A 72,089-nucleotide genomic window follows, 5' to 3' on the forward strand; every position below is an offset into this window, starting at 1 on the left:
ACTATCGAATAGCACTAGTATGTATAGCTAAAAATCCTCTTTAAAAATAGAATGCCCATATAAGAAAAGACAACACATAGAAATAGCAAGTCACAATCCACAATATCCAAATGTACAGTTAAAACATAATAATTTTCAAAATACGAACTTCATATATAATTTTTGGTTGGGAGATCATTAGCACTGTTCACAATACCAATGTTCACAATACCAATGTTCACAATACCGATGTTCACAATATCAATGTTCACAATATCAATGTTTCACAATACTAAAGGTTCATAATACCAATGTTCACAATACCGATGTTCACAATACCAAGGTTCACAATACCAATGTTCACAATACCGATGTTCACAATACCAAGGTTCACAATACCAATGTTCACAATACCGATGTTCACAATATCAATGTTCACAATACCAATGTTCAAAATACCAATGTTCACAATACCATTGTTCACAATATCAATGCCATCGTACTTTTAGCATGGAGTCCGATCACGACCCGATCGGCTAGGCTATCTCATTAGAGAATCAACCACAATCACTATCAATACCAATGCCATCGTACTTTTAGCACAAAGTTCGATCACGACCCAATCGGCTAGGCTATCTCATTAGAGAATCAACCACAATCACTATCAATACCAATGCCATCGTACTTTTAGCACGGAGTCCGATCACGACCCGATCGGCTAGGTTGTCTTATTTGAAGACATCAACCAAAATCTCAATTTCAATTGTAATTTCCAGCACAATCACCACCATGTGTGCGGCATGGTGTCCGATCACGACCCGATCGGCTGGGCTGTCTTATTCGAGACATCAACCCTTTTATATCAATCAATCTCATCCCAATTAAAAGGAATAATTTTATCACATCAATCTCATCTCAATTAAGAGGAATAATTTTATTACATCAATCTCATCCCAAATAAGGGGAATAATTCACAAAAATAACATAGGTGCAAATGTATTTACCTCATCATCTTTCACATTGTATAAATCTTCACTAGTATTTTTAACCAATAACAACAACAATATTTCCTTGGCTCTTTTGGCCATTCACAAGATTCTTTATTCAAGGCACGGCAGCCATATTTGATATTTCACACTTTCATTTCTTCCCTCTCATGTATCATCATCATAAATTTCAACATACATATAATATTCCGGAAATCACAACTTTAAGTTCATTAGAAATGAACAATTTAAACACAATAGATTTCTTTTCGAGAAATGGAGTAAAATGATTGGCAATTGATGCACAGGTTAAAATCATCAAAAAATAACACACCATTTATTCTTGACATACTTTTTCCCCAAAAGGGGAAATACACAATTTTCACTCACGAATATGTAAGAATGCAAACCACATTAAAAATACTCACAAAGCATAGTATTTGTTAGAACAACCACATATGGGCATGACTTGAGTTCATAAGCTTTTAGGCAATTCTATTTTCGTAGTCAATTTGAAATAGTTGAATCAAGGCTCATTTTATAACCTTTCTCACATCATTTCATTTCATTGGCTCCATTGGCCACAAGTATAACTTTTACTTATATCAATCATCGCATTTCATTCTTTCACATCTTTTAATTCCATTGGCACCATTGGCCACAAGTATAACTTTCACTTATATCAATCATCGCATTTCATACTTCTTTCACATCTTTATAGGTTATCAACAGTAAGACATTTCCAATCCAGGCTTTAGGTACACATATGAGCAATTAAAAGTCTTAAGCATATTGAGTTTTTCTCACACAATTTGGCATACTAGCTTTCATTTGAAATACGATTCAAAGCCACAACATTTTAATACACAACCCATACTTTGAAACTTATGGGAACATTATGGAATTAAATTACAAGAGAGAAAGTTTAGCCAACATACCTTTCTTAAGCTTTCCTTACATTACTACGATGTTCCAGAAATTCTCGCAACTTCAATCTATTTAGAAACATAACAAAAGTAAACCATAATTAGGAAGATATTCATGGGTTCACCTCACTTAAGTATTTCATCAAACACTAGGTGTGCAAATTGGTTATAAGGTTCTTCCACAAGATTTCCTTCACTTCACAACCCAATCTTTATCCATTTGAGCTCAACAATCTTCCTACAAAATTTATTGGTACATTCATGTATAAATAATACTCTTAATCAACCATCTTCCACCCAAATTTGAAATTGAAAACTAGGGTATGGAATCTTACCTCTTAGATGAAGAACTTGAGGGATTTCTTGTTGGATTTCAAGGCTTGGACAAGATCTTGATGAACAAAGCACTTGAGCTTCTTCCTCTCTCTAGAACACTCTCACTTCTCTCTAAAAATATCAGATTTTTGCTCCAAAATGAGCTTCAAGTGTTATTTATCGAAGTTGGGTCGGGTTATAACAATAGAAGAATGGATAATCCGAAATTTCGGATCGGGCTATAGACCAGGCTAGGCACGCTCTGTAGCCAGCTATAGACCTGGCGAGGAACGCTCTGTAGCCAGCTATAGACCTGGCGAGGCACACTCTGTAGCCAGCTATAGACCTGGTGAGGCAAGGGATATAGCATGGTCCAGCACGCTACAGACCTGGCTAGGCGAGGGATATAGCATGGTCTAGCATGCAACAAGTTGGGCGACGCGAGAGTGAAAACTTTCAACTCCCCAACATACCGTTCAACCCAAAAACTCCGAAAATATAATACGTTAGCCTACCTTGGCACCACGAAACTTTAAATTACTTAGCAAAATTTTTCGGGGCCTTACATCTCTCTTGTTATTTCTCTTATTATTTATATTGCTTAGTAACTGCTCAAGTTATATTAGTGAGTATCTTTTGACTTAAAAATCTTGCCACTACTTCATTGAGGTTAGTCAAGATATTTACTGAGTACATAGGGTCAGTTGTACTCATACTACACTTATGCACCTTGTGTGCAGACTTTGGAGTTATGCAGTTGTGGAGTCCGAGGATGAGCTTCAAGACTTCAGTGTTCTAGCCATTAGCTGCCACCTTGTTCATGGCATTTTAGAATTGTAATTCTGTATATATATATATATATATATATATATATATATATATATATATATATATATATATATATGCGCATAGATGACGTATTTCTTGTGTCCAACATTGTAAATTCCAAATCTTAGTTGCACATGGCTTGTATCACCAGCTCTTGGGATAGTTGTATTAATTTTTGTATTTTGCACATGGCTTACCTAGTGGGTTTGGGTCAGGAACCATCATGACTAGGTAGGATTTGGGTCGTGAAAAATTAGAAATACAGATAGCCTAGTTGCTGAAGTAATTGGAGAAGAAGAGGAAGAAGAGGAAGAAGAAGAAGAAGAAGAACAAGAAGGAAGAAGAAGAAGGAGAAGAAGAAGAAGGAGGAAGAAGAAGAAGAAGAAGAAGAAGAAGGAGAAGAAGAAGAAGAAGAAGAAGAAGAAGAAGAAGAAGAAGAAAAAGAAGAAGAAGAAGAAGAAGAAGAAGAAGAAGAAGAAGAAGAAGAAACAAGAAACTGGAGAGGAGAACCATTTTTGTCTCGAGTGTGTTAATATTGTGTATCAGTTAGATAATTTTTAAAAAGCTGGTACAAATTAAATGATGGCGACTAAATAGGGTGCCACATAAATTTTTACGATAATATCACTACATATTAAGAGTATTTTTGGTCTGATTGAGCCCAACAACTAGTATTAGAGCCCAGGTTCAACTCTGCGAGTATGGAGATGGCAAAGTAATGACATAGGGCTTGGTTTACTTTGATTGTTATAAATACTCTAACAATGTAGATAAGACACAGTGAATCTCAAAAATTGACCGTCGATCGTGGAAATGGGCCACATGGAACTTAGGTGGAGGGAAACCCGTGGATCGTGGTAGTGAGACACGTGAACTTATTTCGAAGGAGAGATTATAGGATATGTGAACAAAGTCTCATATTGGTAGCTGAAAAGATTGGTATCCTACATATAAGATGTAGGGATCTCTTAATGGTGTGAGTCTTTTGTAAAATACCATACGGGCTTGGCCCAAAGCGAACAATATCATATCATGTTAAGAGAATCTTTAGGATGTTGTAACGACTCGGTCGGTCGTTTTGTGTATTTGAGCCATGTTTTCCCATTTGACACTGCCCGTATGTGTAATTGTTGTTATGTCACTTGTAGGGATGGTTGGTTTGATTTTGAAAAGGTTTTGGATTGAATTAGGATACTTAGTTCCAAGGTTGGAAGCTTAAGTTATAGAGTTGACCGAGGTTTGACTTTTGTGTAAACGATCCCGAAATGGTATTTGATGGTTCCAATAGGTTTGTATGGGGATTTTGTACTTAGGCTTATGATCGAAATGAATTTTGGAGGTTCTTAGGATGATTTGGCTGTTTTTGCCGAAGTTGGTAAATTGAAGGTTTAGAAATTTCAAAAGTTTGATCATGGATTGACTTTGTGGCTATCGGGGTCAGACTGTTGTTTGGGACTTGGAATAGGTATGTTTTGTCATTTAGAACTTGTGTGCAAAGTTTGGTCTCATTGTGAGTTGGTTTGGTAGGAATCGGATGCTTGATTGTGAATATTGGAGTTCTTGAGTTCCAAAGCTTACATGATGCATTTTGGTGTTCGGCTTGTGGTTTTGTATGTCATTTTGATGTTCCGAGATTTCTAGCGAGTTTATACGAGTTTTATATACTTGTGTGGATATTTGGTGTGGGGGCCGAGGGGCTCAGGTGAGTTTCAGACTGATTCAGATAAGTTTTGGATAGCTTCAGATTTTTGAAGCTGCTGCAGACCTCGTATTTGTGCTTATCTACGTGCATTTGCGAAGGCCTGCATTACCGAAGGCCTTATCGCATTTGCGATGGTAGGCTGCCTAGGGGGACATCACATTTGCGATGATATTGACCGCATTTGCAACATTGGTCTAGCAACTGGGACTTCGCAATTGCGAAGTGTTTGTCACATTTGCGACATTGGAAGGCAACAGGGATATCGCATTTGCAATGTCTGTGGTCGCATTTGCAACATTTTCTTGAGAAGCCCTAGTTCGCGTTTGGGAGCCATGGGTAGCATTTGCGCAGGTCGCATTTGTGAACCTCTAGTCGCAAATGCGACATCTGCAGCTGGTTAATAGTTGAGCATTTCTGGACTTAGACTCACTTTGTCATAATTTGAATCCTAGACTTGGTGAGGGGCCATTTTTCAAGAGGATTTGCACACAAAGCTATTGGGTAAGAGATTTTCACTCGATTTGGATACTTTATCTTGATTTCTTATGGAGTTTTACACCAAAATCATGAAATTTGAAAGGAATTTTTGGGAATTTTTACTATGTTTTAAAAAACAAAATTTTAGTATTTGAGAGTCTATTTGGACTCGGTTTTAAAATCTAATCACATATTTGGACTCATGAGGTTATGGGTAGTCGAGTTCTACCTCTCGACTCGGGTTTGGAAGGTGCGAGTACGGGATTGACTTTTGTTGACTTTTAGGAAATTGGGTAAAGATTGGTACTTTATTGTTTGGAATTTATTCCTCTAGTATTGATTGATGTTATTGAGTCATTTTTGGCTAGATTTGAGCTTCTCAGAGTCCGTGGGAGCCCAACAACAAAATCCATAGTGATACGCTCCCACTTCCACTCAGGAATTTCTAACTTCTGAAGCAAACCACTAGGTCTCTGATGCTCGTACTTAACTTGCTGACAATTCAGACACCGAGCTACATATGTAACTATATACTTTTTCATTCTCCTCCACCAATAATGTTGCCGCAAATCTTGATACATTTTGGCGGTACCTGGATGAATAGAATACCTGGAACTGTGTGCTTCTTCAAGAATTAATTCACGAAGCCCATCCACATTAGGCACACAAATACGACCATGCATTCGCAGAACCCCATCTTCCCCACAACAACCTGTTTGGCATCACCGTGCCGCACTGTGTCCTTAAGGACAAGTAAATGAGGATCATCATACTGCCTCTCTCTGATGCGCTCATATAAAGAAGACCGAGCGGCTGTGCAAGCTAGAACCCGACTAGGTTCTGAAACATCTAACCTCACGAACTGATTAGCCAAAGTCTGAACATCTGCAGCTAATGGCCTCTCACCAACCGGAATATACGCAAGACTGCCCATACTCACAGCCTTTCTACTCAAAGCATCGGCCACCACATTGGCCTTTCCGGGGTGATACAAAATGGTGATATCATAGTCTTTCAACAACTCCAACCATCTTCTCTGTCTCAAATTAAGATCTTTTTATTTGAACAGATACTGAAGGCTGCGATGATCAGTAAATACCTCACACGAGACACCGTAGAGGTAATGCCTCCAAATCTTCAGCGCATGAACAATAGCTGCTAATTCTAAGTCATGAACAGGATAATTCTTCTTGTGAAGTTTCAATTGCCGCGACGCATATGCAATTACCTTTCCATCTTGCATTAATACTGTACCAAGCCCAAAGTGAGATACGTCACAATATACCGTATACGATCCTGAACCTGTGGGTAATACCAATAGTGGCGCCGTAGTCAAAGCGGTCTTGAGCTTCTGAAAGCTCATCTCACACTTGTCTGACCATCTGAATGGGACACCTTTCTGGGTCAATTTGGTCAATGGACTTGCTATAGATGAAAACCCTTCCACGAACCGACGATAATAACCTGCTAAACCCAGGAAACTCTGGATCTCTGTAACTAAAGTAGGTTTAGGCCAATTCTGAACAGCCTCAATCTTCTTAGGATCCACCTTTATGCCTTCTGCCAATACCACATGCCCCAAAAAGGCAGCTGAGTCTAACCAAAACTCATATTTTGAAAACTTAGCATATAACTGATTATTCTTCAAAGTGTGAAGCACACTTCGAAGATGCTGCTCATGCTCCTCTCGACTGCTAGAGTAAATTAAGATATCATCAATGAATACAACCACAAAAGAGTCCAAATAAGGCTTGAACACCCGATTCATCAAATCCATAAATGCCGCTGGGATATTTGTCAACCCAAATGACATCACTAGGAATTCGTAATGCCCATACCGAGTTCGAAAAGGTGTTTTAGGGACATCAGAGGCCCTAATCTTCAACTGATGGTAACCAGACCTCAAATTGATCTTCGAAAATATCTTGGCACCCTGAAGCTGATCAAATAAGTCATCAATTCTTGGCAGCGGATATTTGTTTTTGATAGTAGCCTTGTTCAACTGCCGATAGTCTATACACATCCGCATAGAGCCATCTTTCTTCTTACAAATAATACTGGTGCACCCCAGGGCGAGACACTAGGTCTAATGAATCCCTGATCAAGCAAGTCTTGTAACTGCTCTTTCAATTCTTTTAACTCTGGCGGGTCCATACGGTATGGTGGAATAGAAATGGGCTGAGTGCCCGGAGCCAAATCAATACAGAAGTCAATATCTCTGTCGGGTGGTATCCCCGGCAAATCTGCAGGAAATACTTCTGGAAATTCACGAACAACTGGTACTGAGTCCATAGAAGGGACATCCGCACTGGGATCGTGAATATAAGCCAAATAGGCTAGACACCCTTTCTCTACCATGCGCCGAGCTTTCATATAATAAATAACCCTACTGGCAGAATGGCCAGGAGTTCCTTTCCACTTTAACCGAGGTAACCCCGGCATAGCTAGGGTCACTGTCTTGGCATGACAATCCAATATAGCATGATAAGGAGACAGCCAATCCATACCCAAGATGACATCAAAATCTACCATATCAAGAAGTAGAAGATCCACACTAGTCTCAAGATTACCAATAGTAACCATACACGAACGATAGACATGATCTACTACAACAGAGTCTCCCACCGGTGTAAATACACACAGAAGCACTTAGAGAATCACAAGGCACAACCAAATATGAAGCAAAATAGGAGGACACATAGGAATAAGTAGATCCTGGATCAAATAGAACTGAAGCATCTCTATGGCAAACTGGAATAATACCTGTGATCACGGCATCAGATGACTCGGCCTCAGGCCTAGCTGGAAAAGCATAAAATCGGGGCTGGGCCCCACCACTCTGAACTGCGTCTCTAGGATGGCCTCTAACTGGCTGGCCTCTACCTCTAACGGTCTGACCTCCACCTATAATGGCCTGACCTCCACCTCTAATGGCCTAACCTCCCCCTCTAGCTGCCTGACCCCTACCTCTAGCTGGCTGAGCAGGCGATGAAGCAACCGGTGCCGGTATGATGGCATGAGAATCTTGTCGAGATCTGTTACTCGCCAATCTAGGGCAATACCTCCTGATGTGACCAATGTTTCCACACTCATAACACCCATCCTGATGTCGTGGCTGCTGAAGCTTAGGCTGACCCAAATGGGCCGGATAACCGTTATAGTAACTCTGGAATAGTGATGCACTGATAGGATCTGAATGTGTACTGAATACTGGCTGTCCAGAGTAAGGCATAATAGGACCGTGACTCCCTGAAGCACCGGGAGATACATGAAGTGCTGAATGAAACGGTTTGGGAGAATGACCCCTACCAAAATTACCCTTGCCTCCAGACGAGGCACCACTTAAACCACCGAACTGACGAGGCCTCTTATCGGACCTCTGCCCTCTCTCTTGTGCAAGAACTATCTCGATCCTCCTTGTGACATTAGCAGCCACCTGAAAAGAAATCTCACTTCCGATTTCCTTGGCCATCTGAAGTCTGATAGGGTGAGTGAGTCCCTCAATAAACCTCCTCACTCTCTCTCCCTCCGTAGGTAGTAAAAGGAGAGCATGATGGGCCAAATCCACAAAACGGGACTCATACTGAGTAACAGTCATACTACCCTGCTGTAGACGCTCAAATTGCTAGCGAAATTCCTCTCTCAGTGTGATAGGGAGGAACTTCTCCAGAAATAGCTGAGAGAATTGCTCCCAGGTAAGTGCAGGTGATCCGACTGGTCGGGTCAATGTATAATCTCTCCACCACCTCTTGGCGGAACCCGTCATCTGAAATACAGCAAAATCGACCCCATTGGTCTCAACTATACCCATGTTCCGCAGCACCTCATGGCAGCGTTCAAGATAATCTTGTGGGTCCTCAGAAGGTGTACTACTGTAGTGAACTAGAAAGAGCTTGGTAAACTTATCCAATCTCAATAAGGCCTCAAAAGACATAGCGAGCCTATCACCGATCTGTGCCGCAACAACTGGCTGAACTACCCTAACTGGCGGGGCTGCTGGAGCCTGATTCTGGGGAGCCATCTGCTCCGGAGTGGGAGTAGTGGGAGTTTGTTCTCCTCCCCCAGCTTGTGAGACGGTTGGTGCCACTGGAAATGTACTATTCTGGGCCACGCCCTCCATAAGACTTACTAAACGGACTAGAGCGTCCTGAAATACTAGAGTGGCTATGAATCCTTCCGGGACCTGAACTGGTCCAACTGGTACATTCTGAACTGGAACCTCCTCCTGAAGGTCCACCTGAGGTTCTACAACAGGTGCAGCTGCTCGAGCTCTGGACTGAGCTCTACCTCGGCCTCTAGCACGACCTAGCCCTCGACCTCTTCCCCTGGCCATAGTTGCCACCGGGGGTTCTGGTCCCTGTCCATCGGTAGAGGTATTACGTGTTCTCACCATCTGTGAGAGAATAAGAGTAGAATAGTTCAATCATCGATGATAAAATAAAATCGCACGACAGAATAAGACAGAAGTGATAATGTTCCTAAACTTCATAGCCTCTGAGAGATAAGTACAAATGTCTCCGTACCGATCCTTCAGACTCTACTAAGCTTGCTCGTGACTCGTGAGACCTATGTAACCTAGTGCTCTAATACCAACTGTCACGACCCAAAATTTCCTCATTCGGATCGTGATGGCGCCTAACATTTCACTTGCTAGGCAAGCCAACGTTAGAATAATATTAACAAATTTTTAAACCATTTTTAAATTATTAATAATCAAGGAAACAAAAGCGGAAGCAAAGTTTGAAAAATAGTGAAATAACCCATAAAAACAACGGTGTCTAAATACCATCTCAGAATTGGTATCACAAGTGCACGAGCTTCTAGAATAATTACAAATAAAGGTCTGAATAAAATAAAGCTGTCTGGAAATAAATACACAGCTAAAGTAAAATAGACAAGGACTTCAGAACTACAGACGCCATGCAGTTATACCTCAAGTCTCCTTTGGTAGCTGAAATTCGAGCAAGTCTATGGTACGCCGCTGGGACCAACTCCAAAATCTGCACAAGAAGTGCAGAGTGTAGTATCAGTACAACCGACCCCATGTATTGGTAAGTGCTGAGCCTAACCTCCATGAAATAGTGATGAGGCTAAGGCGGTTCACTTACATTAACCTGTACGCAATATTAACAACAACAACAAATAATAGAAATAAATCAGGTAACCCATTTATAATAATTGAATCCAACTCAGCAGTCATAATCTATTATTATTTCAACCAATTCTGTTGCAGCGTGCAACCCGCTCTCAAAATATATTCCTTTTAATCAAGTCTATCATATATTTATTTCAATCAAGTATATATATAGACTTTTAAATAAGTCTGTTGCGGCGTGCAATCCGATCCCCCAGTATTGACTTTTAAATAAGTCTATTGCGGCGTGCGATCCGATCCCCCAATATTGACTTTTAAATAAGTCTATTGCGGCGTGCAATCCAATCCCCTAATATTGACTTTTAAATAAGTCTATTGCGGCGTGCAATCCGATCTCCCAATATAGATATATTTACTTTCATTTCCATTGCGTCGTGCAACCCGTTCCCCCAATATATATATAACTTTAAACAGCTCATAATGTAAATAAAAATTACTCCAATAAATACCACGTCCAATGAAAAACTATTAAGCATCAAGGCACACAATAATTATAATTTATTTATGAACAAACAATGGCAATAACAATTTATTTTGGAAATCAGGGAAAAAATAGACAGTTTAATATTTAATATGCTAAATGTCAAGTAGCAATTAGTGCACATAATTCAAATAAGCATGTAGCAATTATTACAGGAATTTAAGAATCAATATTTGGCAAAAAATAGGAGAGAAATAATTATTATAATAATTAATTCATGTATTAAAATAAATTTAGGATTTTCAAATAATTATGCAAACAATTAATTTGATGACGTTTAGGCACTCGTCACCTCGCCTATTACGCCATTCACATGCAATTCACATAACAATTAATTTAAGGGTTCTATTCCCTCAAGTCAAGGTTAAGCACGATACTTACCTCGCTTTGCAAATTCCAATCAATTACTCAACCACAACTTTTTCTTTTAAATTCGTCTCCAAAAGCTTCAAATCTATTCATAAACAATTCAATATACTCAATACGAATTATATGAATTAATTCCATATGAATTTACTAATTTTTCGGATAAAAATCTGAAATTTATTAAAATATTCGACAGTGGGACCCACGTCTCAAATCCCGAAAAATTACGAAAATCGAACACCTATTCCAATACGAGTTCAACCAAACAAAAATTGTCCAATTCCGATATCAAATGGACCTTCAAATCTAAATTTCTCGTTTTTGGAAGATTTTAGAAAAATCTGATTTTTCTTTCATAAATTCACGGATTCATGATATAAACGAGTATAGAATCATGAAATATAATCAATATAGGATAAGGAACACTTACCACAATGTTTTCCGTGAAAATCGCCCAAATATTCGCCTTAACCGAGCTCAAAATGACCAAAATGAGTAAAAATAACAGACTCTTCGATATATACATTGCCCAGGCATTTCCGCACCTGCGGTGCCTGGGCTCGCACATACGAGCTCGCATCTGCGAAATGGGGCTGCCAGGCGAGGTCTCGCACCTACGGAGGAAAAATGCGCACTTGAGCTGCCTTCGCTTCTGCGATCATTTGGTCCGTTTCTGCGGACGCGCGGGTGCGTGCAGGTTTCCATACCTGCAGACTTTTGCCCAACCAAGCCCGGGCACATCTACGATCGAAGGCTCGCTTTTGCGAGCTCACACCGGCTAGAAACATCCGCAGTTGCGATTACAGCAGAAGGAAAAATACAGATTTTGCTCAAGTCCAATTCTTGATCTGATTTCAATCCGTATCACTCTCGGGGTACTCTGGACCCCGTACGAATATACCAACAAGTCCAATAACATAATACGGACTTACTCGGGGTCTCGTATCACGTCAAACAACGCTGGAATTACAATTCACACCCCGATTCGAACTTTGAGTTTTAAACTTTTCAATTTGCAAATCTCGTGCCAAAGCATATTAAATGAATCCGGAATGACTTCAAATTTGGCACACAAGTCATAAATGACATAACGGAGCTGTTCAAATTTTCAGAATCGGATTCCGGCTCCGATATCAAAAAGTAAACCCCGTGGTCAAACTTGAAAATCTTTAGCCTTTAAATTACTAGTTTCCGTTAAATGGTCATAACTTGAGCTAGGGACCTCCAAATTAAATTTCGGGCATACGTCCAAGTCCCAAATCACGATACGGAGCTACCGAAATTGTTAAAATACTGATCCAGGTCTGTTTGCTCAAAATATTGACCAAAGTTAACTCAGTTGAGTTTTAAAGCTCTATTTCATATTTTAATCCTTTTTTCACATAAAAACTTTGGGTCATCACAATATATATATATATATATATATATATATATATATATATATATATATATATATATATATATATATATATATATATATATATATACTGGGGTGAGGCGGCATAGCCGCTTTGTGTTGGTATTAATATTATTGATGCATTTCCACCCGCATACATTGTGGTGAGGCGGCATAGCCGTTTTGTTTAGGTTCTTGGTACTGTGGTTATACATACACCCGCATACATTGGGGTGAGGCGACAGGGCCACTTGAGTAGAGTTGTGGTCTTGTACTTACACCTCCACCCGCATACATCGGGTGAGGCGGTGGGGTCGCTTTATGTGAAGATGGTTACAGAGGATCTCATCCTAAATCCTATAAATGTTATTGATAGCTCTTAATAATCTTGCTCTGGTTTAAATGGTTATCTATATTATTTTGTTGCCGCCCTGATTCATCATATTCATATTGTATTTCTAAATTCTTAAATTGGTGTTTGGTTTTCATACTAGTACTATTCGACGATACTAACGTCCCTTTTGTCGGGGGCGCTGCATCTTTAAATGGATGCAGGTGGTTCCACAGCAGGAGGTATTGATCAGTAATAGCAGTACACCTTCTTCCCAGCTGACTTGGTGAGCCCCACTTCATCTCGGGGTCATGTATCTTTTGTTCTGTGTGTATTCTGTTTGAGGTATAGCCGGGGCCTTATTGCCGACATTATCATTGTACTCTTCTTTATCTATAAAGGCTCCGTAGACATAGTGTGGGTTGTGTACTGGTGCTGGAAAAGACAAACTATGTTGTGTTGTGGTTGTATTACTTGGCCCATTTGAGACTGTAAAAATGATGAAAACTATTGGTAATGAATTGGTATTATAGACATGATCACGTTTTTGTCTAATTAATGAAAATATGTATAATCTTCATTCGTGGATGAGTTTGGATAGAAGAAAATCTAACAGGCTTACTCGGTCGGGTTCACTCGGTTGAGCGCCGGTCGCGCTCCTCGGTTTTGGGGCGTGACACCTGCGTTAATAGTGAGCCGTGTTAAAAGTAGGAGCCCATGCGTTAAAAGTAAGCATGAGTTAAAATTGGAGCCCATAAGCATGTGTTAAAAATAGTTTTTGTTTTTGTATATGCAGCAGCAGGATTTTTGAAAATACTATTGAACATTCATCTCCACATGTAGTATTCCGGATATTTTTTTTTTGGGATAAAAAGTCTTCATTATCGTCAAATTGGCTGCAACTTGATCTGAATCCGCCTTGAATCTGTCTTCAACCTCGTTGAACCATTAGCTCTAATACCACTTGTTGTCGAAAATAACAAGGCGTTATACGGAAGCTAACAAAATAAATCTTAGCCACGACAAATCTAATGACAAAGAGAATTATACTAAAAAGACATAATATACTATAAAATGATTTTGGTCAATTGACCTGCATATAAGGATATAATAAAATGATTTTGGTCAATTGACCTGCATATAAGGATATAATAAAATGATTTTGGTCAATTGACCTGCATATAAGGATATAATAAAATGATTTTTATATATATATATATATATATATATATATATATATATTTCTCTTTGTCCCCCTAAACAAGACTCTTTTAATGGCTACATTGTGTTCTAGTTGTGGGAAGGATGTCTTTAATTTATAGATGTCCAAAACTTTTCAGAGAATTATATTCCTTTCAGGAAAAGTAAAAGTAATTATGGTTATATTTTAACTTTCCTTTAAGAGAAAAGTAAAACTCAAATATGATAAGAAAATCAGTATAAAATAACCACCAAGGCTATGGGCCATAATCAAAGATAAATAAGCCAGTAATACTGATTTAAGTTTTATGTACGAAAGATGTAAACATAATTCACATAAGTATATTATTAAAATAATAACTATAAAAAAATTAATAAAATCTATTGAAAAATTGCAATATATAATAAATGATTTACTATAATATATTAAATTACATTAATAGCTTATTAAATTTTATTATACTAAAACTAATGTCATAGTCAAAAAAGGAAACTATGGGCATTTTGTTGGTGGGTTTTGCAACGTGTAACTCCGGTAACTTTTGATGATTTCGCCACGACGTCGGACGCTCTACCTTTTTTACGGATTTCCTTTCCTTTTCCTCTCCAGATTCTCGTTTGAAATCAAGATACTTTGGATTCACTCTCTATTAAAGTGTGATTATTTTCTTTATTAGTGTCCGTAAGAGGGTATGAATAGAATATACCTATGATGCTTTGAAAATATGGTAAATATCTTCCTACTCAAAAGGGCAAAAAAAATCCTCTTCATACTCAAGGAAATAACTCGGCCCGACCCGCCACGCAACGGTCTGACCCTAGTCACCCTACCTATATTTAGGGTTTTAGATTCCTTTCAATCTTTGCTTTGCACTACTCTGTTTTTACTGCTTTTTTCCAGTTGAATATAGTGGGCTTCTACGGTTCTCTTTCCCCTCTGCTGATCTTAGCCTATATGAGTAGCAGCGGCTGCGAAAATTCATCTTTATCTCCCCAAAGAAACATTAGAAAGGTAATTCTTTTGCTTTTATTATTCCCTTTTTTTCATTTTAGTGGTCCATTTTTTGCAAATTGCTGAAACAAAATCCAAAATTTTCATCTAAAAAACTCAGAAAGGTAACCCCTTTAGCTTTTTTTTTGTTTTTTTTGTGTGTTTTTTCTAGGTACCCCTTTTGATTTCTCTATTTCGTTTAAGTTATACGTCATGTGTTCTTGATGAAACTAAACCCGTTTTTTGTATTATATCTCTCCAAAAAACTTAGAAAGGTAACCCCTTTTTCTTTCTCATTATCTCTTTCGTTTCAGCTGTCCATTTTATGTTTTTGCTGAAAACAGAACTGCCTCGTTTGTTATTTTTTACTAGTCTCTATTATCTCCTAGTAGGTTGGTTTCTGGTAAAATATGTCGGCAGTGGCTCAACTTCGGTACTCTCTACTTCCCGTCTACTATCAGAATCAAAGTCGTTACTTTTCTGGTGCCACACCTAGATTTTCTGACAATACGTTTGCGAAAAATCTTAACTTTAACCCTTTAAGAACCAGCCATGTGGGTTCTAAACAATGGGGCTCTGATTTGCTTCAGGTTCCTTGTGCTGGGGGTGGTGACATTGGGATGGGACGAGGTAGTGGGGGTGGGAATAGTGGTAATAGGGATTGGAGTGGTGGGGGTGAATCAGATGATTCTAAGTCGTTGTGGGATAGTTTTGGACCGATTGGTGCTTTTGTTAATGGCTGGAGATCAAGAGTTGCTGCCGATTCTAATTCCCTTTTAAGGTTCTTATGGAGGAATTGGTTAGTGTGACTGCCTGTGTCATTGGAGACATGGCATCTCGTCCTAACTTTGGACTTAATAAATTGGATTTTGTATTTTCCACGCTTGTTGTTGATTCCGTTTTGAATTTTGTGTTGATGTATCTTTTGGCGCCGACATCAGCTGTTTCTAGTCAAGCTCTGCCTTTTATTTTTGCTAGTTGTCCAACAAGCTACATGTTTGAGCCTGGTGCTTATGGTTTGATGAGTCGGGTTGGGACATTACTTTATAAAGGAACTCTGTTTGCTGCTGTTGGGTTTGTTGCTGGACTTATTGGAACTGCAATTTCTAATGGTTTAATTATGATAAGGAAGAAGATGGATCCTAATTTTGAAACACCAAATAAGCCTCCTCCAACACTTTTAAATGTTGGAACTTGGGCACTTCATATGGGTGTTAGAAGTAATTTAAGATACCAAACGCTTAATGGTGTTGAGTTCTTGCTAGCCAAAGCTCTCCCTCCTATGGTTTTTAAGACGTCGGTTGTAGTTTTGAGATGCTTGAACAATGTTGCTGGTGGAATGTCGTTTGTCATTTTGGCAAAGGTGACGGGGTCTCAGAGTGTAGAGGAAAAGGCAGTTACTGTGGAAGATGGAGTAGCGGCAGAGAAAGAGAGGTTGCTGAATCAGAGCGATTCTGCTTCAAAGTGATATGGCGCTATGTGAATATGTGTCTCCACTCTCCAGCAAAAGCTTAACCCCAAAACTACAAATCCCTCCTATTCAGCTTAGTCCGCTTTTTTCTCCCCCCTTACTATGAAGTATGATCATAAATAAAATGAATCTAGGTGTGTTTTTAGATCAAGAAATAGCTTTTCTGACTTGATGTACTCTTGCTTGGTGAGTCTATCCTGTCTAGCTTTGGTTTTCAGATTAATAGAACAGTTTATTTACTGATATTGATCTGAGGATTATTTTATGTCCGTTTGTATGGTAGAACATGATATTTATGTTCGTCTTTCAACTGGCATTATGCTCAAATCATGTAAAGGAAGTTACACTGTTTTGAAATAGTGCTTCAATTTTTTTTATACTATAATATATTCTATGAAGTACATTTTTTCTATATAAATACAACCGTGTAAGGAAGCAGCCAGTTGACTGCCCCCTCCCACCCGACCTTTCTTCACTGTGTGAATAATGTCTTGTCTGTAGGGGTATTCTGGGCAGGCCACCACTCCTGAATTGAAAAGAAGCTGGTCGGCCAAGGCTAAAACTACCAGACAGATACGAACTAGCTGGTTACGCAATTGAGTTTAGAAAGAGAAATTGTCTTATGTGGGGATAGAAGTGCATGATAGAGAACGATGCTTCTGTAAGTTTACTTTTTTTAGTCTGTTACTTGAACGAAACTAGATCTTATAGAATCATATTGAATATTTGGTTATATATTCTGTACCTTGCTAAAAAAATCAATCCTTGTTTACCAATCACACATTGTCTAATCAAATCCAATTCTCTCTCGATATATTCCTAAAAAACCCGATTCGGGCTGATTCTTCCCCAAACTAACAAAGAGATCTTGGTGGAATTTTCAGTATGAAATTGAGCACAATTTTACCCCAAAAAATAGCCCACTTCTTTCTTGAGAAGAGATGGGAAAGATTCTCAATATCATTTGACTGAATAGATGACCCAACCTCTTGTTGCTTGAAGAAACCCTCCACTTTCAATTGGTATTTTTTCGCGAAAAGCGGACGTGAAATATGAAATCTAATTTTTCAATAAGATTTCGAATAGCGATCTCAAATTTAAGTTGATGTTAATTCGACTCTTCCTCAGAGAAATTTATGTTCAACAACGGAAAGAGGTGGGGTTTTGCTTTCTTACATGAGAATATTTAAAAGGGAGAAGCCTCGAAAGGCATACAAGCGCGCCTCTCGTAGACGAATACCGACTCAGTCCGCTCCTACTGCGTGGGAGTCTCAGCCATTCGGTGTCGGGTCGGCCCCTATGGCACTATCCGCCTTGGGAGTGGTTCATCTATTAGGAGACCAGACTGATGACCACTGCGGTTGTTGTCCATAGGGAATGTGACGCCCCACAAGTTGACTAGTGCTGAGCCAGGAGATTTTCTACTTGCTGCCAACACACTTTCTTCGGAATTATCTGAACGGTCGATCCTCCCACGTTTGTTTTAGCAACTTATCTGTAGTTTTTTAACTTTTGGTTATTTGTTTGCTAAATAGGAAATGCTGAAACCAAGGAATATTGGTTCCGCCATTATATTTAAATTTTGTTAATTAAAACTCAGAATAGCAGGACAGCATATTTGCTACCGAGCAACAAATACAAAAAGCTAATTAAGATAATAGCTCCATAATGGTATACGGAATATGTCGAATGAATTTTCTACTCCAGATTTGATGGCAGCTGCATGTAAAATACATGTAATAAAATTAGCAAAAACTATTCTCACAAACATATAGAAGAACTCTAAAAATAATTGACGAAACATAAAGAGAAAATATATATCTCTACAAAATCTGCAAATAGAGCACGCTAGATACATCTATTTCGACCTAAGCGAAAAAAAGTAGGGGATGACTTTACAGCTACTTCCATTACTGAAATACTTAATTCACAATTGAAATGCATGGACTTCCAAAGAAGAGTACTGATAGATCTTTTTGTTTCAGCATCTCATCAACCTTTACAAAACTATCAGATAATACAACGGTGTATCTAAATAAATAAGAGATGCAATAATTAAATATAATACACAGCTAACTTCTACTACCAACTTGCTGAACTATATATAGCAGTGATTAGGGCCATCGGATTTCTTATTTTTCCCACCCCTTGATAATGAAGATGATAACAATTCATTCATTTCATGACCGCCATCACTGTTCATTATCTTAACCAGATAAGCAAGATCAGTTGCTATCAAAAGTAAGACAGTGTCATGGCATTGAAACAGTTCATAAACAGTGTCATCAACTGTTTCACATGGTACTTTAAAAGCACTTAATTTTCAAGAAGAACTATTAAGTTCACATCTGCGATTAGTGCCAAGAAAAAGGTGCATGCACGTTACTCGAGTCAATGGCTAATGTCTTGTACAATATATTTGTTGTACAATAAAAAGAATAATATATGATTGAAGGTTAAAAATGCATTTTAGTATTTTAAGGGGCTTCTCACTTATATATGAATGATAAAGTCATTTTTGGTATTTGGTTGTCTTGCAAAAAGGAAAAATAATTTCACTCACTTTGGACTGAAGTTATTCTTTGTTACGATTACCTCAACTTTTAACTTCAAATCATTGCTTTAATCAACACTTATCGATCTTTAATACTCCCTCCGTTTCAATTTAGCAGAGGTAGTTTGACTCGGCACGAAATTTAAGAAAAAAAAGAAGGCTTTTAAAACTTGTGATCTTAAAAGTTTAAGGGGCAAAAGCTTTGTGGGACCATGACATTTGTGTGGTTATAAAAGCTTCTCATTAAAGGTAAAATTGGTAAAATAAAGAGTTTAAAGTTGAATTGTTTCCAATTGTAGAAGTGTGTCATTCTTTTTGGAACAGACTAATAAGAAAAGTGTGTCATATAAACTGAAACGAGTACTTAAAAATTTATTATTATTAATACGGAAAAGGGCTAAAAATGCCCCTAATGTATTGAAAATGACTCATATATACCCTCCGTTAACCTTTTGGTCCACAAATACCCTCAACGTTTTAATTTGGCTCAAATCTATCTTTTTATTTAAGGGACCATCTATTACAAAATCTGAGACTTTACAACTTATAAACATGCCACATGTATTTTTCAATAATAAAATTAAACCCACCAGTTTGTTTAAAAGTACCCAACCCGCCGCGCCTGATGCCTGACCCGTTTCTTTTGATCTAAACCTTGTACCCTATTCTTTTATCCTCGTTCCAACAAATAGGGTTCTGCAAGTCCGTTTTCTCTTTTGCAATCTTTTTCCTCTTCGTTCTTTCAACTTCATTAGAGAACAAAGTGCAAAGAATGAAAATTTTCTCTTATTGTCATGATCTATTTTCGTTGAATTTGTAGCTGCTAAAGTGATGTAATGGAGATTAGTATATATGTAAAACTGCATATTTAAAGTTGTGTATTTGATGAAAAATGGACGAAACCAGTTGATTTTGAACCAATTGGTTGTACCAGCCTTTGGTTTGAAGCGTGATAGTTTGACCCTAAATCGCCTATTTCGTCACTTCAACGGAAATAACATATGTTTTTGGTAAAATGTTACAAGAGTGGGGGGTTAAATTTTTTCTCTGGGGAATGGGTCTGGGGATAATCTGCCTGGCAATTGAGGAGCGGGCTGGGTACTATTAAACAAACGGAGTTTAATTTTATTATTAAGAAATACACATGGCATGTTTATAACGCCCCAGGTGATTGTTGTAAAGTCTCAAATTTTACAATAAATGGTCCGTTAAATATAATGGCAGATTTGAGTCAAAATAAAACGTTAAGGGTATTTATAGACCAAAAGGTTAACGAAGGGTATTTATGAGCCATTTCCAATAAGTTAGAAGTATTTTTGACCATTTTTCGTTTTTAATATTCGATAGATTTTTTCCCAGATAATATTTTTCGCTTTTCAACCAAATACGAAAATAAGTCATTTTCCTTACAATTTTTTACAGTGTACTTGAAATAGCAGGACCACATCAAGCATTTCTTTGGACTGTGCAAGGCACGTCATGTATAACATGTACACTAGGTTAACACGACAGATTCCCGAGGAATATACATAAATAGCTCAAGGGGATGTTGTACACTCTGTGCATAAAAGCTAAAATTTATGTGGTCAAAGATAAGCTTGAGTTAACGAGGTGTAATAGTAAGAGTAACACCACTAATAAGATCACCACCCGATGCATTGGATGATTCAAACAGGTCTCTGCTTCTAGTATTAGAAAATGAAGATGAAGATGTAGTTTCACCAAAACTGGCTTTATTATCCAAAGGATCAGCATCAGTATATGGCATCATGCGGAGTATGGTTTCTAGCGTCCTAACCACCTCCAGCATTGAGGGTCTGTCTTCTGGTTTGTCCTGGCAACACTTTAGGGCCAATGCCACAAACTTCTCCACCCATTCGGCAGGGTAAGATCCCATTCTGTTGTCCATAATGGAGAACACTGTTCCCGATTTATGAGCCATATTTACCTGGCATTAACAGTTAAAGGTGTCAGTCCAATGCTCTTATTGACAAATAATCAAGTATTAGTCCAATAGGTATTCAACTGATAGAAGTACCTCTCGAACAATGTTTTTCCCGTGTGAGATAGGATGCATGCCGGTTAAGATCTCCAGAAATACAACCCCAAGGCTGTAGACATCACTTTTATCTGTCATTTTACGGGTCAAGAAATATTCGGGATCAAGGTAACCCTGCATATACAGCCAGAATCTTGCAAGATAATCAGCCAGATCATTGCACAAATATTTCCTTAAAAAACTACAGCTGAATGATAAGCATAGTCGGACTTACAGGTGTCCCCTTCACCATTGTTGATACATGATTCGGCAGAACACCTTCATCATCCTGGACAGGTGCAAGTCGAGACAATCCAAAATCAGCAACTTTGGCAGAAAGTTTAGAGTCTAAAAGAATATTACTGGCTTTGATATCCCTGTGGAATATGGGTGGATCAGCTTCAGTATGGAGGTAAAGGATGCCCTTAGCTGCCCCTAGTGCGATCCGCAACCTTGCTCCAAACTTCAAATTTTGCTTAGATTTAGCTGTCAGATGATGAAAAATCACCTACTCAGATAGCGATAGAGAATATTCTTGACTAAAGTCAGATTTAAATTTAACACCGCAGCAAAAAGAAACTAAGAGCATTTCTTGTCGTGACTAGGGAAGGAAGATGGATCTATGTTTCTCTGACTATTGGACATTCTGTAGCATCTTTTCTAATATGCAACTTTGAGATCATAGTCACCACCTTGACATTAGTTTCTCAGTTGCAAACAATAAAAATACTGAAGCCTGTCTATTATCAATTCGCCATAGTACTAGTGACATTTAATGTGTAGGAAAATCTATAAACATTCACCACCTCCCTGGCTCTTCAATGCTAAACTAAAGAAATTGAGGAGGATTAACAAGATTAAAGCTGGAAAACAACCAGAAAATGAAAAGGCTATCTACCAGAAAGCCAGTCTCGCAAAGTTCCATTGGGCATGAACTCATAAACCAGCATCTGCAAATGTATCAACAGAAGACTCAGAATTGCTCGACTCTATCACTCTTTGAGCTTAATATAAGACTTCCGCAGCTAATTACCGCAGCTAATTAAAGCATTCAGTCTGCTCATTTAGCAACTGAAGTAAGAAAGAATGCAAGAAGGTTTATAATGCTACAGTAAAGAAATATGACATGATGAATGGTGTGAATTATTGGTGACTAAAACAGTTATAATTCAAAGGGTTTTATCAAACCTGCTCTCCTTCTTCGTCACAGTACCCAAGCAACACAACTAGATTACGGTGATGTAACCTTGACAAAAGTTCTATTTCGGTCAAGAATTCCTTTTGCCCCTGCAGAGATCCTTCTTTTGCTCGCTTGATAGCAACAACTTTTTTGTCAGCTAAAACTCCCCTAAAGACAGAACCATATCCTCCTTCACCAACTTGAGTTGAGCTATCAAAGTTGTTAGTGGCCAAGGCCATTTCTCTGAAGGTGAAACTTTTAACCCCATCTATTTTTATAGATAGCTTTGTGGCTGCATGGAAAAACACATGCTCACTAATTTTACAGAAAGAGTGAAAAATTTAGCAGACTAGAATAAATTAAAATAAAGCTAACCGAATGAGAGAACTTACACAAACGTTTTCTTGACATGATGCTTTGATATTTAGCACGTCGTCTTGAGATTAATATAGTGACAATTGTGGAAACAATGGCAGCAAATACACCTGCTGCTACAATGCAAGCTATTAGAACACCTTTGCTCTTTCGTTTACTTTGGATTTCGGGATTCACTGCAGTGATGCAAAGATCATATGAGAAAAGAAAAGCTCTTATAAAGGAAATAAAACAATTGAGGCATTATCTGGATTTCCCTGAAAAGGCGTCAGCCATAACATTGTGGCAACTAGAAAAAGTACAAAGTACAAACAACGCATAAGCAAGAAAAGCTATAGATAACGGTGTTAATATGTATCTATTCAGAAGTCCATTTTGTAAATCTTTTGCAATCAGGAACTGACTTCCATCCCAACTAAAACTGTTAGGGTTGAGATCCTCCAGATTTGAAGCTCCCAGCGGAGAGAAAGGACCAATCTAGCTGGGTTTGAACCCCTTGAATTTACAGTGTTCTAATCAAGTAACTAAGATCCTTCAATGTTCCTAAACTTAAAATATTTGAAGTTTTAAAAACCTTTGGGTATCAAACACTTCATTGTCTTTTCCACCCAATATATAGGAAGCTCCTTGAAGCTTATGGATCATAGTCTGAGATTCTTTTTGTCGCTTATCCAAACCTTGTCTTGTTATGAATCAAGATCCTTTTACTTGGAGACTAGAAGTGGCAATGGTAGTCAAATCTTTCAATCTTATCCACATGTGTAAGTCAATAATTCAATGGTCATGCAATTATAATGACACAGCATAAATCGCCACAAGTTGGATTAGAATACATTTAAGCTATGAATACTTATAGTATGAATAAGGTCCGCGTAAGTCAATAATTCAATGGTCATGCAATTATAATGACACAGCATAAATCGCCACAAGTTGGATTAGAATACATTTAAGCTATGAATGCTTACAGTATGAATAAGGTCCGAGCAGTGTGAAGTTCAGGAGCTCATATGGTCCAAATAGGTCACTTCCTGGGAATTCCCAAGATGCGAAAATCTCGCTAATACGAAGGACCTCACTTTCATTAAATGTACTGAACCCAACTACTGGGAAAAGCTTCAAATGCATCCTCAGACGAGGTCCCTTCTCCCAAAAATATGAATCAATCCACAATTGGTAAAGGTCCAAATCAAGGGAACTTGTCACATACGACTGGAATAGTTGCATATATGGATCAAAATAAGAAATACTAGGACTTTTCAACCGGTATCCAATTCTAAGAGGGGAGGCACAAAAGCATGATTGAGGTGATGCAGGAACATATTCGTAATAGTTGTCAGTAGGACATGCTTGAATAGGACAAACAACACTTGGATTTGTTGAGTTACTGTACTCATCATCTGCTCCAGAGTCAGGGCCACAGTATTGGTCAATGTTTCTTATACTTCTATTGCTGCAGATCGGATTGCCTTGGAACCTGGAAATTGTCTGCTAAAGTTAGGGAAAGATGGGAAAAAAATTAATTAGAACCAAGTACATAATCTAAGAGCATTGTAATTGACATGTTTCTTTGGAGCAGCACTGATAAATTTTCATTACTAGTATTAAAAGACCTCCTGAAATTGCAAGCAAAGAGTTCAGAAAGCAATTTGAAAGGCGACGTGCTGAAAGATGATCATAATACCCTGTTCTAGTCAGATATTTTTGAATAATTGGAATACAAGAATTAGTGTACCATTGAAAACATAAATTTCAAAAACAGTAACAAATATGTATAAGTAATTTTAGCAAAATAACTCCTCTGAGAAAATATAGAGGGTAAACGGTAGCCCGGTGCACAAAGCATCCCGCGTTCACGCAGGGTCCAGGGAAGGGACGCACCCAAGGGGGTGTGATGTAGGCAGCATATCCTAATGTAAGCACCATGGCTGATTCCACGGCTCGAACCCGTAACCTATAGGTCACACGAGACAACTTGACCGTTGCTCCAAGGCTCCTCTGAGAAAATGTGATTAAGAAAACTTCTGGCCTTTTTATTTGATCTATGTTCTCTTTTTGTTTGGCCTAATTTCCATTATCCACTTTCCTGGATGGAAAAGCTTCTACTTTTTCTTTTAAATGGGATGTTTTCCCTCTCGAAGAAATTTAATGAATACCAATTTATATCGCTTTTGTCTTGAAGTGATATACTGGAAAAATACTCCCTCAGTTTGCAATATTTAAGAATTATTTTGGACACATGAAAAAAGCATCATAAGGCATGTAGTAGACTAAAAATTTACAGAAACTTCGTCCTCTCTATATTTGTTCAGGTCTCCGTTAGTCAACTGTTAATTTTGATCTCCGCTTCTCAAAACTGTTGGACTATGAACCTTTCACAGACAACGGATAATTATGGGCCAATCCTCAGTATATAAGATGAAAGACTCATAAAACAAAACTGATCAGCTAAGCTTTATGAAAACTCCTTTCATGCTCGTGTTTCCCTCTATTCATATCTCTATGCCCATTTTTCATTCGTATTCTTTGGTAAAATATTGTCCTTTTTTAAGACTTACGCTGATCAGGAAATTAAATCCATATTTTAGGGTCATTTAGATCTTCACTATTTCATCTTATTTCACTACAACTAAATGGAAGTATGTGACTGATTGAAATTCTCTCTCTCTCTCTCTCTCTCTCTCTCTCTCTCTCTCTCTCTCTCTCTCTCTCTCTCTCTCTGTGTGTGTGTGTGTGTGTATTTTAATATGCTTTAAATTTGCAAATAACGAGCAAAATGAAAACCTCAAAGGTGCTCCCAAATCCTTGTCCTTTGCATTTTGGTTTCATTATATAAAGCACCATATAGGAAGTTGCTAAGAGCATGTGTATCAGTGTGTGGATAAAACATAACAGAAGTGATTTCATGCATCTTGTGCTTGCTTCGTCAAGTAATCCAAGTAATTGTTGGCAGACACACGAGGAAAATCTACTTCTCTTTTTTCGTTTGGAATATGCTTCTGTTCTTCTAAATTCATTTTACCCTTTTGTTAGTCCTATTGGATGTGGTCCATGTGGACATAAACCAACAGTCAGAAAATGTTTCATCCTCGAATTTGAAAGAAGAATCATACCTTAGAGTGACATTTACAGGAGGATCAAAGGCACCCGAAATGTTTGAAACTGAATTATTCCGCAGATCACTAGGTTTGCAAAATCAATGAAAGATTGGTTAGAAAGAATTCCTTGATAGAAATCCTCATTCAATGGTTTCACTCTGGAAGTAAATACTACTGTTAAAAATCAGAAATTGGTGTCATCTTTCTGCTTCACATCTTACATCACAAGTCTGGAAGTTGTAGCAAAGGTCCTGTTTTGCCAAATGTCAGTGGAAATGGAACCATTCAGAAAGTTGTTCTCAAGCGACCTGTGACAAATCCATCCCACCAATTCGTTAATGGTACATTTCCTTCAGCGAAACAGTTGATATTGCAAGACAAAGTGGAGATTCTCACAGTTTCTGCAGGGAAGGAAGAAGAGAAAAACTCTTGGGAACAGATCCATTAAGATGGTTATGCGCTAGAATACTGCATCATTAGTTTCAAGTGTACATTAGATTATGCTAAGAAGTAAAGGCCAGAAGATAAAAGGAACACGGAAATAGGCAATCCTGTTGCAAATGATGCAGAACCGAAAGAAAATATAGATATATGAAGATACTACCAAGATCAATACCAAGAAACTTACATAGTTGTCATATTGTTGGAAAGCTTATTCTGTGGTATAGATCCAGAAAGTTGATTCCAGCTGAGATCACTGTATACAGAAGTATACAACTGAAGCTTATCAAAAGAAGCAGAACAAAACAATAGAAAACTCACACTTACAGATAGCTTAGGTTTCCTATTCTGCTGAAATCTGACACGGATCCTTGCAAAAAGCAATTTCTGAGACTTCTGCAATATCAGAAGCAGCATTTAATCTTTACTGAGTGTGTGAGTGAGGATATTAACTTCATGTCTAGTTCTACTAACATGTTCCATCATGATACAATAAATTTTTCTTTCACACGTAACGTGGGAGTCCAAATGCTTGTGTTTCGACTTGTTCTTTTTTTATCTATCATTTTTTTGGCAAGTTATTCTTTTTTCATGTATCATGAGTTAATGATTTCTGTTATACCTTAATATTCTTTTATTCCACCATCTTCCAGCATGTAAACAAAAGCATAATAGAATAAGAACTCTGCTTGGACCGATGCATTTTAGAAAGATTTAAGGTGGAATGTAAACTGGAAACAAGCTATTACAGCATCTTAGTCTCCAGATATTTAGTAAAATAATTGAACCCCATCTTTATTTTCCTGATAGACTAAATAAGAAAGAGAAACCAGAAGCCAAATAAAAGGCCAAATGTTAACAAAAGAGAGAAAGAAGCATACAACAGATGAAGAAATGCACAGGTGGAAAGTTTGTAGCAACATCTCCTGAGAGTATTTTTTCTCTGACAAAGTAACAGTCAATCAAAATGTGTTTAGTTTTCTCATGGAACAATGAATTTGATATAATATGGAGAGCAGCTTGATTATCACACACAAGTTCCATCTGCTAATATCACCAAATTTCAACTCCTTCAGCAACTGTTTGATCCAAATTAGCTCACACGTTGCCATAGCCATTGCTCGATATTCTGCTTCTGCACTAGACCGAGCAACCACATTCTGTTTCTTGCTCTTCCAAAACACCAAATTACCTCCTACTAAGACACAATATCTAGACGTAGAACGTCTATCACAAGGTGATCCTGCTCAATCAGCATATGAGTATCCAACGATCTGCTCATGGGCTCGATCCTCAAATAATAATCCTTTGCCTGGAGCTGATTTTATATATCGAAGAATGCAGACAACTGCATCCCAATGACTATCACAGGGAGAATCCATAAACTGACTCCCAACACTCACAGGAAAGGAAATGTCAGGTCTAGTCACTGTGAGGTAATTTAATTATCAACCAGCCGCCTATATCTTGCGAGATCGCTGAGCGGCTCCCCCTGTCCTGGCAGAAGTTTAGAATTCGGATCCATAGGAGTGTCAACAGGCCTATAATCTATCATTCCTGTTTTCTCAAAAATGTCTAAGGCATACTTCCGTTGTGAGATCACAGTACGTGAGCTAGACTGAACGATCTCAATACCCGAAAAATACTTTAATCTGCCCAGATCCTTAGTCTGAAAGTGCTGAAAGAGATGATGCTTCAACTTAGTAATACCATCTTGATCATTGCCGGTAATAACAATATCGTTAACATAAACGATCAGATAAATACAGAGATTTGAAAGAGAATGCCGATAAAGCACAGAGTGATCAGCTTCACTACGAGTCATGTCATACTCCTGGATAAATGTGTTGAACTTACCAAACCATGCTCGAGGAGTTTGCTTTAGGCCATAAAGTGACCGGCGCAAGCGACATACAAGCCACTAGACACTCCCTGAGCAACAAAATCAGGTGGTTACTCCATATAAACTTCATTTTCAAGGTCACCATGAAGAAAAGCATTTATTAATGTCCAATTGATAGAGAGGCCAATGGCAAAAAACAACCATGGATAGGAAAAGGCAGACGGATGCTATTTTAGCTATGGGAGAGAAAGTATCACTATATTCGAGCTCAAATATCTGAGTATATCCTTTGGCAACAAGACGGGCCTTAAGTCTATCAACCTGGCCATCCGGACCAACTTTGAATGCATAAACCCAACGACAACTAACAGTAGATTTACCTGAAGGAAAAGGAATAAGCTCCCAAGTACCACTCGTATGTAAGCAGACATCTCGCCAACCATAGTCTGTCGCCATCCTAGCAGTAGGAGCAAGGTCAGGTGCAGGATGTGAATCAGCTGGGCAACAATAAGTCAAGAGTGGTATTCCTGTGGCTGGGGATGTAGGATGAGCAACACTAGATTTCTCAACGGTTGGTATGGGTAAGACGTCTGTGGTTGAGGATGTAGGAGGAGCTATAGGTGGTGGTGGGGTTGGAGCTAGAGTTGGGGCTATAGGTGATGGAGCCGTAGAGGAAGGTGAAGGGGAAATAGTGACTGAATCTCCAAAAGATGGAACTGGTAGCACCTCAAAAATGTCTAAGTGACCACCTAGGCCTGTGAAGTATGGCTGAGTTTCAAAGAAGATAATATCAGCAGTCATAAGGCACCGCTGGAGGTCAGGTGAGTAGCATTGATAACCCTTTTGCGCTCTCGAGTAACCTAGAAGTACACACTTAAGAGCACGTGGAGTTAACTTATCTTTTCCTGGAGTAAGGTTATGAACAAAACATGTGCTCCCAAAGACACGAGGCGGAAGAGAGAACAAAGGTGTGTGAGGAAACAACACAGAGAATGGAACTTGATTCTGGATAGCTGAGGATGGCATACGATTAATAAGATAACAAGATGTAAGAACTGCATCCCCCCTACAAAAAAAACCGCAACAGAACATGAGATTACATGAATAGGGTACGAGCAGTCTCAATGAGATGCCTATTCTTCCTTTCTGCTACCCAATTTTCTTGAGATGTGTATGGACAAGATGTTTGATAAATGATCTCATGAGAGTTCATAAACTGCAAATGATCTTGAGATGTGTATGGACAAGATGTTTGATGAAATGTGCGGATAGAATTCCAAATTGATTTTGAATTTCAGCGTGGAAGGTCTGAAAAATAAAAAACAACTCAAATCGATTTTTCGTCAATAATATCCAAGTGCACCTGAATAATCATCAATGAAACTAACAAAGGAGCGTAATCCCAAGGTAGAATTGACCCGACTAGGACCCCAAACATCTGAATGGACTAAAGTGAAAGGTGACTCTGTTCGATTATCAGGGCGTCGAGGGAAATAGGAGTGAGTATGCTTACCGAGCTGACATGACTCACACTCTAGAGTGGACAAGCGAGACAAACCAGGTACCATTTTCTAAAGTTTTGATAAACTGGGATGTCCCAACCGTTTTTGTAATAAATCTGGTAAATCAGTAAATGAACAAGTTGCTGATGTGGGTTCATGTGATTTCGCAAGGATAAGGTAATAACATTTGATTCATGCCCGGTACCAATGATCCGTCCCGTACTGTGTTCTTGTATAAAAACAAGGCCATCAAGAAATAAACAGAATATTTAAGTGATTTGGTTAAGCGACTAATGGCTATGAGATTAAAAGGACTACCGGGAACATAAAAAACCGAATTCAAAGGTAAAGAAGGAAGTGGACTTACTTGACTTATTCCAGTTGCCACGGTTTGAGACCCATTGGCCATTGTGACCATTCGAAGAGATTGCGAATAGGAAATAGTAGTGAAGGCAGATTTATTACCAGAAATATGATAAGACGCTCCTGAATCAATAATCCAATTGCTGGGAGAAGAAGATTGAGAGACACAAGTAACACTATTACGTGTTTGGACAACAGTAGCAATCTCAGAAGATGTATGTTTACATGCTTTGTACTGAAAGAACTCTATATATTCCAATAAAGAAACCAATTGGATTAGATTCAACGGATTGTGAGTCAAAGGCTTCTGATACGAATGACATTATAATGATTTAAGGCAGATCTTAGTGACCAACTCAAGAATTTGCTGCAAAAGTGTTGCTCGAGAAATTTGAAAATAGTAAGACTAGCTGAAAAAGCTTCAGCAGAGTTCCACACTACAAAATAGGTTCTAAAACACCCCTAGAAAATAGAAACTTTTCTGGGAATCACTGTGCATGCCGGAAAATCACTGTTCATGCCGGAAATATCATTGTTCACGCCGGAAAAATATAAAAGTGGTCGGAATTTGGTTTAAATTGGATGGATAGGCTCGAAATTAAGGGGAACAAACTGTCCTGAACAGTCGTCGCCAAACAATAGCCGAAAACTGCCTCACGCGCCGGCGCGTGACGTCGGAACTTCGCCGGAAAATTTTCTTTTGGTGGCGCGTGAGGGCGCGTGGGGCTTTTCTGGCGGAGATCTTTTTATGGGTTGGTCGTCGGAGGCTGATCTATTCGTGGTGGTGTTGATTTTTGCACAACACTGACATATAGTGATCTTTCCTGCGGACAGATCAGTGTTTGCTGGAAAGAAGACTTCCAGTTGACTGATTTCTCTTCCCGGAGTTGCTGGAATTTATGCACAACGATAAATCTCTCATGATTGCTCTGATACCATGTGAGAAAGCACGGGGAGAAAAATATATTATTGACATATTAGTTATAATACAACGAGCCCTATTTATAACTATACATAATATATATCCTACTCATATTCAATGTGGGACTCGGACTAATTACATATTAGCTATAGAATTATCTAACAGATCCAAACCCAAAAATGTGGCCTAGTGGTCGATGATTCTAGAATAAAAACCGTGGGAAACTAGAGTTTGAATCCTAGCTGACAAAAAGACGTAGGTGTTTTCTTCCTATATGCCTAACGGTAGAGTTACCTAGAGCCTATACTGGTGGGAGAATGCACGTATCTGTTGGAATAGTCGAGGTCCTCACAAGCTAACACTGACACCACCATTATCACAAAAAAAATGGTTGGATGTCATATAATACACAGCTCCATGAGCAAAATGCACATGCACTAAAGAGTGCCTGCATCGGTTCATAGTTTCACACCTTTAAACGTACAAAGCGAGTTCCAAAATCTCACAAGTAAAGATCCATCTTAAAGAACTGTACAATGCAGCCCAGACACCCAAGAATACAGAAACATAATTGGAGAGAATTGCTGTCATTTGCTCTTTAAGTTTACTACTTGTGAGAATGCACGGGAGAAAAAATCTATATATTAGCAATGATACAATGAGCCCTATATATAATACATATTCTACTCCTACTACATATAGGACTAGGACATATTCTACTCCTACTACATATGGGACTAGGACATATTCCACTCCTACTACATATGGGACTAGGACTATTTACACATAACTATTTAACACTACTTACAAACCAAAGTATTAGTTTTGGAAGCAATAAAGATGGCGTCAAAAACTGTTTGTTGTCGTGTAAGGAAGACCTGAATCACACGAGATGGAGCTGAGGATTTGCATGAAGAGGTAAATAAGGGTTGAAGATAATCATTCAATAGCTTCCTTACACGGGTACAATATTGAATAGTCGTCTTAACCAATAAACATATATGGCACAGAAGACATGGAAGGGATAAAAGAGAACAAACAAAAGGATATTAGGTATCAAAGCGCTAGAGCTAAGTATAAAAAGATGAGAAATTTTCTATAGAAAACTTGGAGACAAGTATGAGGCTCCATAAATATGAGACCACTATGAGCAAAGAAAGGTAAAAATGTCATGTGTGAAAATGCAATGTTTTAATGCTTACACTAAATACTGGGACAGACAATTTCAATACGTGTTGTGGATTAGTACTCAAATCTCTAAACCACATGATGAATGAGAGAGGACTAACAAGCATTTTAAATGTCAAGGTTCATTAAGCCTAAACATATGCATAGATTCATTTCCATCATCACTCTAGAATATAGTAGTTATAATAACTCTTCCGGAGTATGACCAACTATGCTATTCCGTAGAGATAACATCCTCATTCTCATCAACGGGATACAAAAAAGGGAAAAAATGAAAATAACAAACTAAAGGATTTGTTCAAGGAGCATTTACAATTTCAATAAGGATGAAAGGTTTCCATAAGTAGCTGGAATCTCAGATCCACTGAAATTGTTATTGTCAAGTTGGCTGCATAAATAAAAAAGAACGAAACTTTAGTGTATATGGCTCATAGTAAAGGACACGACATGCACAATGCATTTATAAAACCAAAGAAGCTATCAGATTACATGAAAGTTTTTTGACTGAAGCTGAAGGCAATTTACATCTCCACGAAAGATCAAGTTCTAGTATCAGGCATTGCAAGGGATGGATGGATTTTATGGTTTGTAGTAATAGAAAGATCTGAAGATGGTGATCAGGAATGTTCTTAAACTCTATATCTGTTAGAAAATAGCTCACAGAACATATGCTCTGTATTATGAGTTGTCTGGCTATTTGGCCAATAAAGCCAGTTCAACTAAGATAAATGAGACAGTCTCACTCGAAATTCATGACTAGTTTTCTATAATCTTTTGGTTCTAATGTGACCTTAGGTTCTGTTTATAAATAAGCGGCTCGTCAAAATTACTAAACCACTTGACAGGAACACATATACTGGAAGTTGTTTCTGCAATTATATAGGGAATGGTATAAATTTACAAAAGGATAACTTGTCAAGATTGTCGAACCACTTGACAGAAAAAACCCTGCAATAATATTTAACAAGGAACTTACAGTATTTCCAGATCTGGAAGTGCAGAAAACTCAGGAGGAAGGAAGCCTGACAGATTGTTATTATCCAGAAGCCTGTTGAAAAAAGGTATTATCACAAGACCATCATGTAGCAAGCAGGTATTTAACAGAAACAGACCATTTTCAAGAGTTATGCCCGTCTAACCTCTACTGAGATTATGCATGTCTGCATGTTAAAGAGACAGCTAAGAAGAATCTCTCTTGTTAACTTACAAGTGAAGAAGAGTGGACAAGTTGGAAAGCTCGTGAGGAATTTGACCACTCAGCGAATTGTTATTGAAGTGGCTGTAGATATATCATATGTAAAATCAAATAAGAAATAGAAAAGCTCAGAATTCATTGCATCTGAAAGTGGCAATCAAATGAGCACTCACATATGTCTGATCCTATTTAAATTAGAAAAGGTTTTTGGAATTTCTCCCGATATCTTGTTCTGGTCTATCTGGAATCTGTTGAGATCTGGTAGATATCCGAGTTCATCCGCTAAAGATCCTGACAATTGGTTTCCATTTAAAAGCCTGCAAGAACATTATTGCTCCAACATCAAACAAAATTTGAGATCAATAGTTTCACTAGCACAAGACTTCTTTTTCGTCAAAGAACCTTCCATTAAGAGAGTTTTCAAGTGCCAAAAATTCCTCAAAGCTGCAGAATTCCGGAAAATCTTGTTCCTCTACAATCAACAATAAAATATCTCCATCCCAAAGCAGAATATCTTAAATTGTTCCAGAAACAACAATTAAGGCCTCCATTATTGAATTACACAGGAATTATCAGCAATTAATATGCATTCATATGGAATCAGCCCAAGTTCAGCTTCTACTGTTGACGGCACAATAAAAAATAGATAAATAAACTATTTTGCTGTTATCTCATATCTAAGCATCAGTTGGGGTGGGTGGAGGGGGAAGTGTGTGAGAAAATGACATTGGAGAAAGGAGTTCCAAGTCCATTAAAGTCTTACTTACAGAAGTCTCAGAGGCTTGATGTTTCCAATCTCTTTTGGTATGCTCCCAGTCAAATCATTCCACATGAAATTTCTTGTTGTAAACAATAAGAAGAGTAAGTAGCATAGATAAGCAAACAATGAAGCCTATCATGCTATTGTTATATGAAAAATATGATATTCGTTACAACTTACAAAATTTGAAGATGGGATAGTTGTCCTAGCTCAGGTGCTAAACTTCCAGAGAGATTCTTATTCATGAAACGGCTGCAGAAAGAGTCAAAAGGGAAGAGGTTTGACGGCCTTTCATGCTTATTCAAGAGAAAAACAACAACAAAGGTTTGACGGCCTTTCACGTATTGCAGTCACACAAACAAAAGAACATGTATGTTGTTTGAGGAATTTAAGGCAATGATAAAGAAACTACAATGACGACGAGAAGTCAACTAACATACTCAAGAAATTTTATGCAGCTGATAGATCTGCATAGAGTACAAAAAGATTGCTGACACTGTAAACTACAGAATGCAGAAGAATAACCTACAGTTCTCTGACATGCAAGTACCCATCAGCTCCAAAAGTGTTATAGCAAAAAACTCCTGTCCAGTTTGAAGTACAGGGATCACCCTTCTTCCAATCCTTCAGGTGCTCAAGACTATCAACCAGACTACCTTTAACGGATATTAAAGCTGAAACTGCAAATAGGAATAGAACTTGATCAAATCTCGTAATGAACCACTATTAGAAGAAAGTACACTTCACTTAACGTTTCGCAGATCAATGCGTTAGCTCTATCAAGAAATATGGTCGACCAGCTTTATAACAGGGACTAATACGAGAAAGTGGATATCTAATTGTCAAGTCTGAATTCAGCTATTGAGATGAATTTAAACACGAAGGGTCACAAGCAAAACGAAACAACGTGATACCAATATCATGATTTTTTTCGTCCAAAAGAAAGTGCTTTGATTTGCAGTATTAGTTGTGAAGCTCAAAATAGAGAATTTGGATGCAAGCCACCAAAAGTCAGAGAGCAATGGCAAGTTTAAAGGCACAACAACAGCTGCAAAATACTTTTCCCAGACAGCCTCTGCCCTTTGAGGAACCAAAAGACTCTAATTTGATGCATGGTGGAGACATGGATCTCTTTAGTCAGAAAAGTGACTAGTCTCAGTCCTTCTTACGTCCCTTGTTCCTTTCTCTGCCTTTAGAAAGTCAGAGGGCCTTAATATAACATGGAGAAAACATGGACCAGACAACTTCACCAAGAGATGAAATGAGGATTAAACATTCCAATTGATCCCAGCAATACAAAGTTTGTTTTGGCTTGCTATATGCATACTTACTTGGAATGGAAAAATTAAATAGGTAGTAAAATTATATACATTAACAGGGGGCCCTAAGATATACATTTTTCTCCTGTCCCTTTAAGTGATCTAGTAGAGTTGCATCTATCCAATTCTCAGATACTGTTTTCACATGAATTTTGTAAAAGTAGAATTTATCTCATAAGACATTTCAATATTTTGATGCATTTATTCTCATTCGATATTTTGCTTAGTTAAACAATACTCATGGAGTAAGCCATGCTACAAGTTTAAAGGTTCCGACATTACGCAGCATAACAAACCAAGTCCCTAACACCATCTTCAATTAATTTATAATGTACTAAGACACTCAGAAGAAAGGCTAAAGAACTACAGCATATTCATCTGACAAAAGGTTGCTTGATACACAAAATTTTGATGTATCCATTGCATTATTGATGTAGAGATAATCACCAAAATCCTTCTGCGGAACGAAAAGAAGGCTTCATTCAACTATGGAAGTGAAAAGAACACACCATTATGAAACAAGGTTTTGCTCCATGACACTTCCCCATCAGCATAAACTGAGAACTTTATAGAACTTCAACCACCTATGAATCAGCCTGAGGACTTGCAAGATGTCTTCATCGTTATGTATTACAGTAAATGCGAACACGGAATTTTAAATTAGACGAAGTAAGTTAGTGAGAAAGAAATCCTTTAGGGCACGCAAGCACCGGACGTACTCATGCGTAGTACAAGAAAGATAATTTAAGCTTTAGAATGTCCATTAGCATACACAATTATAGAGCTCCTAACAACCTAGTATTAGCTTGAGGTCTCGCACAGAGTGTCTTTATCAGTCTACATCACAATTTTTCAATAATTAGAATACATAAGAACTTCTAATGAATGAAAATAAGCCAGTTAGACAAAAATGCTTTAGGGCACCCAAGCAAGGAATGTACTCAATAATACTGCAAGCAGGACAGTTTAAGCATTAGGAGTGGGCGGAAGATAGTAAACCTTCAGAGGGATCGGTTATTTGAGCAACCGCAAGAAGCATATAGCAATGAATTGCTATAGCAATAACATATGTACAGTGTCTGAGTCCTTCCATCTTGAAGACCTAGAAATATTTAAGGCAAAGATGAGTCAGGTGGCTACTTTCCACTCTTATAAAGCTAGAATTAGCAAAGCTTACTTCTTTAAGATCAAGTCACACACTCACCACTGATGGACACGACAGGACAAAAGGATGTAGAAAGACAATCACATCCTAAAGATACCATTTGACCGCCAGATGGCGCTCCAATTATTTTAACCCTAATTCTAGATCCAGATTCATTATTAGATTCTTCTAGTGGTTACCTACGATTTAACTAAAACAAAAACCAAATCTATATTTTATACACAACCTTGTGGCATAAAGCCAGTAAGACATTACTCATAAATCCAGTGGAAGGTTAGATGATATACTATGGTTGATGGAAACGTCTTACTCACTTCCGGTTTTAAGTAGGACGGAACCTACTTAAATAAATAGGTTGATGTACATGGAAATCAACATAAATAAATAAATAAATAAAACTAGTGTTCATGGTGTCCTTTCTAAAGGCTATCTGGGGAGCGTCAATAAACACTTCAATGACAGAAAGGGGTGAGAGGAAAGCAGTCACTCTTACAAGTCAAGCTCTCTTAGAGATCTTCAGATCAGGAGTGTAAAATTTGACTTTGGTACAACCATTGTCTACCACAACTGTTGGGATTATACACTTCAAACGAACAAACTAGATCAATTCATGGTGTGGAACAATAAAAAACAACAACAAAGAAGAAACTTGAGTCTCAAGCAGGAGATTTGAAATCTAAGAGAGATTCTCTGCTTACAGCATATAGATAGATGCTCATGAATCACACAAAAGAGAAGTTCAATACTTGGAAGTAGACAACATTTTACTAGTCCAAACAGTTATTTTATATATCCTTTGGTTAGTGCTCAACATGTGAACTTAACAGAGAATTTAATTTGACAATGTTGGGTTTCAATTCAGGCAACTTAAAACAAGGATTTATGAACTGTTCAGCACTGCTTTCCGTACAAGTAATTAGGCTACCATAAACAAAACGCGACTTGCTTAGAATTATTCAGATAAAACTTAATACTTTGACCAGGTACTGAGTGGACCTCAAAAGATTTCACATTAGCACAGCAAGACTGATCCATAAACTTTAAAAATTCTAAATCTTTACATTTAACAGAGTCTTTCTTAATATTGTCTCATAAATTTGGATGATATGTAGAACAAGTGGACCAGTGCTTTCTTATTATCTTTTACTTTTTATGTTTTTTCTGTCAAGGAATCAAAACACATAAACCCATAATTATAGCTTAAATAACTCAAAAGGGAAGGCAAGTATTTGGGTGATGGTTGTTGAAATAAAGTAATTAAAGGTTACAACTTTAACACAAAACAGGAGGAAAAAAAAAAGCTAAAGAAACCCAAAAGCAAGGATACCTGGAGGAGGAGGAATCTAGCTGTTGAAGGAAAATCAAGAATTGTGCAATGATTTCAAAGTAGCAAAAGGGTGAAAGTGAAAAGGGGTTGAGTGGGATTGCCTGGAGATAAAAGAATTAGATTGTGATGACCCAGTTGGTAAAATGATGATGGAATGATGAATGCCCAATAATATTGAAAAGTCTAATATCATTGTCGTTGACATGGTTAGTTGATCCAAATGTATATAAAAACACACTGTTGGATAGATACTGATGCAAGAGATATTTAACAAAGGGAAAATAGATGACTATTTGGATATGGTTTATAAGTAGGAAAAGTAAACTCTTCACAAGAATTTGTCGTGGAGAGTTGTTGGATGTTTGCTGGGCTGACAGTAGTTCTTTTTGTTGTTAGAAGTAGTATGAAAAAGAGAAGTTACCGTGAGATTGATGGGTTATTCTTGAATATATTATTAGGGGTCGTTTGGTACATGAATATCCCACCATGCAAGCATAGCTTCCTACTTACTAATTTCTTGTTTGGTACTATATTTTTTTCAACCTATTTTTGTATTAGTTATACATTCTATTTGGTATTATCGTATGTATAACTAATACATACCAAACTATAGTATTAGCAATGCAAGTATTTTTAACATTTGCATAAACATGATTAAAGACGTAATTGCCCCTCAAATCCCTCAAAACCTATTTCAAATACTTTCCGCCATATTTGTAGCCAGTCCAAAATAAGTAATTCAGAGTATGCCAACTATTTTTGAATGCTATCAAAGTGTTCTGCTACTATTTTGATTACCGAGGTGTTTGATTCCATGGTTAATGTACTTAATTCCTTTCTTCTATTGAATCCTACAATGATATATTTATAATTACTGAAATATGATCATGTGGGAACGTGTATATTTTGTATAGGGTAAAAATATGTTATGCTAAGTAATTGCATAAGACAATGACACGGGAGTCGAAGACAGAGGATAGTTAAATCCGAAGACAATTGTTCCATTTGTTACCGGAAAGAATGACGCTCATAAAGATGCAATAAATACTTGTCACCCAATAACATTTAATGAGAAATATTTTATAGCATTTAGTACAATGCTCGTTACAAAGAATTTGTCATCTATGCTCACCGTTACATATTCTTCAATGACCCTCATAATTGACATTAAAGAAGGGCATGATTTTAGCACATTGTTCCCTAGGTGCACCTATAAATAGTGAACCCTGTTATTATTGTAAAGGACACGATTTTTCTGACAAACTGACGCTATAATTTATTCAAAGCTTTATACAATTTTACCTTCTTACTTTTTAATTTCATTATTGTTGTGCCCGTAAGCCTTGCCCCGGAATTACTGTTTCTGATATTTCATTTTCATCTCAAGGCTAAATATTGCATATTTCTTCAATTCTTGTATTATTTCAGAATTGAATTAATTCATTTGTCTAGAAACCACGTATAAATTCAACTGTACCATTTTACGGGTAAACATATTTGTTGCTTATTTATTTACTTTGTTTTGATTAATGCAAATATGATCTGCAAGTTGCAATTTTAAAGTGGAACATGAAATTAGTTATGTAACTGAACGAGTAATTGTTGCAATACAAATAGTATACAAAGTTAAAGAATTTGAATACTAATTTTGTAAACAATTAATCTTTTTAGAAACTATGCAATGCTTTAATACACTAAATCAAACAATGAATAAGAAATAATTTCATCATAATCAATGCTAATATAACTAATCCCGACATTATTAATAGTAATATTACTACTACATCCTATCTAGTACTATTCTTATAATTCCTACCAAACGACCCCTCGGTGGTTTAAGCAACGAGGGAGATATGGACTGCTGCTTTTGTCTTTGTCGCAGTGTCCGGTCTCCGCTGCTACTTACGCAGCCGCTGCTACTTACGCAGCCTTCTGACCTACTTTTTAATGCTCGTCCGCGTGGGGTATTTCTTTGACCAAGCCTTAACCAAATTTTAGATTTTGGTAAATTCATTAAGAAAATCATTTTTCTCATTATAATTTTTTATAGTTTTTTTAAATATTTAAATTATTATTTATTGCGTCTTATAGTATCTTTTATGTAATTTTTAAATCTGTAAATTTTATTTTAAAAAACTTAAAAATTCTATGTCCAAATTCACAATCAAAATTAAAAAATTTGAATCTATGAGTCCATAGAGAGTGACAATTATAAGTTATTTTTCAAATAATCGTTCATCTCTATTCAATCTTTTTAGGTCATTTATTTAAACACAAATAAATTTAATAAATAAATAAATAATAACTTTTTGATTTTCTAAAACGATACTTATTTTGGATTAATTCGATTTTAGTTAAAAATAACACTTTTTTTTAAAAGGCGGGGAGCGTGAGGCTAGGCATTTACTTGATACAAGGTGAGACGCAAGTCTCGAGACATGGGGTGTAAACCCTATGAATATTTAAATTTTTAATTTATAAATATATAACATAGCATTATAACACAAAAAATGTAAAAAAAAATACATTAAAAGTTCAAGAAAATCAAAAAGAATTAAGAAACTCATATAAAACTAAACATCTAGCATGTTTTACAAGAATATACAATATAATTCTGTTAAAGTTACTATGAAGTTTAAATTAACTATGACGTCTTAACTTTCAAATAGTTAAAAATCATAATTTCTTAAAAAAATTATCAAACTGCATATCTTACCTTCCTAAAAGTAAATACTTAATAAATTTTATCAATACTGTAATTTAAAATTCTGCTCCCTCATGAGTAAATGCAAAATTACTTTTAAATAGTAAAACAATAAATGTTTGATAATTTTGAGAGACATACAGCTAAGACATGAAGATCTAACAAGTATAGATATAAATTTTGGTTATCTATTTTCAGAAGAAATATTCAAATGATATTCACCCCTACGATGTTCTCAATTAATAAATATAAAATATTATAGTTCGTTATTTGAGTTACTTACAATTTTCATATTCCTATAGATGAAAAAAATTTAATCATTCATTTATCAAAACATTTTGGGAGTAAAAAAAGTACTGATCAGTGAATTCGACACATGATTTGTATAGAATCGTTGGACGAGTCACATGCGTTGAGTGTTAGACGTGTTTAGGGCGCACATCAGACACTTAGGGGCGTAAACCTCATAGAACTAAGTTTCATACCTGAGCCTCAAGCCGTTTTGATAGTGTCCCGCCCTGGGGCAAACCCCGAGGCGAGTCCTGCAAAAGCTTTTTAAAACACTTAATAAGAGGGGTATTTATGCGCCCACTACATCTAGCAAATACTCTATGATATCTCAAATATTAGTCGTTTACAAACTAAATATGTTTCAAAATCTTTAGCGCCTCAGAATAATAATAAGGATTTATCTTTACCATTCCAATTAGTGAAGTGTTAGTTAAGTAAAATTTTAAGGAAGAAATAAAGAGTACTTGTTAAAAAAATAAAAAAAATAAAGAGTAGTTTAGATAAAATATTTTTATGATAGGCTACTTGTTGGGCTCAACCAACTGTCACGACCCAAAGAACCCACCAAAGAGACTGTGATGACATCTAATCTCTAAGACTAGGTAAGTTTATCACTTAATAACATTAAATCAATAAAACATAATATAATAAGACAGAGTTTAATATAAAAGTGGAAATAGCGTTAATACAAGTCAAAATGGCTATACTCCATACATCTCCCTAAAACTACGTACTACAGAGTTATGAGTTATAACTGAATACGTACGAAATATTCAAAATACAATACTATTCAAATGTAAAATTAATAGTATCAATATAAAGGATGAGACTCCAAGGGATTGCGACTCATGCAGCTCTACCTTGAATCCTAACGTCTGCATGCAAGTTCTCACTCTCAAGATCCGCTACCTCCAACACATGGATCTGCACCAAAATACGCAAGAGTATAATATGAGTATACTACATTCGATATCCAGTAAGTATAAAGACTAAACTCGGTGAAGTAGTGACAATGTTCAAGTCATATGATACTCACTAGTCAATAACATGTGTAATATATTAATAACTGGAAACAAAATATGTAAGGGAAAATAATATCAACCATCTCATAGAACATGTGATAATAACTCAATGTAGAAAACCCCATCTTTCTCAACAAATTATCAAATAGAAGTGGGGGCACGTGATAGCATGTCAAATTCAACTAACAACTCATTAAAAATACAATACGGAGTTTTAAGAAAACATGCGTATGATTAGACTATCAACCCTGTTGCATCACATAAACAACATCAAGAAAGACACCCCCAAATCATCACATAATATCATTAATAATGACACCTTTATTTCGTCGCATGTGCACATAAGAATAGAATGCCCTCCTTATTTCGTCACATGCGCATTTTAACGTGGGCAACCCGAGAAAATGCCACTCTTATGTTGCCTCGCGCGCACAACAATAATCATAATCGCACGTCAAAGACCTCGTGCTAACACCCCAATCAATCCGCTCAACAAGTCCACATGTACCACAATTATCACAAAACAACAATACCAAAGTTTCATCAAAGATATAAGCTCAATCTTATCAACAAAGTGCACAAGGACATGATAATAACATAAAATGGGGATGGGTGTTTAACATATAAAGCATTACTACGACTAAAAGAATTTTAATGATCACGTTCATGTAGCCACAAAGTGATTAAGCATGTTTCATACAACATACATCCTCAAATTAAGGTATATTAGTAGCCTAAGGTCTAATCCGGTCATAAGTCACATATAGCACCCGTATACACGCTCGTCATCTCATGTACATGTTATTTTTCACATAACCTGAATAAATAATTAAGGCCAAATCCTAAGGGGTAGTCCCCCACACAAGGTTAGGCAAGATAATTATCTCAAACAAACCAGTTCAATACTCCAAAAGTGCCTTTCTTTTAAAAATCATTTCCGTCCGACTCAAATCTAGCCAAAAATGACTCAATAACATCAAATAATGGTAGAGGAATCAATTCCAAACAATAAAGTCTCAATCATTATCCAATTCTCGAAAAGTCAACAAAAGTCAACCCTCGGGCCCGCACGATCAAAATGAGTCGAGCGCTAGATCTCGACTACCCATAACCCCACGAGTCCAAATATATGATTAGCTTTTAAAATAGAGTTTAAATTGACTCTCAAATCCTAAAATTTTATTTTTCAAAACATAGTCAAAAATCTCCAAAAATTCCTTTCAAATTCCATGATTTTGGTTTTAAAATCAATAAGAAATCAAGGTAAAATATCAAAATCGAGTGAAAATTGCTTACCCAATAGTTTTGTGTAAATCTCCTCTTCCAAAATTGTCCCTCAACAAGTCTAGGTTCAAAATATGATAAAACGATTCTAAATCGCGAAATGCTCAGCTATTGCCAGCTGCAAATATCGCATTTGCGAACATCAATGTTTGCAAATGCGACCTCCGCAAATGCGAACCAGGGCTGCCCTAGAAACTGTCGCAAATGCGACCACAAACATCGCAAATGCAATATTCCTGCTGCTTTCTAATGTCGCAAATGCGACAAACACTTCGTAATTGCGAAGTCTCAGTTGCCAGACCAATGTCGCAAATGCGATCAAAATCCCCACAAATGCGAGGTCCCCCCAGACAGCCTACCATCGCAAATGCGAGAAGGCCTCCGCAAATGCGAGGAGACCTTCGCAAATGCGAGTTCTGTAGCACTAGCAAAAATCTGAAGCTATCCAAAACTCATCCGAATCAATCCGAAACTCACCTGAGCCCCTCGAGCCCCATACCAAAAATACATACAAGTACATAAACCTCGTACTAACTCGCTCGCAACCTTGGAACATTAAAATAACATACAAAACCATAAATCGAACACAAAAATGCATCATGCAAACTTTGGAACTCAAGAACTTCAATATTCACAACCAAGCGTCTTTCCTACCAAACCAACTCGGAATGAGACCAAACTTTGCACACAAGTTCTAAATGACAAAATGGACTTATTCCAAGTTCTGGAATAACAATCCAACCTTGATAGCCACAAAGTCAACCCATGGTAAAACTTATGAAATTTCTAAACCTTCAAATTATGAATTTTGGCAAAAAAAAAAAGAAGCCAAATCATCCTAGGAACCTCTGAAACCAATTTTGGACCTACGCCTAAGTCCAAAATCACCATATGAACCTATTGGAATAATCAAAACACCACTCCGAAGTTGTTTACATAAAATTCAAACCTCAGTTAACTCTTATAACTTAAGTTCCAACCTTGGAACTAAGTGTTCCAATTCAATCCAAAACCTTTCCGAAACTAAATCAACTATCCCTGCAAGTCACATAATAATAATTACACATATAGGGAGCATCAAATGGGGACACGGGGCTCAAATACACAAAATGACCGACTGGTTTGATACATTCTCCCCCTCTTAAACCAACGTTCATCCTCGAACGAATTTGGAAACATACATGGAATGCCAAAAAGATGAGGAAATTTTCTGTGCATATCATACTCGATCTCCCAAGTTGCCTCATCGACTGGTTGATCTCTCCACTGAACCTTCACCGATGTAATATCCTTCGACCACAGCTTGGCCTATTCAAAATAGCCACCGGCTCCTCAACATAAATCAAATCCTTGTGCAACTACACCGAACTGAAATCCAAGACATATGACGGGTCCTCATAGTACTTCCGAAACATGGAACTCCGGATGAAATCCCGATAAGCTGGGTGGCAAGGAAAGTCTGTAGGACACCTCTCCAACTCTCTCCAACACCTTGAAAGTACCAATATACCGAGGGCTCAACTTACTTTTCTTGTCGAACCTCATCACACCCTTCATGGGCGAAACTCTGAATAAAGCCACCTCACCCACCATGAATGCCACATCACGAGCCTTCCTATCAGCATTGTAACACCCCGAAAAATTTCGAAGTACTTAAGTGTAAAGCCCCGTAAAAATTTGCAAAAGAAAGTAATGTTTCGTGGTGCCCAATTGGTTTTATGTGTTGAGTATTATAGAAATTCTTCGCGGCGAGCTTGCGAGCCGTGGCTCGGACTTTTTGGGTTGAACAATGCACCGAAAAGTAAAGAAAAAATTTTGGCAAAAAAGTGCATTTCTGCGGTCCATTATGCGACCGCAGAGTCACTCTGCGGACCGCATAATGGCCGCAGAGCGAGGCAGTTAATGGGGTCAGTTGGAAGTAATTATGCGGTCGACTATGCGACCGCATAACTGTTATGTGGTGTACTATGTGACCGCAGAACAATTATGCGGACCGCAGACTCAAGCAAATTTTTGGTCATTTTGGGCACCAATTATGCGACCGATATGTGGTCCGCATATCGGTTATGCGATCACATACCTTGTTCCGGAGCTCCATTTTTGGGGTTTTAAAACCCGACCCTACTTTGTTAAATACATATTTTGGGCCATTTTTTGAGATACAATCTGATATTTTAGAGTGAGAGAGAGTGCCCTAGAGTGAGAAGGTGTTCTTCAATAATTGTTCTTCAATTCTTGCTCAAGTTTTGGAAGATTAAGAAGGCAAGATGACTAGGTCTTCATCCTAGAGGTAAGATTCTACACCCTAAACCCTAATTTCGAAATCATCTGAAAATGGGTAATTAGCTAGATAATTTTTGGGCATGAGAGTTGATTATTTTACATGCATGTGATATCAAGGGGTGTAGGAAGATTGTTGAACTAAGTATGGTAAAGATTGGGTTGTGGGATGATGGAATCCTCCCTAAAAAGACCTTAAAACCTTGTGCACACCTAGTGGTTGATAAAATGCTCAAATGAGCTAGAACCATGATCATCTTCCTAATTTTGATTCAATTTCTTATATTTCTAAAATAGATTGAAGTTGCTAAGAATTTCGGAACATTTTAGAGTTTAAGGAAGCTCAATTGTGGTATGTTGGCTAAACTCTTCTCTTAGAATTGAATCCCGCGATATTCATGTAAATTATGTAAGTCCCGAGTGATTCATTATGAAACTGGCTATTCCGAGTAAGACTGGGTTGAAAGATATATGTTCAACAAGCATCCCAAATGCTTTATTCATGTTATGTTACCAATTGAGGATGTGTTAAAATATGGGATGTGCATTAATAATATTTCGACTTTAAGTCAAGTTTAAATGAAAGCTATTATGCCAAATTTTGTGAAATATCTCTATGTGCCTTAGACTCTAAATTGCTCACATGTGTACTACACACCTTGATTTGAATTGTATTTGTTGTTGATGATGATAATGATGTTTAAAATTGATAAGGTGAGCATGAAATACTGAACATGGCCAACGTGCCAAGAATGATTTATAATTATGGGCACTAGTGCCAATGAAATGAAAAGATGTAAAAGTATTATGAAATGTGATGATTGATATAAAAAGGTTGATGTCTCAAATAAGACAGCCTAGCCGATCGGGTCGTGATCGGACACCATACCGCACACATGGTGGTGATTGTGCTGGAAATTGGTAATGATGTCTCTAATGAGATGGCCTAGCCGATCGGGTCATGATCGGACTCCGTACTAAACTTACGGTGGTATTGATATTGACAGTAATTGTGGTTGATTCTCTAATGAGATAGCCTAGCCGATCAGGTCGTGGTCGGACTCCGTACTAAATTTATGGTGGTATTGGTATTGATAGTAATTGTGGTTGATTCTCTTATGAGATAGCCTAGCCGATCGGGTCGTGATCGGACTCCATGCTAAAAGTACGGTGGCATTGGTATTGTGAACAATGGTATATCGATACTAAAATTCTCCCAATGTGAGATATGAAAATTAATTTGAACACTGTCTTGATTATAAATTGAGGTTTGATGTTGATTAAGGCTTTCATTTATATTATGATAATCTTGTTTGTATTAATTGTCATTCTATTGAGAGGGTGTTTAGTTATACATACTAGTACTATTCGACGGTACTAATGTCCCTTTTGCCGGGGGCGCTGCATCTTTCAATGGATGCAGGTGGTTCCACAACAGGAGATATTGATCAGTGATAGCAGTGCACCTTCTTCCCAACTGACTTGGTGAGCCCCACTTCATTTCGGGGTCATGAATCTTTTGTACTTGTGTATTCTGTTTGAGGTATAGCCGGGGCCTTGTTGCCGGTACTATCATTGTACTCTTCTTTATCTATAGAGGCTCCGTAGACATAGTGTGAGTTGTGTATTGGTGCTGGGGAAAGACAAACTATGCTATGTTGTGGTTGTATTACTTGTCCATTTGAGACTTTAAAAATGATGAAACTATTGGAAATGAATTGTTATTGTAGACATGAACACATTTTCGTCTAATTAATGAAAATATGTATTATCTCTATTCGTGGAGGAGTTTGGGTAGAATAAAATCTAACAGGCTTGCTCGGTCGGGTTCACTCGATTGAGCGCCAGTCGCGCTCCTCGGTTTTAGAGCGTGACAAGCATAACTCTTTTTCCTGGACTGCACTGTACGAAGCCGCTCCAGAATCAATTTCACCTTCTCCAAAGCATCACGAACTAAATCAGTGTCAAATAACATAGCCTCCCTAGGCTCAAACCAACCAACCGGAGAATAACATCACCTCCCATATAAGGCCTCATGCGGAGCCATCTGGATACTCGACTGATAGCTGTTTTTGTAGGAGAACTCTGCTAACAGAAAAAACTGATCCACTGGCCCCCAAAATCAATGACACAGGCTCTCAACATGTCCTCCAAGATCTGAATAGTACACTAGGACTGCCCGTATGTTTGAGGATGAATGTCATACTCGACTCAACCTGTGTGCCCAACTCATGCTGCACTGCTCTCCAAAAATATGTTATAAACTGAGTGCCTTGATCCAAGATAATAGACACAGTCACACCATGCAGACGAACAATCTCTCTAAGATAAATCTAAGCCAACTGCTCTAAAGTGTAGGAAGTCGTGACTAGAATGAAGTGTGCAGACTTGGTCAGTCTGTCCATAATGACCCACACAACATCAAATCTCCTCAAGTTCCGTGGTAGCCCAACCATAAATCTATAGTTATACGCTTCCACTTCTATTCCGATATATCTAGCCTCTGAAGCAAACCACTAGGTCTCTGATGCTCGTACATGACTTGCTGACAATTCAAACACCGAGCAACATAGTCAACAATGTCTTTATTTATCCTCTACCACCAATAATGCTTCTTCAAATCATGGTACATCTTCACGACACCTAGATGAATGAAATACCGCAAACTATGGGCCTTCTCAAGAATTAACTCTCGCAACCCATCCATATTAGGCACACAAATCCGGCCCTAAAGCCGCAACACACCATCATTACCAATAGTCACCTCCTTGGCACCACCTCGCTGCAACGTGTCCCTAAGGACAAGAAAGTGTAGATCATCATACCAGCGAGCCTTGATGCGCTCAAACAAGGATGACTATGATATAACACAAGAAAGGACTCTACTGGGCTCCAAAATAACCAATCTCACGAACTTGTTGGCCAAAGCCTGAACATTTACGTACAAAGTCCTCTCCCAGCTGGAATAAGTGCAAGACTACCCATATGCTCCGCCTTCCTACTCAAGGTGTCGGCCACCACATTAGCCTTCCTCGGATGATAATGAATGGTGATCTTCAATAGCTCCAACCACCTCTGTTTCCTCAAGTTCAATCCTTTTTCTTGAATAGATACTGGAGACTTCGGTGATATGTATACACCTCACAAGATACGCCATATAAGTAGTGCCTCCAAAACTTGAGTGTTGTACAATAACTGCTAACTCCAAATCATGCACTGGGTAGTTCTTCTCATGCGGCTTCAACTGACGTAAATCATAGGCAATCACCCTACCATCGTGCATCGACACACACCCAATGCCAACCCGCAAAGCATCACAATAGACTGTATATGAACCCGACCCCGAAGGAAAAACTAGAACTAGAGCTATAGTCAAGGCAGTCTTGAGCTTCTGAAAGCACTCCCCACACTCATCATACCACATGAATGGGGTACCCTTCTAAGTCAACTTAGTCAATGGGGTTGCAATAACGAAAATCCCTCCTCAAAGCGGTGATAATACCCAACCAATCCTAGGAAACTCTGGATCTCTATAGCAGTAGAAGGTCTGGGCCAACTCTGAACTACTTCAATCTTCTTCGAATCTACCCTAATCCCCTCACTGGACACCACGTGACCCAAGAATTCCATCGAGTCTAACCAGAACTCACACTTGAAGAACTTAACATATAACTTCTTCTCCCTCAATGTTTGGAGCACGATCCTCAAATGTTGTTCATGCTCCTCCCGGCTATTCATCAAGTGTATGAAAGCCGTTGTGGCATTGGTCAGCCCAAAAAACATCACCAAGAACTCATATTGCCCATAACGAGTCTGGAAGGCCATCTTAGGAATGTCTGAATCCCTAATCTTCAATTGATGGTACCGCTATCTCAAGTCAATCTTCGAGAATACCCTAGCACACTGAAGCTAATCAAACAAATCATCAATAAGCGATAATGTATACTTGTTCTTGATAGTAACCTTGTTAAATTGCTCGCATCAACACACATTCTCATAGAACCTTCTTTCTTCTTCACAAATAGAACCGGAGCACCCCAAGGCGACACACTAGGCCTGATGAAACCTTTATCTAGCAATTCCTATAGCAGCTCCTTCAATTCCATCAACTATGTGGAGCCATGCGATATGATGGAATAGATATGGGCTGAGTTCCCGATGCCAAATCAATACCAAAATCAATGACCCTATGTCACGCCCCAAACCTGGGGGCGTGGCTGGCATCCAGTGTCGTACTGGCCTGAGCGAACCACTCTGTAACTCATGACCGTTCGACGAAAACTAGAACATACATAGGTTGAGTTGGCCGAACTCATTCTTTTTATAACTATCATGGGCTAACATGCCGACAACTCATAATGTATAACTGTAAGTGGGCAAACATTGTATCAACGAACCATTGTACTTAAAACATGAATACACACAGGCCGTCAAGGCCTCTGACATACTGTATATAATGAACCTGTGTCTACAAAGCCTCTAAGAGTATTCGACATCAAATGGGATAGGGCCATGGCCTACCCATAAGTCTGTAGCAACTCTAACATGATGATTTATCGACTCGGCTGCACTCCGAATGAAGTGGAGTCTAACTGATCCTTTACTGAATGTGAACCTTGTCCATTATAAGGGCTTGTCAAAGTGATTACCTACACCTGCATGCATAAATGAAGCATCCACAACAAATAGGACGTCAGTATGAATAATGTACCGAGTATGTAAGGCAGAACTGAAACATAACAATAAGTCAACATCAATGAGAGAGATATAACAACCAACTTGAACCTCCGAAGTGCCATCGTATATGTATACTAATTATACTTATATATTTAATGCCTCTTTTTAAAACTATTATCAATATCGTAACATGACTGCCCAACTGATCAGTGGTATCTGCCCGACCAGCCGTAGTACGGTGATAAATGTATGACTGCCCGACCGGCTGTAGCTCGGTGGTAAATGCATGACTGCCCGACTAGCCGTAGCGCGGTGGTAAATGCATGACTGCCCGACCGGCCATAGTACGATGGTAAATGCATGAATACCCGACCTGCCATAGCATGGTGGTAAATGAAGATGCATGACTGTCCAACCGGCCGTAGCTCGGTGGTAAATGAAGATGCATGACTGCCCAACTGACCGTAGCTCGATGGTTAATGAAGATTCATATAACACTATATTATGAACATTAACATCTTTATCGTATGCCTCAATAGAGACTTAGGAACATACTTAGATATTCTTTGAACATTATTTTACAGGAATGAATAACATATACATTCTTAACTACTAAGAGTAGAACTATTTATGGAATAACATTACGTTTACGTTTCATTGCTTGAATCATGCCAAAAAAAGAAAGGATTGGCCTTAACATACCTTTAATATTAAGTTCATACTTGTATTTGTGAACAATATCCTCTACACCTCAATCTCGAACTACTTCTGGCTTAACGATAGCACCATGAGTTCGAAACAACTAACGAATGTATACTTGTCATGACTAACCCCTCTGTTCGTTTTTGTTTGTCAAAGTTCCATAGAGAGCAACCCCATTTTATTCAATTTAATATCATTAAAAATATGGTCTTAAGTGAAGAATTTCTCTATTTATGGCTATGGACCCACACAATTAAAGCCATGACTTTATCACTAAGAAATTGGCTATAAAGATGCCGCCAACATGATAATTTATACTAGTCACTTGATGCTCCTTGCTATGCAGCCACGTGGTGACATCCTTGTCACCTTGTAATTGTCCACAAATCCTCATCGTAAAGTACTACTATTAGAATATTAAAATATTAATAAATCATAGTACCATATAAAATTAATACATATACTAATATTTCACTAAAACATCTATGTAAAAATACATATATTTCATCAACTTCTAATTTTCCTAATCTCATATATAAAGTATAAATTTTCGTTCGCTTAATTCTCAAAACGGTAAAAAGATAACCTTCTTTCCTTATGAGAAAATAATTTCTATCTTTACAATAAAGAAAATCTCATTTATAAACTTTCTCATATTATGTATATAATTTAAAATATATTCGGAAGTAGTAATATTAATAACTATATAAAATCATATTTTTCAAACTTTTTACAAAAATGTTCCAGTCAAAAGAAATACCATATCAAAATGTATCTAACAGTATCAAGGTTAGTTAAAGTTATGTGATCTTACAATAACACTGTCACAAATCCTCTATAACCTCATGAATGACCTTAATCCCTTCAAGCTCATATGGATTATGACGACTCATCCTAACACTAAAGTACGAGATGTTACATTACTAGCATTAGAGACCCCTTTTCATTCTACATGTGCAATCCTCTAGGTGCACACATAATGACTCATCACCAAAATTTACACCTCATATATATAAGTGTCACTTTCTTCTCATTCATATATATGTTCCATGTGGAATAATAGTCATCCAACAATTCCGAACAATTTACGTACATCCACTACACTTTCCCACTTAATTAATTACACACATAATTAATTTATGGATCTCATTTCACTTAAATACTAATCACTTTTAACATACTTCATATACCTTAATATCGCGGTCATGTGGTATAGCACTAGTCCATAAATATGGGGTATTATAGCTTGGACTGTATTTTATCCCAAAATATCAAACTTCGACGAAACTCATTTTTTTTTATTTGTTTACCCTCTGACCTTCACGACACTTACTCATCACTTGTTGTAAATATCATAAATACTTATAACCTCAAAAAACAATCTTGTCCTTGAACCTATGTCAATTAACTTACGAAAAATCCAATGTACAAAAGTATCAGATGTAATACCCTATCGAGTGGCATGCGCGGTAGGTATGAAGGGAACACATCTGAAAACTCCCTCATCATTAGGACTAAATAAAACGTGGGAGTATCATCACTCACATCTCTAACAAAGGCTAAGTACTCCAAACACCCCTTCTCAATCATCCATTGGGCCTTCAGAAAAGACACCACTCTACTAGGAACATGACCTAAGGAACCTCTCTACTCCAACCTTGGCAACTCCGTCATAACCAATGTCACGGTCTTAGTGTGAAAATCAATAATATCATGATATAGGGATAGCCAATCCACGCCTAAAATCACATCAAAATCCACCATATTTAGCAATAGAAGATCAACCCTAGTCTCATAGCCCCCAATAGTGTAATGACCCGACCGGTCGTTTCAAGCATTTACACTTCGCTCGGTAGTTTGAGGACATGAGTAGCTCCGTATGATGTATTATTACTTGTGTGAATCATCAGTTTTGGTTTTCAGGTTATTCGGAATCGATTTGGAAGAATGAATTTCATGATTGAAGCTTTAAGTTGGAAGAGGTGATTAAGTTTGACTTTTGTGAATTTGACCTCGGAATGAAGTTTTGATGGTTCCGTTAGGTTCAGATGGTAATTTGTGACTCGGGCGTATGCCCGGATTTGCATTTGGATATTTCTAGAAGGATTCGGCACTAATTGGCAAAAATTAGAAATCTGAAGGATTGGAAAGTTCATAATTTTGACCGAGAGTTGATTTTTTGGATATAAGATTCGTATTGTGGTTCCGAGAATTAGAATAGCTTTGTTATGTCATTTGGTACTTGTGCACAAAATATGAGTTCATTCCGAGTTGATTGGATATGTTTCAACGCGAGTTTTGGAAGTTGAAAGTTCTAAGTTCATTACTTTTGATTTGAGGTGAGATTCGTTGTTTTGATGTTGTTATACGTGATTTGAGACCTCGAGTAGGTCCGTGTTATGTCATGGAACTTGTTGGTATATTCAGACGGGGTCCCGAGGGGCTCGGGTAACTTTCAGACCATTTCATCGCATGTTGCATTTGGCTAAGGCTGCTGGTTCTAGTGTTTCCGCATCTGCGGAAGAATGGGACGCAAATGCGAGTCTGTAGATGCAGACAATTGGTCACAGAAGCGAAGGAAGATTTGGCTGGGGATCATCGCAAATGCGGAGGAAGAGGCGCACTTGCGTGTGCGCAGAAGCAGAAGCTGTGATCGCAGAAGCGGGTATGGGCGCATAAGCGTGTTTTGTCTTGCACCTACGCTTGCGCAGAAGCGGTGCCTATTGAGCATTTGCGGAAGAGCAGACCTCCAGTGTTTTCTGCAGTAGAGGGAATTTTGTCACAAAAGCGAAAATCGCTGGGCAGAAGCTATATTTTCGAGGGTTGGTCGTTTTATTCTCATTTTCAGACTTGGAGCTCGGTTTTGGGCGACTTTGGAGAGGAATTTCATCACAATGATTGGGGTATGTGTTTTATACTCGGTTTTGATTATATTTCGTGATTCTATCTTCATTTTTTGTAATTGGACTATGAATTTTAAAGAGAAATTGGGGGTTTTAGCCTAAAGTTTCATGGGGCGAGTTTTTGAGTTTTGAACATCGATTCGTAGTCGGATTTGGGTGAAACTAGTATGGTTGGACTCGTAATTGAATGGTTCATCGGATTTTATAAGTTCATCGAGTTCTGAGGCGCGGACCCAAGTTGGACTTTTGGGTTGATTTTTGGCTTTTGATTAAGGATTCGACCTTTATTGATTGGGTTTGTTTCCTTTGGCATTATTTGATATATTTGAGTTGCTTTTGGCTAGTTTCGAGCCGTTCGGAGGTCGGTAAGCGCGGGATGGCATTTTGGAACATCGCTTGGCCTGCTCGGTATTAGATTTGGCTTGTTTGAGGTAAGTAACACTTTTAAACTTGGTGCTGAGGGTATGAACCCCGAATTACGTGTTATGTGATTGATGTTGAGGTGACGCGCATGCTAGGTGACGTGTTATGTGATTGATGTGGGTTGTGATTTAGTCTATTCCGTGGAACTGCATAGCTATCTTATCTGAACGTTTTTACTGTACTCTATGTGTTGGAGTGCTTGAGCTGTAATTTATGCTAGAAATCATGTTTAGGCTATATGCTAGTACGATTGGGACCCACAGTGGTCGTTCTTTGCTGTCGAGTTATGTGCTTAATTGCAGTTATGTACTCAGCCACATTCATCATTTCATATCATGTCTCAGTCTCTCTTATCGTATATTGTCACATCCCGTATCATTTATTAGGGCTGCTTAGCATGAGCATTGTAAGCCCGAGAGACTGGAGAGATTATTAACTGAGTGAGCTGAGGGCCTGATTGTGAGTGATAATTAAGGGATCGGGCTGCACGCCGCAACATACGTTTTTAAATTCATTATGCCTAGATCTGGCTTATTATAGCGCTTGGGCTGAAGGAGCACCTCCGGAGTCTGTGTCACGCCCCAAAATCGAGGAGCGCGACCGGCGCTCAACCGAGTGAACCCGACCGAGCAAGCATGTTAGATTTCATTCTACCCAAACTCATCCACAAATGGAGATGATACATATTTTCATTAATTAGACAAAATGATGTTCACGTCTACAATACCAATTCATTTTCAATAGCTTCATCATTTTTAAAGTCTCAATGGACAAGTAATACAACCACAACATAACATACTTTATCTTCCCCAGCACCAATACACAACCCACACTATGTCTACGGAGCCTCTATGTATAAAGATGAGTATAATAATAATGCCGACAACAAGGCCCCGGCTATACCTCAAACAGAATACACAAAGAACAAAAGATACATAACCCCGGAATGAAGTGGGGCTCACCAAGTCAGTTGGGAAGAAGGTGTACTACTATCACTGATCAATATCTCCTGCTGTGGAACCACCTGCATCTATTTAAAGATGCAGCGCCCTCGGCAAAAGGGACATTAGTACCGTCGAATAGTACTAGTATGAAAACTAAACACCAATTTAAGAATTCAGAAATACAAGATGAATATGATGAACTAGTGCGGCAATAGAATAATATAGATAACCGTTTAAACTAGAGCAAGCTTATTAAGAGCTATCATAACATTTATTAGATTTAAGATGAGATCCTCTGTAACCATCTTCACACAAAGCGGCCCCGACGCCTCACCCGATGTATGCAGGTGGAAGTGTAAGTACAATATCACAACTCTACTCAAGCGGCTCTGCCGCCTCACCCCAATGTATGCGGGTGGATGTATAACCATAGTACCAAGAATCTACACAAGCGGCTATGCCGCCTCACTCCAATGTTTGCGGGTGGAAATGCATCAACGATACCAATACCAACACAAAGCGGCTATGCCGCCTCACCCCAATATATATATATATATATATATATATATATATATATATATGTGGGTGGTGGTGCCACAACAATACCAAACTATACACAAAGCGATCGTACCGCCTCACCCCAACGAATGCGGGTGGAGGTGTAGTCCCACAATACCATAATCCCTACACAAAGCGGTCATGCCGCCTCACCCCAACGAATGCGGGTGGAGGTGTAGTCCCACAATACCATAATCCCTACACAAAGTGGTCATGCCGCCTCACCCCAATATATGCGGGTGGAGGTGTATCAAAATCCCTATCTCTACATAACTTGTCATAATGACTTTCACATAAATCACGACTTGAAATTATAATATGTGGATACACAATCAATAGTTTGAAACACATCCTAAATTTATAATGCAATATGATAAGAGCATTTGAAACACAAATTGAACATATATCTTTATCACAAAACTTATCGGAATACTCGGTTTGTAATCAATATCTTGGAACTTACAAGGATAATGGGAATTTCAATTCTTAAAGAAGAGTTTAGCCAACATAGCTCCCTTGAACTTCCTTACACTCTAAATGTTCCGGAATTCTTAGCAACTTCAATCTATTTTAGAAATATGACAAATTGATCCAAAATTAGGACTCTGATCATGGTTCTAGCTCATTTGAGCATTTTATCAAACACTAAGTGTGTATTAAGGTTCCAAGGTCTTTTTATGGAGAATTCCATCATCCCACAACCCAATCTTTACCATGCTTAGTTCAACAATCTTCCTATACCCCCTTGATATCACATGCATGTAAAATAAACAACTCTCATGCCGAACAATTTTCTTGCTAATTACCCATTTCTAGAAAAAAATCGAAATTGAGGGTTAGGGTATAGAATCTTACCTCTAGGATGAACACCTAGTGAGTTTCCCTTCTTAATCTTCCAAAACTTGAGCAAAAATTGAAGAAGCAATTATTAAGGAACACCTTCTCACTCTAGGGCACTCTCTCTCACTCTAAAATATCAGATTATAGCTCAAAAATGGCCCAAAGAGTGTATTTAACGAATTAGGGTCGGGTTTTAAAAACCCAAAAATGGAGCTCCGGAACGGTTCTGCAGTCGCATATGCGACCGCATAATGGATATGCGGACCGCATATCGGTCGCATAATTGCTGACAAAAATGATCAAAAATCTGTCTGTGTATGCGGTCACTATGCGGTCCGCATAACTGTTATGCGGTCGCATAATGCACCGCATAACAGTTATGCGGTCGCATAGTCGACTGCATAACTGCTTCCAAAATGGCCCTCTCATGCCCACTTCTACGGCCATTATGCGGCCCGCAGAGTGATTATGCAGTCGCATAATGGACCGCATAAATGCGCTTTTTCGCCAAAAAATTTCCTTTACTTTCCGGTGCATTCTACAATCCTCAAGCACGTAAGCCTAATCTGGCACCATGAAATATTATTTTCTTTGCAAATTTTACCGGGTTTTACACTTAAGTACTTCAAAATTTTCAGGGGTGTTACATTCTCCCCGCTTAGGATCATTCGTCCTCGAATGAGGGTAAAAATCCTTCATTAGCATCTTATACAACTTAGTTTATTTTATACCACAAACTAGCAGCCCCAAATTTGACTAACTCCCTAAATTTCCAAAACTTTCGCCAGAGTTTCCTTTGTAATTTGGCCTATCCACCTGTCAAAGAGCCCCAGAAACAGATCCTAACAACATATACATATTCCAACGACGTAACATAATACAAAACAACACCGACTGTGGCCTCATAAGCAATATATTTCCAGAAAGGAACACCCTTAATGCCAATTGTTCAAATGATACAAAATTCATAAAAAGTAAGTATTATAATTTTTCCTAGATCACAACTTTATATATACATGGTTATTCAAACAAATAAGGATACTTTTTCTTCATTTTTTCCTCAGCCTCCCAAGTAGCCTCTTCAACCTGTTGGTTTCGCCACAACACTCTCACGGAGGCAATTTCTTTATTTCTCAATTTTCGGACTTGCCAATCAATAATAGAAACTGGAATCTCTTCGTAAGTCAATTTCTCATTTACCTCAATAGTCTCAACCGGAACAATGAATGTCGGATCTCCCACTACTTTCTTCAACATAGACACATGAAACACTAGGTGTACTAATGACATCTCAGGTGGTAGCTCAAGCTTGTACGCCACCTCATCGATCCTCTGAATGATTTTGTACGGTCCGACATACCTCGGACTCAATTTCCCTTTCTTACCAAATCGCATTACCCCTTTTATGGGAAAATTTTTCAAGAATACCCAATCATCTTCTTTGAACTCCAAATTCCTATGACGAATATCCGAATAGGATTTCTGACGAATCTGAGCAGTCTTTAACCGCTCCTTAATGATTTTAACTTTTTCCATAGCCTGATGCACGAGGTCTGGCCCTATCAACTCCGCTTCCCCAATTTCGAACCACCCAATGGGAGATCTACATCTCCTACCATATAAAGCCTCGAACGGTGCCATCTGAATGCTAGCATGATAACTATTGTTGTATGCAAATTCTATGAGTGGTAAATGATTATCCCAACTACCCTTGAAGTCTAGAACACAAACGCGCAACATATCCTCAAGCGTCTGAATAGTCCGCCCTGCCTGCCCGTCAGTCTGCGGGTGAAAGGCCGTACTAAGTTTCACCTGAGTACCCAAACTTTGCTGAAATTTCTTCCAAAAGTTAGCAGTGAATTGTGCTCCCCGATCAGAAATGATGGAAACTGAGGTGCCATGCAACCTAACTATTTCTTTGATATACAATTGAGCATACTGCTCCACTGTGTCGGTAGACTTAACCGGCAAAAAGTGTGCTGATTTCGTGAGTCGATCGCGGTAATCCTACCACAAAGTCCATATTAATCATTTTCCACTTCCACATTGGAATTTCTATGTTCTGTGCCAACCCACCGGGCCTTTGGTGTTCAGCATTCACTTGCTGACAATTTGGACATCTTGCCACAAAATCCGCCACATTCCTCTTCATATCATTCCACCAATAGACTTCCTTAAGATCATGATACATTTTCGTAGAACCTAGGTGCATGAAATACCTAGAAATGTGAGCTTCAGTCATAATTCTTTCCCGGAGACCATCCACGTTTGGAACACAGAGTCGCCCTTGGTACCTTAGTGTACCATCATCCATGCCAAGAGAAAAGACCATGGTCTTATGTTTATGAATCCCCTCTTTCAACTGCGCCAACAATGGATCATTGTATTGCTTCTCTTTGACTTCCACAACAAGCGATGATTCAGCCCTGTTTTGCACAATTACCCCTCCTTCACTAGAGTCTGCAAGACGAACTCCCAAACTAGCCAATCAGTGAATCTCCTTGGCTAATGGCCTTTGATATGCCTCCAAGTGAGCCAAACTACCCATAGATTTTCGACTAAGAGCATCAGCCACAACATTGGCCTTTTCCGGATGATATAGAATATCAATGTCATAGTCCTTGAGTAACTCAAGCCATCTTCTCTGCCTCAGATTCAATTCCTTCTACTTGAAAATATATTGAAGGCTCTTATGGTCCGTGAATATATCAACATGGACCCCATATAAATAATGACTCCAAATTTTCAAAGCAAATACCACTGCCGCAAGTTCTAAATTATGTGTTGGATAGTTCTTTTCATGATTCTTTAGTTGCCTAGAAGCATAAGCTATCACCTTCCCATGTTGCATTAATACACACCCAAACCCAATTCTTGAAGCATCACAATATACCACAAATCCATCTATACCCTCTGGTAGAGTCAACACCGGCGCCATAGTCAATCTTGCTTTCAATTCCTAGAAACTCTTTTCACAAGAATCTGACCATTGTAACTTAATTGCCTTCTGCGTCAATTTAGTCAATGGAGAGGCAATAGTAGAAACTCCCTCTACAAACTTTCTGTAATATCCAGCTAAGCCTAAGAAACTGTGAATCTCTGTTGGAGTTGTAGGCCTCGACCAATTCTTCACAGCCGTAATTTTCTGAGGATCAACCTTAATCCCCTCACTAGGGACAACATGACCCAAGAATGTGATAGACTCGAGCCAAAATTCACATTTCAAAAATTTTGCATACAACTGGAGTTGATACAGAGTCTGCAACACTACCCTAAGGTGACCGACATGGTCCTCTCGATTGCGTGAATATACAAGAATATAGTCAATAAACACTATCACAAAAGAATCGAGGAATGGCTTGAAAACACGATTCATAAGATCCATGAAGTCTGCTGGGGCATTTGTTAGCCCAAAAGACATTACCAGAAATTCAAAATGCCCATTCCGAGTTCTAAAAGCTATTTTTGGAATATCCCGCTCCCTGATCTTCAATTGGTGATACCCGGATCTTAAATCAATCTTGGAGAAGTACCTGGCACCTTGCAATTAATCAAACAAATCATCTATCCTTGGTAGTGGGTACTTATTCTTGATTGTGACCTTATTAAGTTGCTGATAGTCAATACACTTTCTCAGTGACCCATCTTTCTTTCTTACAAAAATGACCGGTGCGCCCCAAGGCGACACACTTGGCCGGATAAAACCCTTTTCTAACAAATCTCTCAGTTGTTCCTTTAGCTTCTTCAATTCTGCTGGTGCCATTCTGTAGGGTGGAATAGATATAGGATGCGTGTCTGGCATCACATCAATCCTAAAATCAATCTCCCTGTCTGGTGGGATCCCAGGGACTTTATCCGGAAAGACTCCCGAAAATTCATTCACAACAGGCACGGACTCAAGTGTAGGTGCCTCAACATCAGTATCCGTAACCCGGACCAAATGGTAAATACATCCCTTGTTGATCATCTTTATGGCCTTAAGGTAGGAAATAAACCTACCCTTTGGCATCACATCATCACCCTTCCACTCAATAACTGGCCCATTTGGAAATTCGAACCTAACAGTTCTGGTTCGGCAATCAAGCTTGGCAAAACATGAATAAAGCCAATACATCCCCATTATCATATCAAAATCGGCCATTCTCAACTCAATAAGATCGGCCACAGTGTCTCAACCACGCAATGTGACAACATAATCCCTATAAACCCATGCGGCCAAAATAGACTCACCAACCGGAGTAGATACAGAGAACGGATCATGAAGCTGTTCTGGTTCTATCCTAAATTCCATGGCAACATAAGGAGTGACATATGACAAAGTGGAACTGGGATCAATAAGAGCATATACATCATGGGATTGGACAGACGATATACCTGTGACAACATCTGGAGAAGCCTCTTATTCCTGACGCCTTCGCATGGCATAAAATCTGCTGGGTCCTCCCGAATTCTGTGCACCACCCCTAGCTGCACCATGCCCTGCGGGTGCTGGGGTGCCTCGAGCTGGAGGTGTTCTAGATGTAGTAGCCGCAGAATTAGCTGGCTGCACCGCACCTCTGCCCATAATTCGGCAGGACAAGTGACAATCTCTCTGAATGTGACCCCTTACACCACACCCATAAAATACTGGTAGGTCTATGAAGCAGGACCCAAAGTGCATCCTCCCACACTTAGAGCATGGAAGCCTCCACTACTGAAACCTTCTGTCGGGCTGATCCTACTGGTGGGGTCCCCTGTTACCCTGACTGGGTCCAGATGAATGTGCACCCATCGAAGACTGGGCGAATGATTGGGAAGGTCCTGATGACCCTCCCCTGAATTCCGACCTACCACCACCACCATCGGAAGAACCACCAAAGTTGCCCGCGGACCGAGCCTTGCTGCTACTCTGACTCTCCATTCTATTCTTCAATTTGCGGGTCTTTGTGGCTTGAGTAAATGCCACCATCTTACCATAGTTCATATCGGAATTCAAGGCAGCTATAGAGGCCTCATTGATAACCAAGGGGCTAAGGCCCTGTACAAACTGGCACACTCTAGCCTCCATAGTGGGAAACATGTGAATAGCATACTTGGACATGCACGCAAACTCCATATGGTACTCCCACACATTCATACTACCCTACTTTAGGCTTTCAAACTCAGCGGTACGAGCTGCCTTAGTTTCGGCAGGCAAGAAATGATACATAAAGGCATCTGTGAACTCACCCCACCTTGTCGGAGGGCTTCCCTCTTCACGGGATTCCTCCCACAACTCAAACCAAGAATAGGCCACCCCTTTCAGGCGGTAGGAGGCCAACTCTACTCCCTCCATTTCTGTAGCATCCATAACCCGGAGAGTTTTGTACATCTCATCAATGAAGTCCTGGGGGTCCTCCTCGAGATCAGTACCCATAAACACTGGAGGATCTAACTGAATAAACTTCTTCACCCTGGAACTAGCAGATTCCCTTGGATGATTGGAAGAAGTAGGCCCAACACTCGATCTCTGGGCCTGAGAAGCCACTATCTGTGCCCTAATATCAATATCAGACACACCAGGATCGGAAGATGGCGTTGGAGGTGGAACTGGAATATCAGTTGGAGGAACCGTTGCACCTTCTATAGGTGTGGGGACAGGTGCGGTCTGATCAGTTGTAGTAGAGTCAGGCAGTGTAGTAACTGGAGGAATATTCTCACTCCTCGGGTTCTCACCCGCATCATCAATTATAGGGTCAACTGTCACTCCTGGGGTGACATTGGCTCTTTGGCCAGTTCTTGCCTTCTTCTTAGTGCCATGTAGTGAAAATAAGTACAAATGTCTCTGTACCGATCTGCAAGACTATACTAAACTTTCTCATGACTCATATAACCTATGAACCTAGAGCTCTAATACCAACTTGTCTCGACGTAAAACCATACCAAAGGGGTTGTGATGGCACCTAATCTCTAAGACTAGGTAAGCCTATCACTTAAAAACATTAAATCAATAAAATAGGATATAATAAGGTAGATTTTGATATAAAAGCGGAAATAGAGTTAATACAAGCCAAAATGGCTATACTCAATACATCTCCCCAAAACTAGATAGCACAGAGTCATGAGCTCTACCTGAAAACATACAGAATATTCAAAATACAATACTGTTCAAATGTAACATTAACAATATCAACATAAAGGATGAGACTCTAAGGGACTGCGACTGCATGCAACTCTACCTTGAATCCTTACGACCGATGCAAGCTCTCACTCTCAAGATCCGCTACCTCTAACACCTGGATTTGCACAAAAATGTGCAGAAATGTAGTATGAGTACACCACATTCGGTACCCAGTAAGTATCAAGACTAAATTCGATGAAGTACTGATGAGGTTCAAGTCATATGATACTCATAGTGAATAAACTGTTAAATATATCAATAACAGGCAACAAAATATGTAAGGGAAAACAATATCAACCATCTCATAGAACATGTGATAACAACCCAATGTATAAAAACACATCTTTTTGTCAACAAATCGTCAAATAGAAGTAGGGGCATGTGATAGCATGTCAAGTTCAGCTAACAACTAATTAAAAATACAAGGCGGAGTTTTAAGAAAACATGCATATGATATGAATACCAACCCCGTTGCAACACATAAACAACATCAAGAAAGACACCCCCAAATGATCACATAACATCATCAATAATGCCACCCTTATTTTGCCGCATGTGCACACAACAATAGAATGCCCTCCTCATTTTGCCACATAAGCATATCGCCACCCTTATTTCGCCACGTGGGCAATTTGAGAAAATAATCCTTATTTTGCCCCACGCGCAAAACAATAATCATAATCTCATAGCAAATACCTTGTGCTGAGACCCCAATCACATTGCTCAACATGTCCACATGTGCCACAATTATCACAAAACAACAATACCAAAGTTTCATCGAAGATATAAGCTCATAACCTATCAACAAAGTGAACATGGACATGACAATAACATAAAAATGCATATGGGTGTTCAACATATAAAGCATTACTACGACTAAAACAATTGTAATGATCATGTTCATGTAGCCACAAAGTGTTTAAGCATGTTTCATACACAATACATCCTCAAATTAAGGCATATTAATACCCTAAGGTCTAATCCGGTCATAAGCCACCTATAGCACCCGTGTACATGCTCGTCACCTCGTGTATACGTTGCTTTTCACATAACTTGAATAAACAAGTAAGGCCAAATCCTAAGGGGTATTCCCCCACACAAGATTAGGCAAGATAATTACCTCAAACAAGCCAATTCAATATTCCAAAAATGCCTTTCATTTAAAACTCACCTCCATCGCAGTTTGGGTCATTGTGGACAGGTTAACTAAGTCAGCACATTTCATTCCAGTGGCAGTTACCTATTCTTCAGAGAGGTTAGCTGAAATTTACATTCGTGAGATTGTCCGCCTTCCCGATGTGCCCGTATCTATTATTTTAGATTGAGGTACGTAGTTTAACTCACATTTATGGAGGGTTGTACAGCGTGAGTTAGGCACGCGGGTGGAGTTGAGTACAACATTTCATCCACAGACAGACGGACAGTCAGAGCGCACTATTCAGATATTGGAAGATATGCTCTGCGCTTGTGTTATAGACTTTAGAGGTTCTTGGGATCATTTCTTGCCACTTGCGGAGTTTGCTTGTAATAATAGCTACCAGTCGAGTATACAAATGGCTCCATATGAGGCATTATACAGAAGGCGATGCCGATCGCCAGTTGGTTAGTTTGAACCGGGAGAGGCTCGATTGTTGGGTACCGATTTGGTACAGGATGCCTTGGATAAGGTCAAGATTATTCAAGATCGACTTCGCATAGCTCAGTCTAGGCAAAAGAGTTATGCCAACCGTAAAGTTTGTGATATTACATTCATGGTTGGAGAAAGAATATTGCTCCGGGTTTCACCTATGAAAGGTGTAATGAGGTTCGGAAAGAAGGGCAAGTTGAGCCCTAGATATATCGGACCCTTTGAAATTCTTGAAAGGGTGGGTGAAGTAGCCTACAAGCTTGCATTACCACCTAATTTATCAGTGGTTCATCCGGTGTTTCATATGTCTATGCTCCGAAAATATCATGGTGATCCGTCCCATATGTTAGATTTCAGCTTAATCCAATTGGACAAAGATTTGACTTACGAGGAGGAGCCGGTGGCTATTCTAGCCTGGCAGGTCCGACAGTTAAGGTCTAAGAGTTATCCTTCATTCTGGAGCAATGGAGAGGTCAGCCGGTAGAGGCATCTACCTGGGAGTTTGAGTTGGACATGCGGAGTAAATATCCACACCTTTTCTCCAGCTCAGGTACTTTTTCTAACTTCGTTCGAGGACGAACGTTTATTTTAGAGGTGGAGAATATGATGACCCAAAATGTCATCTTTAAATTTAATAAGTAATTTTGTGTTTTAAGACCTCAAAAAGCACATTTATCATTCTTCGACTTGCGTTCGTAGTCCGTAAAATTTTCCGAAAAGTTTTTATGTGAAAAAAGGATTAAAATATGAAATAGAGTTTTAAAACTCAACTGAGTTGACTTTGGTCAACATTTTGAGCAAACGGACCCAGATCAGTATTTTGACAGTTCCGATAGCTCCGTATCGTGATTTGGGACTTGGGCGTATGCCCGGAATTTAATTTGGAGGTCCCTAGCTCAAGTTATGACCAATTAACGGAAACTAGTAATTTAAAGGCTAAAGATTTCCAAGTTTGACTACGGGGTTGACTTTTTGATATCGGAGCCGGAATCCGATTCTGGAAATTTGAACAGCTTCGTTATGTCATTTATGACTTGTGTGTCAAATTTGAAGTCATTCCGGATTCATTTATTATGCTTTGACACGAGATTTACAAATTAAAAAGTTTAAAACCCAAAGTTCGAATCGGGGTGTGAATTGTAATTCCAGCGTTGTTTGACGTGATACGAGACCCCGAGTAAGTCCGTATTATGTTATTGGACTTGTTGGTATATTCGTACGGGGTTCCGAGTACCCCGAGAGTGATACAGATTGAAATCGGATCAAGAATTGGACTTAAGCAAAATCTGTATTTTTCCTTCTGCTGTAATCGCACCTGCGGATTTTTCTCGTAGGTGCGAGCTCGCAAAAGCGATCCTTCGATTGCAGATGTGCCCGGGCTTGGCTGGGCAAAAGTCCGCAGGTAAGGAAACCTGCACGCACGCGCGCGTCCGCAGAAGCGGACCAAACGATCGCAGAAGCAAAGGCAGCGCAGGTGCGCATTTTTCCTCCGCAGGTGCTAGGCCTCGCCTGGCAGCCCCATTTCGCAGATGCGAGATTTTTCTCACAGATGCGAGCTCGCATGTGCGAGCCCATGCACGGCAGGTGTGGAAATGCCTGGGTAGTGTATATATCGAAGAGTCCGACATTTTGCAGTGTATATATCGAAGAGTCCGACATTTTTACTCATTTTGGTCATTTTGAGCTTGGTTAAGGCGAATATTTGTGCGATTTTCACGGGAAACATTGGGGTAAGTGTTCCTTATCCTATATTGATTATATTTTATGATTCCATACTCGTTTATATCATGAATCCGTGAATTTATGAAAGAAAAATCAGATTTTTCTAAAATCTTCCAAAAACGAGAAATTTAGATTTGAAGGTCCATTTGTCATCGGAATTGGACAATTTTTGTTTGGTTGAACTCGTATCGGAACGAGTGTTCGAATTTTGTGAGTTTTTGTGGGGATTTGAGATGTGGGTCCCACTGTCGAATATTTTAATAAATTTTGGATTTTTATCCGGAAAATTAATAAAATCATATGGAATTAATTCATATGATTCGTATTGAGTATATTGAATTGTTTATGAATAGATTTGAAGCTTTTGGAGACGAATTTAAAAGGAAAAGTTGTGGTTGAGTAATTGATTGGAATTTGCAAAGCGAGATAAGTGGTGGTTAACCTTGACTTGAGGGAATAGAATCCTTAAATTAATTATTATGTGAATTGCATGTGAACGACATATAGGCGAGGTGACGAGTGCCTATACGTCGTCAAATTAATTGTTTGCATAATTATTTGAAAATCCTAAATTTGGTTTAATACATGAATTAATTGTTATAATAATTCTTTCTCTCCTATTCTTTGCCAAATATTGATTCTTAAATTCCTGTAATAATTGCTACATGCTTATTTGAATTATGTGCACTAATTGCTACTTGACATTTAGCATATTAAATATTAAACTGTCTATTTTCTCCCTGATTTCCAAAATAAATTGTTATTGCCATTGTTTGTTCATAAATAAATTATAATTATTGTGTGCCTTGATGCTTAATAGTTTCTCATTGGATGTGGTATTTATTGGAGTAATATTTATTTATATTATGAGCTGTTTAAAGTTATATATATATTGGGGGAACGGGTTGCACTTCGCAACGGAAATGAAAGTAAATATATCTATATTGAGGGATCGGATTGCACGCCGCAATAGACTTATTTAAAAGTCAGCATGCCGCAATAGACTTATTTAAAAGTCAATATTGGGGGATCGGATTGCACGCCGCAATAGACTTATTTAAAAGTCTATATATATATACTTGATTGAAATAAATATATGATAGACTTGATTAAAAGGAATATATTGTGAGAGCGGGTTGCACGCTGCAACAGAATTGGTTGAAATAATAATGGATTATGACTGTTGAGTTGGCTTCAATTATTATAAATAAGTTAACTGATTTATTTCTATTATTTGTTATTGTTATTAATATTGCGTACAGGTTAATGTAAGTGAACCGCCTTAGCCTCGTCACTACTTCGTCGAGGTTAGGCTCAGCACTTACCAGTACATGGGGTCGGTTGTACTGATACTACACTCTGCACTTCTTATGCAGATTTTGGAGTTGGTCCCAGCAGTGTACCATAGACTTGCTCGGATTTCAGCTACCAGAGGAGACTTGAGGTATAACCGCATGGCGTCCGCAGTTCTGAAGTCCTCGTCTATTTTACTTTAGCTGTGTGTTTATTTCCAGACAGCTTTATTTTATTCAGACCTTTATTTGTAATTATTCTAGAAGCTCGTGCACTTGTGAACCCAATTCTGGGATGGTATTTAGACACCGTTGTTTTTATGGGTTATTTCACTATGTTTCAAACTTTTCTTCCGCTTTTGTTTCCTTGATTATTAATAATTTAAAAATGGTTTAAAAATTTGTTAATATTATTCTAACGCTGGCTTGCCTAGCAAGTGAAATGTTAGACGCCATCACAGTCCGAAGGAGAAAATTTCGGGTCGTGACATATAAATATATGTGGGTGGTGGTGCCACAATAATACAAAAACTATACACAAAGCGGTCGTACCGCCTCACCCCAATGTATGCGGGTGGAGGTGCAATCCCACAATACCATAATCCCTACACAAAGCGGTCATGCCACCTCACCCCAATATATGCGGGTGGAGGTGTATCACAATTACAATCTCTACACAATTTGGCATAATAATTTTTACATAAATCACGACTTGAAATTATAACATGTGGATACACAATCCATAGTTTGGAACACATCCTCAATTTATAATGCAATATGATAAGAGCATTTGAAATACGAATTGAACATATATCTTTATCACAAAATTTATCGGAATACTCGATTTGTAATCAACATCTTAGAACTTACAAGGATAATGGGAATTCCAATCCTTAAAGAAGAGTTTAGCCAACATACCTCACTTGAGCTTCCTTTCACTCTAAATATTCCGGAATTCTTAGCAACTTCAATCTATTTTAGAAATATAACAAATTGAACCAAAATTAGGAAGATGATCATGGTTCGAGCTCATTTGAGCATTTTATCAAACACTAGGTGTGCATAAGGTTTCAAGGTCCTTTTATGGAGGATTCCATCATCCCACAACCCAATCTTTACCATGCTTAGTTCAACAATCTTCCTACACCTCTTGATATCACATACATGTAAAATAAACAACTCTCATGCCCAACAATTATCTTGCTAATTACCCATTTTTAGATAATTTCAAAATTAGGGGTTGGGGTGTAGAATCTTACCTCTAGGATGAAGACCTAGTGAGTTTTCCTTCTTAATCTTCCAAAATTTGAGCAAGAATTGAAGAACAATTATTGAGGAACACCTTCTCACTCTAGGGCACCCTCTCTCACTCTAAAATGTCAGATTTTAGCTCAAAAATGTCCCAAAGCGTGTATTTAATGAAGTAGGGTCGGGTTTCAAAAACCCAAAAATGGAGCTCCGGAACAAGGTCTGTGATCGCATAATCGATATACGGGCCGTATATCGGTCGCATAATCGATATGCGGACCGTATATCGGTCGCATAATTGGGGACCAAAATCAACCAAAACTTTGTCTGTGTCTGCGGTCACTATGCGGCCCGCAGACCTGTTCTGCGGTCGCATAATGAACCGCAGAACAGTTATGCGGTCGCATAGTCGACTACAGAATTGCATCCAAACTGACCCTCTCCTGCCTCACTTCTGATAACGACAAGGTCGGGAATCCAAACTAGAGTAAAAATTTGTAAAGTAAATGCGGAAGCAATAACAATAAGGAATTGAACAACTAGAACTAAAGGGTAGAAAATAAAGGATATGGGAAAATTCAAGGAAAGAATTCTAAGAACTTCCAAGAACGCAAGTTCTATAGCCTTGACAAGATCAAAGCAACAACGTCTTGATTTATTGAAGAAATCAAACGCCTTTACTTAAAAGCAAATCAAAAACAATAGATTCGGATCTTGACCGCTTTACGAGTAACTTGAGACAACAATTAATAACTAGTATTAATCGCCTTCTAAGAATACCACAAAGAAATCAAAGATATCACAATAGAGAAGTAATCTTACTACCTTGAACTATGAACTAGTAAAGGTTGAAAGATAAATCTCAAAGCACAAGTAACGAAGGTTCAAAAGAACTCTCAAAGTATGATACACTTAATCAATAATCAAGTGTCTCAATGAATGAGAAGAACTCCTTATTTATAGGAGTACTAAGGCATAAAAAGTCATTACAATTAGGTAGGGGGCTGCTAAGGGGTAACAAAGTCATCAAAATTAGGTAGGGTGGTTGCTAAGAAATAAGAAAAGTCACAAAATTAGGTAGGGGGCGGCCAAATCCCTTTGGCACAGATTTGAGCCTTAAAACTACTAGTTTGGGCCATTGGTTTGGACTCCAATTGGGCTCCATTTCAAACACCCCCATTTGGACCTCTTTTAAGCTCATTTTGGGCTCTTCTGGGTGCCCTTTTGCTAGATTTCAAGGGCCGAGTTCGGGACTCAATCTTCCTCCTCTTGGACTTCAATTTGGGCTACCAAATAATTGTAAAACTTGTATAATTTATCTCCTTTGGTCTTGAGCTCGTCCTCCACAATTAAAAGCTTCTTTATTTGCACTTGAAGTCTAATGGCCTTATTTTGTAACTCTTTAGCTTGACATATTGTTAAAGGCCATCTTTGAGATTCCAAAGCTTCATCATTGTCCTTGAATAGAGTTGAGCTTCCTAGGATGCTATCAACTTCTGCGGCCATTATGCGGCCATTATGCGGACCGCAGAGTGATTCTGCGGTCGCATAATGGACCGCAGAAACGCATTTGGCTGCCAAAAATTTTCCTTTACTTTCCAGTGCATTGTTCAACCCAAAAAGTCCGAGTCGCGGCTCGCAAGCTCGTCGCGAATAATTTCTACAATCCTCACACACGTAAGGATTTTGAATACACAATCTGTTACAGAGAATTTTGGCATTCATAGCCTGCCGTTATATATTTATCAATGGCTCTCATTATTGTTATTTAAGAGGGGCTTAATCTTAGAACATTGTTCCCTAGGTATAGCTACAAATAGTGACTTCAACAGCCATTGTAAGACACAAATTTTCTGATAAACTTATGCTACACATTATTCCAAGCTAAATAATACCTTATTTTCTATCTTACAATACTCTTATTTGTTGCCTTCGGAAGCCCTACTCCCGGAACCAAGTTATCTGCTATTTTATCTCGATTTCAACGCTGTCTTGCATTTTATTTAATTTGTTTATATTTTTGGGATCAAATTGATTCGCTTGTCTATAAACTACGCTATAAATTTAACTTTACCCTTTACGGGTAAACAGGTGCCCACTGTGGGGCTTAGACAGTTGCGTAATTGAGTTAATCTTTGCATCTATTACTAATCTGTTTGATTCTTTATTTCTTAGCAAGCATTTTGAACCTCAGATAATAGCCTTGGCTTCTTGAAACTGTACATTTAACTGGGAGGCTTCTTGGTTGAGGTCCATCACTTCCTGCTCGCTCTGCTGCAACCGAGCCTCCAACTCACCGACTTCAGTAGCTTATGCTTCCAGCACCGGGAGGCGAGTAGCAACTTGGTCCCTCTCGGCCAACTGTTGACCCCACTCAGACGTAAGATTTTCTTTATCACGGATCAACTTTTGAAGGCCCTCAGAAGCAAGGAAGTTGGCATGCGAAGCAAAATCCCAAGTTAAAAATCCCGTCATAGCAAGTCAAGAGGAAACAGACAGTAAAAAGAACAAGTAACATACCACTGTTGCATTATGCATGACATTATTTATTATACACTCCCTCGAAAGATAGTGTATTTTCTTCTTGTCTTTCTCTGAAGCCAGTGGCTTCAGGTAATTAGCGAGTTCCACCGGCCAGGACAGCAGATGGTACTCGGTAGATATCGAGAGGGAGACACTCCTCCTCCTCTGGGGATCTGCAGAAGAGGCCGAATAGTTTTGCCCCAAATTCCCATGGTCTGGGGACTGGGGACTGGGGAGGAGGGACATCCTCCTCTCGGGTGTCTGCGGTCGGTGGGGGTGATGTAGCAGTTACTGGCGACGAAGGTATGGCCGGCGTGGAAGGAGATGAAATTGATGGTGTTATGGGTTGAGAAGTAGCTGCGGCAAAGGCAGTGCTGGTTGTTAGCTGCTCACCAACCGAAGACGAAAGAGGCCTGGTACTCAGCCTCATAGTACCGGGAGTAACAACTGGGACTGGAAAGGGAGAATTGACATTCTCCACCAAGTCTAACTCTCCCCAAAGCGCTTGGGCATCGTCCCCGATTGGGGTTATTAGCTCTTCAGGTTGAGCATTCTGTTGAGCTGATGAAGGTCGTTGTCTCCTTTGTAGGGAAGACCATTCATTACTAGCTTCCCCATCATCATCAATCACCACCGTTACTGCGGCTGGCTCGGGGGTAACTTTTTTCACCTTTTTGTTCTTGCCCACGACCGAGGAAGAACGCCACCTTTTTGGTTGCTTGTTCTTCGGCCGGGGACTCCAAGAGGAAGCTCTTGCACTGGAAGCAGATTTGATGGCACTAGTTTGGGTGAAAGACTCCTTCAACAACCTTGCAGCCTTCGCAGGATCAGCCAAAACATCCTCCTCAGGGATGGTAACAGAGCCCTGTGGAGACCTAAATTCAACGAAAAAAGAGGTTAACCAATTTTCTTATGCACAAAAATGAGATGAGGGCAAAATCAATTTCAGGAGTCAACTTACCATGAATTTTAGCCTTTCACCCGTATTTAGGGGCCAGTTCTTTCCACCGGCGGGTCTCAGGCATGGTAATGTCCAGAA

At 38.6% G+C, this 72,089-nt stretch overlaps 1 protein-coding gene and 1 pseudogene across 5 annotated transcripts; one reads left to right on the forward strand and one right to left on the reverse strand.

Moving 5' to 3' along the window:
- The first annotated feature begins 14,820 nt into the window (after nt 1–14,820).
- LOC104113019 (protein RETICULATA-RELATED 3, chloroplastic-like) lies at nt 14,821–16,847 on the forward strand (annotated as a pseudogene).
- Nucleotides 16,848–20,543: 3,696 nt separating this feature from the next.
- On the reverse strand, nt 20,544–38,229 carry LOC104113020 (probable LRR receptor-like serine/threonine-protein kinase At1g06840). 5 transcript variants are annotated; one of them, XM_070181752.1, is made up of 22 exons: nt 37,872–38,229; nt 37,038–37,127; nt 36,379–36,481; nt 34,590–34,740; nt 34,241–34,312; nt 34,068–34,139; nt 33,474–33,617; nt 33,313–33,384; nt 33,082–33,153; nt 32,419–32,493; nt 26,615–26,683; nt 26,475–26,543; nt 26,243–26,314; nt 26,068–26,154; nt 25,862–25,930; nt 23,717–24,225; nt 22,769–22,927; nt 22,385–22,668; nt 22,095–22,146; nt 21,432–21,682; nt 21,197–21,331; nt 20,544–21,106 (listed from the first exon to the last, which is right to left on the reverse strand). In XM_070181752.1, the coding sequence occupies exons 3-22, from the start codon at nt 36,470–36,472 to the stop codon at nt 20,762–20,764; spliced, it is 2,853 nt and encodes a 950-aa protein (XP_070037853.1). In that variant the 5' UTR covers nt 36,473–36,481; nt 37,038–37,127; nt 37,872–38,229; the 3' UTR covers nt 20,544–20,761. The 5 variants fall into 5 exon arrangements, with proteins under 5 accessions (XP_070037853.1, XP_070037852.1, XP_070037855.1 ...); XM_070181751.1 differs by lacking the exon at nt 37,038–37,127; XM_070181754.1 differs by lacking the exons at nt 37,038–37,127; nt 37,872–38,229 and adding an exon at nt 35,889–35,975 and having other exon boundaries at nt 34,586–34,740.
- Between the last annotated feature and the right edge of the window lie 33,860 nt (nt 38,230–72,089).

This window comes from Nicotiana tomentosiformis, chromosome 7 (genome assembly GCF_000390325.3).
Source record: "Nicotiana tomentosiformis chromosome 7, ASM39032v3, whole genome shotgun sequence".
NCBI classification, from domain to species: domain Eukaryota; kingdom Viridiplantae; phylum Streptophyta; class Magnoliopsida; order Solanales; family Solanaceae; genus Nicotiana; species Nicotiana tomentosiformis.

Excerpts from the sequence above, each read along its gene's own strand:
- LOC104113020 (XM_070181751.1), bottom strand. The coding sequence starts at position 36,472 with ATGGAAGGACTCAGACACTGTACATATGTTATTGCTATAGCAATTCAT. Across the intron at positions 33,154-33,312 it reads TTGTCCACTCTTCTTCACTT|GCTTCTGGATAATAACAATC; the intron begins GTAAGTTAACAA and ends TTTTTTCAACAG. Across the intron at positions 22,147-22,384 it reads GTGACGAAGAAGGAGAGCAG|ATGCTGGTTTATGAGTTCAT; the intron begins GTTTGATAAAAC and ends ATACATTTGCAG.